The sequence below is a fragment of the Meles meles genome, chromosome 6 (genome assembly GCF_922984935.1).
Source record: "Meles meles chromosome 6, mMelMel3.1 paternal haplotype, whole genome shotgun sequence".
NCBI lineage: Eukaryota > Metazoa > Chordata > Mammalia > Carnivora > Mustelidae > Meles > Meles meles.
Window position 1 is genome coordinate 4,017,433 of NC_060071.1, and position 71,915 is coordinate 4,089,347.

At 46.6% G+C, this 71,915-nt stretch overlaps 1 protein-coding gene across 1 annotated transcript; it reads left to right on the forward strand.

Moving 5' to 3' along the window:
- The first annotated feature begins 261 nt into the window (after positions 1-261).
- Positions 262-26,262, forward strand: BNC1 (basonuclin 1). Its single transcript, XM_046010179.1, is given in 7 exon segments — positions 262-295; positions 298-361; positions 6,146-6,353; positions 16,368-16,467; positions 17,533-17,768; positions 19,491-21,358; positions 25,578-26,262. Coding segments are annotated over 7 exon segments (3,195 nt in total).
- The last annotated feature ends 45,653 nt before the right edge of the window (positions 26,263-71,915 follow it).

Here is a 71,915-nt window from a genome sequence, read left to right on the forward strand (position 1 = left end):
TGATTTAGTCGTTCGCGGGCCGCCGCAGCGGGCGGCGCTTCCCGGGCGGCGCGGCGGCGCCCACGGCCTCGGGCGACGCGGCGGCCCGGCGGGGGGTGGGGCGGGGGGGGCGGGGCGGAGGGGCACCCCCCCGGGGCGCCAGGGGGCGGGCGTGCGGGCACACGCGGTGCGCGGCGGACGGGGGCGGCCACCGCGCGGTGCGGCCGGGGCGCCTGGGGAGCCGCCCACTTCGCCGCAGCGGCCCCGACGGCCGAAGCTTGGATGCGGCGGCGCCCGCCGAGCCGGGGCGGACGCGGGGCGGCCCGGGCCGGGGACACGCGCCGGTAGCCCCCGGCGCTGCGGCGGCCGCAGGATGGCCGAGGTAAGTGCGGGTCTCCCCCGGCGCGGGGGGGACCCCCTCGGCGCGCGGGGCGGGGCGGGGGTCTCGGGGGTGCGCCCGGGGCCACTTCCCGAGGCCACCTGCGCGGCGGCGCGGGCCGGGGGCTGGGAGCCCGTGCTGCCCGACGTCCCGGAGCCGCAGACGCGCGCGGGCACCAGGCGGGTCCCCGGAGCCCCGGGACGGTCCGGGCGAGCCTCGGGGCGCCGTCCGCGGCGAGCGCGTCTCACCCCCGCACCCCTCCCGGCCCCTCGGCGCCTCCGGTGCGAGTCGGAGGCCGTTCCCCCGGGGATTTTGTTTCTGCAGAACTAGGCGCGCGGTAACCGGGGTCAGCCGGCGGCGAGCGGACACGGCGCGTGGCGGGGCCCGGGGCGCCGGGTCTTTGGAAGCTCCGCGGAGCGCAGGGGAGACGGGTCGCGCCGGAAGCCCCCGAGCCGCGAGGGCGCGGAGGGGGCGCGGCCAGACGGGTGCCAGCCGAGCCCGCGGGTGGAAGCCGGTCGGGCCCGCGGCCGGCCCCTCGGTGGTGCTCATTTACCTGCGAGTCCCGGAGCCGCCAGAGACGCGGGGACCGCCGGGCCCGCGCGCTCGCGGCTGGAGCTCGGGCGGGGAGGGGCGCCGCGCCGGGTCGGCTCCCGGGGGCAGGGGCGCGCAGGGCTTGGGTGGGGGGAGCAGGATGGGGGCGCCGCCTGTCCGCTGCTCCCTCGGGCGCTGCCCGCCAGACCCCAGCCCCGCCGGCCGCCTGGCTTTGCTTCGGCCCCTACGGATTTGTCAGCCAGATGTGACAAGATTGTGGAGAGGCGAGGGAAGGAGGAGATCTGATATTAATCAGCGCATAGCTCGGAGCCAAACTTTCTCAAACGCGGTGTAAGAACATGCTCTTCTCATTTAAGGCATCCCTTTGTGGCTGTGGGGCTGCCACCGGTCGTAGTTTGACAGTTAAATGGAATGCCAAGGAGCAGCCTTAATTGTAGGAGTACAATTGTGTGTGTTGGGGGGGGCGGGGGTTCAGACGCTCTAAGGTTCAGTTATGTCCCCTAGTTTTATGGCCGTGCTCACCACGGTTCTCTGAAGACAGGGCATTTAAATCGGGCCAGACGCCTGGTCGCAGCCAGACCTCTGCTGTTAACACTTAAGGGGCCTAGCAGAGGCCCCACTGGTGTCCTGGGAATCCCTGTCGGTGAGTGTGTGTGTGTGCGCGTGTGCGTGCGGGGGAAGACGTGTGTTCCTGCAGCCTGGGCCGACGCAGCAGAGCTAGCAGCAGTTTTTTAAAAAAATATATTCTCGTGAAAGTGACAAAGATCGTGGTTTTAGGAAAAGTGAACTGAAAAACAGCATTTGGCAGATTACCTTCTCCCTTTCTTTCTGGTGCCTTTTCATTCCCGGTTTATTGTTTTAATTTGCAGAGTTCGTGGAACCTTTTCTTACTCTCCCTTAGATGGCTTTGCTTGCAAGTGTGTGCTTATGTGTTAAAACTTTCCTTCAGTGGTAAATATACGGGCCCCTCGGTTGTCCCCTCCCAGATACGTTGATATGTGTTATGAAAACCTCATTGGGGTATGTCAGAATAGCATTTTCGTGTGTCTCGTGAAACAACACGACTTCCCAAACACGACCAGTTGTCCAGGATTGGATTTTTGCTTTCCTTGGGTGTGGAAAGATAACCACCTTGTTTGCTCTGATAAATCTTGATAAATAGCTTTATCCTTTCCGGCAGACCTAAAAGAATGAGGTGTGAGTCATCGTTCACTTTCTCATCGGATAGGCTCGCTAACTTTAATTTCACCAAGAAAGCACAAGGATTTCAACTCAACTGTCAGTTTGAACGTGTTGGTGTCACAGTTCAACGCCGAGGAAAGGTGGTGAGCTCTTCCCTGAGCGCAAACCCGGCTTATGCTTCGGGAACTCGTAATTATGTTCAGACATCTGCATAATTTAATTTGGAAAATCATCTGTACCCATAAATGCTGTTGCACTCAGAGCAGTAAGGATTTAGCTACACGCCCCTCTTCCAGCCCGAAAGTGGTTAGCGGGGAGGGGTTCTGTGGCTCTTGATGCTGGGTAGGCTGTCTGCTCTCGTTAGAATTCATATTAGAAATATTAACCCACATGAAATAATTCCTATGGGAAGTGTAAGGTTTGCATGGGGCGTGATTTTTATTCATTGGTTCCTTTTTACATCTCTGTCCTGAAGCAGTTAGGCCTGTGTCCCAGTCCGGTATTCTGTATTTCAGAACCATCAGCTTGAGAAGAAGGAAGATCCACCCCACCCGGTGAGAAAAGCCTTACAAGTTTCCGTGTGGAACAAATAATCATTGTCCTTTAAGCATCCCGTTATCATTTCTGAATGCCTAGGGATAAGTGTAAACATTTTAAAAGTTCGGTTTGCCGGTAAAACTAAACCACAGGGATGAGGGGCAGAAGTGTCTTAGTGTATATGGCTTTAGAAGTTATTTTGACAGTGGCCGTTAAAAGAGTCGCCCTGTAGGTTCCACAGAGTAAATCACTTGCAGGGGGGAACGTGCTTTACCCCAGAGGGAATTTTCACTTCTACAATGTCATTTAGAGTGAGTTGCTTTTGTCAGAAACAACCCTGTTTAAAAAGAGCTAGAACCAAGTACCCCAGGTAAGATGAAATCTCAGCACTGAGCCACCCATGTTTTTTCCTTTGTATATCTGAGATCAAGATTTAGAGAGCCTGTAATCTTTTTTTAATTATCTTACTCCAAATATCCTCCTGCAGATTTTTTTAATTACCTATTTTTTTTTTTTTTTTTTTGATGACTTACCTGAGAGATGTTAAAAAATAACTCGGTTTGGGGCAGAAGAGACATCTGGAAAGTTTTGTAAGTTTTTTTTTTCTTTTAAATTAGGTTCCACCTGAAAATGTTATTTCCTCTTATCTTGTCATTCTTTGAAGCTCTTTTTCTTAATTCTGGGAATGTTAGGTGTCCAGGGCAGCCCACTTTGGCTGCACCGACACATGTCTACTTTATCCCAGAAAGGGTGGACAGAACAAAGAGCCGTCCGACCTGGGGCCCTTCCCAAATGAAGCGGACCAGAGGGTTCTCGCCATTCTCCTCCGTGCTCGGGTTCAGTATTATAAACCAGCCTAACACATCATAGGAGAAGTTTGCCTTGGGGGATGATAATTTCACTCACCTAATGTGGAGGGAACTGGTTGTCTCAGTTCAGGAAAAGCTTTAATTCAGACTACCAACTTTTTCTTGTATATGGTCGTATTCGCCGGCGTCTTCCTACATATTACTGTATGATCCTTCCACACACTCAGACAAACATCACAATTCTCTTCCAGCCCTCCACCAGCTTCCAGAAGCCTTGTCCCAGTTCTGTAGCCCTCTGACTGTTCTTTGCTTTATTCATGACGGAGGTAAAATCTCTCTACGTACCACTCGAACTTTCTGGATTTTAAGGCTTTGATCAGGATGGCATAAGTCACTAAGGCTGGTCCTTTCTTTTTAAAAATTCATTTTGAAAATCTAAGCTTGCTTGCTTGCTTGCTTTTTCTTTTTTTTAACACTTCGTTCTTAAAATCTAGTTCTCGTTAAGTCCTTGAAAGAAGTATCTGCAAAATTTTACCTAGAAATTTCACAATTTCATCATCATCTTGAAGCAGCAGGCACCAGACACAAAGCTGCTTGCTTGCGTAGCTGGCCACCTTAGTTTAAATTATCCGAACGTGTAAATGTCTTGTGTGTGTGTTGGTTTTGTTTTTTCTTCCGCTCCCCCCTCCAGCTCTGTTTCATTCAGAAGTTCCTACACGGTTAACATCCCTCCTTTTTTTGTTATCAAAGGCTTCTAAAGATCGCCCCTGAGGTCCTCCCAAATTTAGGTTATAAAGGAGGGAAAAAAAATGTGCCCATGTCATTTGTATTTTTGTATCTTTTTTTGTTGTTGTTAGGTTGCCTTTTCTTTTCTTTAATGAAGAAATACTTGGTTCATAAGATAGCATTTGGATATTTTTCTACTTTTTGTGTTTTCTGGTTTCAGAACTAATAATTTTAAGAAAAAAGGGCACAGCTGTTAAATTATTTTGGCACAGAGTTTATACTTTGATTTATAGAGATCAAAAGAACAAGTGTTTTCCCCACCATCCTCTTTGAACTAAGCAACAAGAGAACGAGGCAAGGGTGTCGCACATACTTTCTACTCACAGGTAGACTTGGCCCAACATCTGTGCCCTGGGTTCTGCCTCCCCTCCGCCCCTCCACTGCCAGACCCTTCTCCGTGCTCTCTTCTCACCCCCTCCCCATGCCGGCGGTGAGAAAGCAGACTCCATTAATTCTCCAGTGTTGTTTTTGTATTGCAAAGGCTGCCTACCTGGTTTGGGAGGCTTCCTGGCGCCCTTTTTTCAACTGTGCTCATGGTAAGGGGTGTCCCCTTGTTTTTGGGAATCCAGATGGTTCCATGAAGCCGATTGAGAGACGCCCATCTGGACAGGCCACCCCCGTCTCACTGCATGGCCTCTCCAGGTGTGCTCCCCTGGCCCAGGGCAGAAACGTCTGGTCTGTGGCCTGGCCTCCCGGCCTTGACACACGGGGCCGGGATGAGCCTGGGACCGTGGCATTTCCTGCACATGGTGAGGAGAGCACACCTCTGCCAGCCTCAGAGAGCACCTAAAAAAATTAGCCGTAACTCTTCAGTGTCATTAAATTCCCAGTCCGTGTCCAATTGTCCTTGACGGTCTGGCAAGCCTTAGTTTACCCACTGGTGCGTCCAAGTCAAGAGCCAGATAAGGTCCTCCCAGGGTCCCTCTTCGTCTGTCCGTCTACACTGTTTTGCTTGCAGTCTTACTGTGGGAAATGCTGGTTCATTTGTCCTGTAGCATGCTCCCCAGCCCGGACTAGTGATTGCTTCCTCCTGGTGTCGTGTACATCGTGGTTATTCCTCTGGCCCCGTATTTTCCGGACACCGCAGTTGACCCAGGGCCTTGATCGGATTCAGGTTGAATGTTTTGCACAAGAACACGCCGTCCGTCGTCATACGTATCTTTCCATCGGGACAGATGGCCTGGTCATCATCTTTTACACCAGGAGTTGCGGGACTGTAATTCATTCACTCCCTGGACACTTCTGGAAAGGGAATCTATGTCTCATCAGCGATTCGGTTATTCCGAAACACAGTTGTATTAAAAAAAAAGTTATATGGGGCGCCTGAGTGGCTCAGTCGGTTAAGCAGCTGCCTTCGGCTCAGGTCATGATCCCAGGGTCCTAGGATCAAGTCCCACATCAGGACTCCCTGCTCAGCAGGGAGCCTGCTTCTCCCTCTCCCTCTGCCTGCCGTTCTGCCTTCTTGTGCTCTCTCTCTATCAAATAAATAAATAAAATCTTTAAAAAAAAAAAGGTTATATACTTGATTCTTGCCAGTTTGAGGAGCAATTCATTGGTTCCCTAAAGGCAGCTAATGAGCCTTTCTTTTGTTTTTAGTATTTTTCAGAATTGATTTTAATATAGTAAATGACTCACGCCAATTTCTGACAAGCCGTATTCTCTCCTCCTTGGTTCTTGAACAGTCTAGCTGGATGGCTGTCTGCCCCGGTGAAGACGTGCCCTCCCTTAGGGCAGATGCTGAGCTCCTAGTCTTTGTGTCCCGAGGCCCCTACAATTACCAGTACATAGTAGATGCTTTAAAAACAAATAAAAACTATCAGCGACAACAAAAGTAATTTGTTAAATAAATTGGCATTGTTTCGTTGAACTGCTCACGGAGGAAGATGGCATGAGACGAATGTCTGGTCTTGTGTCTCTCCAGGCAGCCTCGGGTCCACTGCCACCGGCCGCCTCCCCTGTAAGGCTCTCGTGGCCTTTCTCCTCTCTTCTTCCCCATTGTCCTTGTCGCCCATCTCGCAAATGGGGCTACTGTGTTCAGAATCCTGAATCCATGTCTGTGGATTTGTATATGTAAGAGAAACTTAAAAATTGAAAGAAGTCACAGAAAAACGAGAGGACGGGGGTAGGAAGCAAAAAAAATCCGATTCTCACAAAAGACATAGAAATTACAAAATGCGTGTAAGAGGTAGATCCAGAGAGGCCCAAAGGGCAGTTTGCAAGAGACCTCCCCCCGTGAATGACACAGCGTCCCCAACCACGAAGGTTAGCCTTGCAGCCACAGGGAGAATGGGGTAACAGCTTTGCTGCGGGAGAAACCAGGTCCTCACCCCACAAGCTGAGGGTGGCCCTTAGAAGACACTGTGTGGTATAGATCCTGATTGGCAGTGTTTGGTCTGAACTGCAGCCTTCCAAGACTCAAACATACTAACGATTGTCTATATCAACACTTAAAAATACAACTTGGAAAAACCTGAAGCAGTTTTATGCTGTAAGGTTGGTGACTTAAAAAGTGATTTGTGGGGGCGCCTGGGTGGCTCAGTGGTTTGGGCCGCTGCCTTCGGCTCAGGTCATGATCTCAGGGTCCTGGGATCGAGTCCCGCATCGGGCTCTCTGCTTGGCAGGGAGCCTGCTTCCCTCTCACTCTCTCTGCCTGCCTCTCTGCCTACTTGTGATCTCTCTCTGTCAAATAAATAAATAAAATCTTTTAAAAAAAAAAGTGATTTGTGATTTCGCAGATTGGCTCCTTGATGTTTTAAGTTAGGGAGTTAAGATTCTTACTGCCAAGAATCTGGCACAGCCTTAGAATCTCACACTTACGAGACGACTACAGGCTCTAAACTTGGCCTCGGTGATTTCTTCTCGTTAGCCACTTTTCACATGATTTTTTACGCAGCCCTTTCCACGGCCAGCAGGACAGTTGGTGTGTAAATTACGAACTACCTTCTGCTGCTAGTCTAAGCTCCTAACAGTCACCATCCTTTCTGTGCAGCCTTCCTTAGGGCATGGCCTCAGAGTTGCCTCGTGGTCGCAAAATGGCCTCTCCAGTCCAGCCATCATATTCTCGTTCCAAGAAGGAAGGAGGAGGACAAGTAAAGAAGTCTCTGCTGAGTCAGCTCCCATTTACAAGGAGCTTTCTGTAAAGCTCCGCCTAGCAACTTCCACATGCTTACCGCTGGCCAGTGCTTAGTCACCTGGCCACCCACAGAGACTCAGAAAGGAAGATCCGGCAAAAGGCTTTTGGGTGGGCATCTGTAATTAGTGAGCATGGCGCTGCTGCCTCATGCGTTCCCTCATTCTTCTCTCAGCTCGTCCCAGTGGAGGGCCTGCAGGCTACCAGGCCCCATGCTAGCTGCTGGGTGCTAGTTGAGGGTTCAGTGATGATTCACTGTGTTGCAGTGTTTGTGGAAGTTTTTATAACAGGTATTTTTGGTAGCTCTGTCTATGCCAGGTCAGACCACCAGAGTCCAGAGGACCCAAGAACCTTGGTGTGGGCCTTGTCACAACAACACTCTCATCGTATCGATCGGTCTTTTCAGCTCTCATTTGTACATCCTCATTAATAGGGCGACTAGGCCTCTGAGGTTGGCAGGAACAGAAACCCAGCCCTTTGTAGGCAGAGGCTCCACGGCATGGAGCTGAAGGTTCTCTGGCAAATGGGAAGTAAGACCCAAGTCCTCTAAGCCAGTTGTAGGCTTTCCTGCCTCCCCATGGAAGATGTTCAGAGTGGTGAAGGGGCAGGAAGTGCAGGCTCGTCACCTCTGCGTCCCGAGGGATTCTTTTTAACACAGGCAAATCAAACTCATTTTGTATTTTTTTTAAATAAAAGATTACTTAGAACAAAATCAGAACTCCTTGGCCTGTCCCACAAGATCCTAAGCAAAGTGCTCTCTCCCGCCTCCCTGACCCACATTTCCCACCGTTAACCTTACTAACTCACTCCATCTGCACTGACTCCTTTTCTGTTCCCTGAGCCTCTTTCTGCCCCAGGGCCTTTGCACTGGCCATGCCCTCTGCCCTTAAACACTTCCTCCCTCTCCAGTTCTTCACTGACTCGTTGGTGTCCTTTGGATTCAATTCAAATGTCACCTCTTCAAAGTCTTCAGTGATGATCTTCCCTAAGACGCCTTTACTTATACCCCACCCCTCCAGGCTCCCCAGTAGAATTACCGGCACGGCTTTCTGTTGATTTTATTCAGCACTACCTTACTCGGAACTGGTCCTGTGTATTTTCTGTCTCCTCTAGATTGTAAGCCCCTGAAGGGCAGGCACCTCATTGGTCTTGTTTAATGCTTTAACCCCAGAGTTTAGAACAGTGCCTGGCTCATTAACGTTCGGTAACTATGTATTCTTGTACTATTATAAGCGAAGTTTCTTTACAGTGTGAAACTTTAATGTCCTTATCTGTGGAATGTGGCTGATAATGCCTGACTCTAGCCCCAGATGTTGATATTTCAAGATAGAACCTACCTCCAGTATCGAGACTGGAGTCCGCCCTGACCTCCTATGCATCCCTCTGCTTCGTTGTCCATAAAATGGGGGCAGTCGGACCTGCCTCCCGGGAGGGGGTGATGAAGAAACGAGACAGTACAGGGGCAGTACTTAGTGCAGTGCCTCACACGCAATGGAGTGCTCAGGAAAGCTCACCAACTGGGGAACTTTGGGGAAATTGTGAATCTTCCATAAATAGAAGTTTCCTGAGAAGAATGCCCCATAGTGAGGGTCGAATGAGAACAGCTATGAAGTCACACCACCACGTGGTAGGGCAGGCGCGGGGAGAACATCCAGCATCACCACTGGACTCACAAGTGTCCAGTAGAATTTTCTGTGATGGTGGAAGTGTTTTGTATCTCCACCGGCCAGTATGGTAGCTGCGAACCGCGTGTGTCTGCTGAGCACTTGAAATGGGGCTGGTGTGACCAAAGAATTGAACTTCTCATTGTTTCATTTTTATTCATTTAAATTTAAGTAGGCGGGGGCTCCCGGGTGGCTCAGTGAGTTGGGCATCTGCCTCAGGCTCAGGTCATGGTCTCAAGGTCCTGGGATGGAGTTCCGCCTCCGGCTCCCCGCTCAGCTGGGAGTCTGCTTCTCCCTCTGCCCCTCCCCCTGCTAGTACACATGCGCACACACACTCTCTCTCTCTCAAAAATAATCTTTAAAAAATAAAAATAATTTAAAAATAAATTTAGCCAGGCACATGTGGCTAGTGGCTGCCATGCTGGACAGGGCAGACCAAGTCGCTTGAACCCACAGAGCTGTCCAGTAGGTACGCAGTTCTGTTTTGTATCTGATCCATTCCACAGAGGCGCCCTCAAAGCATCCATGCCCCAAATCTGGAAGCCCCCAAGGTCTTCTATAATTTTTCTCCTTCCTCTCACATTCTATCCCCCGGACTATCCCCCCGCATTTATCCTCAGGGATAGGAAAATACGTGCATGCACTAGAGATAAAATCAGCTTTGAAGTGGACAGTTCTTACTCAGAAGCTCAGCATCCAAATGGCATCAGAGGCCTGCGTGGCCCCCACCCCCACCCTCGGGGATCCCACCCACCGTGTGCCTGGACCCCCGGTGGCTAAGAACTCAAGTCAGCATCTCCCCAGACGGAAAGTGGAGCAGGGGTGTCTGCAGAAGGAAGCGGGACCCTCAAGTCTTTCTAAAAACGAGGTGGTAACTTTCTGTCCCAAAGACTGCAAGTCACGGACGCATCCTTCACATACGAGGTATGTTGGTGATTTCTGGATGAATGAGGGAGCCGAAGACAGCTACAAAAAAGCAAACCAGAATTTTGAATGTTGATTCGTAGCACATCAGAGTGACTAATAACAATTCGGAAATAGTCTGATTAAAATGAGTGCGTAAGAAGCAATAATCATGTCTTGATGAGTTCAGAATGTGGTAAACATCTGCTTTATGTTTCTGAAGAATGGAACAAGTATTAGAATTCCAGGGGAAAGGATGTAAGTTTTAAGAGTTTTCCATATTGATTTGCATGAGTACTTTTCGTCCTGTAATTAGAATTTTGGGGTTTGATTTCATTTTAGAAGTTTTAATTTGTCTTTAGATAATGGTGCTATAATTTTTGCCACATCGTGGAATTCTGATATCGGTGGAAAAACTCAAGGGCCTTAATATTGGAAGTTTTCCGAGGCACTGTAATTAGCTTTTTTTAGCTCATAAATAATTCCTCTGAGATTTATTTCCATGGATGTTTAATGAGCTTTATTAAGCCTTATTCAAATAGGTTCATATAGAGCCACATGAGTACTTCTTATAAAACAGCATTCATACATTGAATTTTATCCCTAATGCTGCTTAAAATTCTGTCCCCAAACCAAAAGCTGCAAAAACTGAATAGTCAGCTTCGGCCGGTGGGTCCCACCTGGAGGCGGTTTTGCCCCACGTCTGGGGAGGTTCTCGGTTTTCACAACTGGAAGAGGGAGAGGTGTTTCTGTGGTGTCCGGTGGGTAGAGACCAGGGGTGCTCCTGGTCACCCCACAAAGACACCGCAAAGGATTATGTGACTCAGGATGTCGATCATCCTGGAGTTGAAGAACCCGGAGTGCGGTGTCAAAGAGACACAGAAAAAGTGAGTTTCAGTCTTGGGCTATGAAATGTGCTTGGGATCATCTCCCTGTAGTTAGTTTCCTTGTGCTGGGCCTGAGGTGCACTCACCCGGAGCTTCCGGGGGCTTTGCCCGAGCGAGAGCCTTTTAAGCAAAATCTTCAGGAAAGGAAGGAGGTGTGTGCTCCTGGACACCTTTCTGTGGGTGAAGCAGGTCCTGTGTTCTGAATGAATGAATGTGAATTTACTCTGTGTGGTTCCGGCGTCTTGCTTACAAACAGCGACTGGCATCTTGAGGGACAGGATCCAAAATAAGAATTCTTTTCTCTTGGGGCGCCTGGGTGGCTCAGTGGGTTAAAGCCTCTGCCTTCGGCTCAGGTCATGGTCTCAGGGTCCTGGGATCAAGCCCCACATCGGACTCTCTGCTCAGCAGGGAGCCTGCTTCCCTTCCTCTCTCTCTGCCTGCCTCTCTGCCTACTTGTGATCTCTGTCTGTCAAATAAATGAAATCTTCAAAAAAAAAAAGAATTCTTTTCTCCTTTTAGTAATTTCCTTTAGGGGGCGCCTGGGTGGCTCAGTGGGTTAAGCCGCTGCCTTCCGCTCAGGTCATGATCTCAGGGTCCTGGGATCGAGCCCCGCATCGGGCTCTCTACTCGGCGGGGAGCCTGCTTCCCCGCTCTCTCTGCCTGTCTGTCTGCCTACTTGTGATCTCTGTCTGTCAAATACATACATAAAATCTTAAAAAAAAATTTTTTTTCCTTTAAAGCAGTCACATTTATCAGAATGTAGGTTGTGAAATAGTCCAGAGGCTCAGTACGGAGTATGCCAGGAGCTGCTGAGAATGCAGACGGCCGGTTCCAGGGTCCGCCGGTGCTCAGAGTCACAGGGCTGTTCGAGAAATCTGGACAGCACGCTTGTGCTACAGACAACGGGACATTCTTGTTGGGACCGTGTGTCGTAGAACTTAACCGGTACTCATTTTAATCTTTCCAGATGAGGGATAGCATGTCGTCATGTGTCTAGGAATGCAGATATGTGGATTCCCGTGTTCAGCCACCTGTACCGGTCTCTAGGAGCAGAATCTCTCTAACTGAAAGATGAAATGGTACCTGGCCCAGCATTTCTCCATCCTTTCTTCATTAGGAGACTAGCTTTTTTTAAAAGATTTTATTTATTTGACACAGAGAGAGAGATCACAAGTAGGCAGAGACAAGCAGAGGGGGAGGGGGAAGCAGGCTCCCTGCTGAGCAGAGAACCTGATACGGGGCTCGATTCCAGGACCCTGAGATCACGACCTGAGTTCAAGGCACTGAGCCACCCAGGCGCCCCAGGAGACTAGGGTTTTGTTTTTTTTTTCTAGTTGTGCCTCCCCAGTGAAATTTTAGTATGGTACCATATACCACGTTTCTGTTCACATATGTTTATCTAAGTTTCATACATAAAAAGAATATTTTTTACCTCCCCCCAAGAACGAATTTTCACCCCATTCGGGTGGTATCACCCCTGATAAGAGCGAGTGGAGTATTCCAGTAAGGTCGTCATGGTCACAAGGGTTCTTTGGAGGATGTCGTATGGCTTCACAAAGAGCAAACAGGTTTTCGGATACATGTTTTCTCTTTTCTGTGTCGTGATCCTTCTGGAAGGGATCAGGGAACACCGTTACTATCGGCTGCGTATCTCAGCTATGAGCAGCCCTGCTCCTTCCCCTGAAAATCTCGTCTAGTCGCTCTGTTCAGGCCGGTGGTAATCTGAAAGGAGTCAGGGATAGCCATCACATCAGGGAGATTTTAGCCTTATTTAAGCAAAGTCGCTGACTTTGAGGGGGGACTTTTAGAACACTTTTTAGAACACTTTTAGATTCACAGCAAAATTGGAAGTAGAGATTTCCGATATACCCCCTGCCTCCACACGTGGACAGCTTATCCACATCCCCCACTGGAGCACACACCTGTGACAATCGGTGAACCTACATGAACACGACATCATCTCCCAAAGCCCATGGTTTACCTTGGGATTCATTCTTGGTGTTGGACCTCCTGTGGGTTGGGACAAATGTATCATGATACATACCCGTCATTATATATCGAATAGAGTGTTTTCACCGTCCTAAAAATCCTCTGGGTTCTATCTAACCCTGGCAGGCACTGATCGTGTTAACTGCCTCCATAGTCCGCCTTTTCCAGAAGGTCGTGTCGCTGCAGTCATACCATGTGCAGCATTTCAGACTGGCTTCTTGCACTTAGTAACACGTGCTTAAGGTGTTAAGCTCATGGGTTGGTGGCCCATGCCTTTTTAGCACTGGGTGATACTACAGTGTCTGGAGGGACCACAGTGTACTTACCCATCCCCCTGCTGAAGGCCATCTTGGTCGCTTCCAGGTTTTGGCGATCATGAATAAAGCTGCTGCTACCAACATCCACGTGCGGGTTTCCGTGTGGACATACGTTTTCAGCTCCTCTGGGTAAATACCAAGGAGCGTGATCGCTGGGTTGTATGGTAAGAGTATGTTTAGTTTTGTTGGGAACCACCAAACTGTCTTCCGGAGTGGCTACACCATTTTGCATTCCCACTAATAGTGAATGAGAGTTTCTGTTGCTCTCCTGATGAGCATTTGGTACTGTCAGGGTTCTGGACTTCGGCCATTCTCGTACGCATGTCGAGGACGGGTTTTTTCAGTAGTATTTCTACTGAGATACACTTTATTGACTATAAAACTCACCCCTATAAAGTCTGTAGCTGAGTGGTTTCCCTATATCCACAGAGTTTTGCAAACATCAGTACTATGTAATTTCAGAACATCTTCACCTTAAAAAGCAACTCTGGTCAAAATTTAAAACATCTGTGCTGCAAAGGGCACCATGAAGAAAGTGAAAAGATCATTCAAGGGCAGGAGACAACATTCACAAATCATCATTTGTTAAGGGACTAGTACTAAGAATATATAAAGAACTCTTACAACTCAGTGCTAAAAGACAAACAACCCAATTAAAAAATGACCAAAGCATCTGAGCAGACATGTCCCCAGGGAAGACCTACAAATGGCCAATGAGCTCATGAAAAGTTACTGATCGCTGTTAGCCATTGAGGAAATGCACACCAGAACCACAGTAAGATACCACGTCATACCCACTAGACTGGCTGTTTCTAGACAGACAGATAACAAGTGTTGGGAAGGACGTAGAGAAATTGGAACCTTCCCATATTGCTGGTATGGAAGCAGAATGGTGCAGCCACTTTGAAAAACCTTTTGACAGATTCTCCAGTTAAACAGAATTTTTTTTAATATTTTATTTATTTGACAGAAATCACAACTAGGCAGAGAGGCAGGCAGAGAGAGAGGAGGAAACAGGCTCCCTGCGGAGCAGAGAGCCCGATGCAGGGCTCAATCCCAGGACCCTGAGATCATGACCTGAGTTGAAGGCAAAGGCTTAACCCACTGAGCCACCCAGGCGCCCCGCCAGTTAAACAGAATTATATACAATCCAGCAGTTCCACTCCTAGGAAGACCTAGAAATGAATACTTATGTCCACCATAAACTTGTACACAGGGCTCCTTCTGCAGATGTTGGAAATGTTCTAAAATCAGATCGTGATGTTTGCACAACTCTGAATATCCTTAAAATCATCGAGTTGGATACTTTACGTGGGCGAATTTTATGGTATCTGAATTGTGTCTAAATTTAAAGCTTTTTTTTTTTAAGATGAAAACAAAAGGAATAATATTTTGCTCCCATTGCCACCCATTAACCATCCCTCCTCGTTCCTGCCCACTCCGCACAGCCCTGGTCACCGCTAGTCTGCTTCCGGCCTCAGGAGATTGACCCCTCTTGACGTTTCCTGTAAATGGAGTCCTACCGCCTGTGACTTCTTGTCCTTGGGTACTTCCCCGAGCGTGTTTTCAGGGTCACGTATGCTGTGCATATGTCAGTGCTTTGTTCCTTTTGATGGCTAAGTAGTACTCCACTGCGTGGCAGTGCCCCGTTTTGTTCAGCGGCTCATCAGCTGGCGGACGTTGAGGTTGTTTCCACTGTTTGGTGGTTATAAACAAGGCAGCCAGAAGCATTTGGTACCAGCTTCTACATGGGCCTATATTTTCATTTCTCTTGGGCACCTACCTAGGGGTGGGATTTCTGGGTCATACGGTAAGCCCATGTTTAACTTCTAGAGGAATTGCCAGACTTTTCCAAAGTGACTACACCATTTTACATTCCCACTGGCTACTGGTTTTTAAGTGAAGACCGTTACATACTCCTTAAAGTGAGTTTCCCAAGTCCTGGGACAGAACATCCCCTTACCTGTTCCCACAGGAGCCCGCAGAGTCCTTTAACTGACAGAGGGAGGTCCCCCCCCAAGACACACACGACACCCCAGTTTCAGGGCTCTCCTGATTCATGCCGGTTCCACCCAGCGGCCCTTCCTGGGAGCCTCACTGATGCAGCTCCTAGGAGAGCTTTTTCTCATTAATAATACCTCACATTCTTCAGACCTCTATCCCCTTTGGAGGAATTCATCCCAAAAATACATGGGACACTTTGTTCTCAACACTAGAACTTAGCGAACACGTACTTGTGTGTATTGTGTTCCAGCCATGTGAACTTCAACGTGCAGCTGGGCGTGCACCTGGGGCCGCCAGCCTGGCCAGGCCTCCGCGGCTACGCAGCCCAAGGGTAGAACCAGGAACTGTCCTCAGTGTGTCTGGCCACGGCATGTTGTCCGTCTGTTTGGACCTTTTGCCTTGCCACACGTCGGGGGCGGCGGGGGCCAGGTGGGGGAGATAACCACGCCCACGTTTGGATAATTGTCTAATCAGACCATTCTCTCTCACTTGTTCGGGGACAGTCCCCGTGTAACTTTCAGAGGTGAACACTTTGTTCGACTTAAGAGATTGGTGACTGTTCACCCTTTCTGTGCTCTTACTGACCAGTCAGGGGGTACCTGGGGGACTCAGTCAGTTGAGCATTTGCCTCTGGCACAGGTCATGATCTCAGGGTCCTGGGATTGAGCCCCAAGTCAGGCTCAGCAGGGAGCCTGCTTATCCCTCTGCTTCTCCTGCCCCCCCCCCCACCAGCTGGTGCTCTCGAGCACTGTCTCTCTATCTTTAATAAATAAATAAAGGGGCACCTGGATGGCTCAGTCATTAAGCGTCTGCCTTCAGCTCAGGTCATGATCCCAGGGTCCTGGGATGGAGCCCAGGCTCCCTGCTCAGCGGGAAGCCTGCTTCTTCCGCTCCCTCTGCCCCTCCCCCTGCTTGTGTTCCTGCTCTAAAATAAATAAATAAATAAAATATATATTTTTTTAAAAGTAACAAGCAAGATATTTCCATCCAGAACTTTCCTTACAGAGCGTGGTAGTGTTCCCTAGCCCCTCTCTCCCGCAGAGCAGCTGTGGGATATGTGTGCCCTTCTTGGGCCCTGGGGGCCAGCTGCTCTTGGGTACCAGGTGTGGGGTCCCCGCCCGCGTCTGGCGCAGAGTGGGCACGCAGTGCCCCGGGAGCGTTACCCAAGGAAGGCCCGCGTCCTGTGTCGTAGGAGCAGCCTCGCGTCCACGCAGCACTCACGGGCCGCGGGCCCCGTTCTCTCTTGCAGGCTATCGGCTGTACCCTGAACTGTAGCTGCCAGGGTTTCACACCCGGGAAGATCCACCACCGCCGCTGTGAGCAGTGCAGACACGGATGGGTGGCCCACGGTAACTTTGTTTGTCCTCCTCCTCCCTCGGCCCCTCGTGTCCCTCTGAACGACTTCGAGAGATTCGAGAATGGACTGTGTGTCTGAGAAGGTCCCCGCACTCGCTGGCTCGCGGGCCAAGACCTTGGTATACGTCCCCTTTTTGAAGCTTAATGACCCTGCATGGTGGGTGGGGTCTTAGCCCCATTCTGCAGACGAGGAACAGGTGCTTCAGGCGGTCCTTGTGCAGCCACAGAAACGTCCTGTGTTGTCTAATGCAGCCGCCCTCAGGGTGGCCAGTAAAATGCAGAACGCTGCTCCGTTAAGTTTGACTTTCAGGGAAGCAATAAATGATTTTTTAGCCTAAGTCTGTCCCAGTGAATACTCTGAGTGTAAACGTTTCCCGCTCATTCCCTGTCTCCGTGAAACATGCTCGCTTGTAACCGGGCATCCTGTATTTTCATTGGCTGAACCCCACGATCCCACGCTGAGTCCCATGTGGGCTGCCGAATACTTGAGATGTGACCGGCGGGAATCTTGAAGGACTGAATTTCCGATTTTATTTAACCTAAGAATTAAAATAATTTAATAAGGCAAAAGTCATTTCATGAAATTAAAAATGTTACAAAACCACAAAGCCGTGAGCAACGGGCTGTCGCATGGGACAGCGCACATTCTGGGGGCTTAACCCGCCCTGCCTGACCGCTAGGACGCGGCAGACGAGGGGCCAGACCCGGATCCGTTGGATCCCCCAAGCCGGGCTCCTTACCAGCAGACGCCATCCTGATTTTTCAGCCTTTTGATCCTGTGCCCACCGCTCTCCCCTTGCATCTGCCCTCCCCGGGGCTGTTTTTCACTCCTGAGGGACAGGGAAGGAAGAAAAAGAAGAGTGGCCAGTCCATTTTCTCGCAGATCTAAGTCTCTGTGGATGCCGTAGAGCCTGGTAGCCGTGAGGACGGCGACCCAAGCGCACCGTCGTGTTTTGTCAGAACGCAGAGCCGAGCACTGTTGCTAGCCTGCCCCCACGCAGCGTCTCTCCGAGATGGAGAATCTTCACGAAGGGTGTTTCTCCGATTTGCTTTTTCAGCTCTGAGCAAGCTGAGGGTCCCCCCCGTGTACCCCACGAGCCAGGTGGAGATTGTCCAGTCCAATGTGGTGTTCGATATCAGCAGCCTCATGCTCTACGGGACCCAGGCCATCCCCGTGCGCCTGAAAATCCTCCTGGACCGGCTTTTCAGCGTGCTGAAGCAAGACGAGGTGCTCCAGATCCTGCACGCCTTGGACTGGACCCTCCAGGACTATATCCGGGGATACGTGCTGCAGGTAGGGGAGCACGGCCGTGGTGCCGCTGGGATGTCTGGAGGAAAGGGCATCCTTTCCTGTATAATGGCTTAAGCCCCCACTTCACATTCTGGGAGAAATCCAGTGCTTTCCTCTAAATACCGGGGAAACTTCCAGACACGGGAGCGCGGACACACTCCGTGATTTGGGTCTCACTAAGCCAGCCTTGGCCCCGGGTCACTATCCACTGGCCACCTAGGACCCCAGATGCTGTCTGTGCCAGGTCTTACTGAGGGTGGGGAGTGAGAGAGGAGCGAATGTTCCAGAAGCACGTTGCAGAAGCTGGCCTTCCTTCCCGGGTTCCGTCGCCCTGTGATACGTCTGTGTTCTGGCTCCTGATTGTTCTCACTCCCCTAGATTCCCCGCTGGCCTCTTCACACGTTCTCTGCTCCTTTCCTCTGTGCCTCTCACCACTTCTCCATCTGTTACTCTGCAGAGTACTCTAACGTCCTTCTAGGCCACGTCATGGGGGTAGACCCTCATGTTTCATATCCACAGGTAAAGGACATATTTCCTGGGACAAATGATATCATTTCTCTGATGGAGGAAGCAGTGACAGCTTTTTTTTTTCCCCCCTTGACACTACGAGAAAATGTCAAAATTTCAATGAAATGGGGGACGAATATACTACCAGGACTAACGTATGCTTGAGTCTTACCACAGGCAGGCCTTGTCATCAATACAAGCACTCGGGCTTTTCTCAGCTGGAATTACTGGACCCTCTTCCAATAAAATCTCCCAGGGCCAAGAAATCATCCCCATTTTCCAGTTGAAAAGCCAGAGGCTCAGAGTGCTTCTAAATCTTGGCCAACGTCACTCAGGTTGTGAGTGGCAGACCTGGGGTTGGAACCTGTTTCTTTCTAACTCTGAAGCCCGTGGTTGGCCTGTGGAGGGGCGTTTGCTCACCTCCGGTGCAGGACCCCCAGCAGGCTAGAAGCACCCTTTTATGTAAAGCAGCATTATGATCCTACATTATGACATAGATCAATATTTAATGATCCTAATAATCTTGCTTTCTAGTGTTAGGATTAAAAATATGGAATCAATTACCTTGAACCTCTAGCGCATCAAAAATTTATGATGTTACGTCCCTCGTCCTCTTCCGAACTCTTTCACGCATTGTGCAAAACCTCAGTAGGCCATCAAATACACGTTCTGTGATAAAATATTTATCGCAGTTTTGGGAAAAGTTAGGCCTTGCTAGAGTTTTGAAAGATCTCCAGCACGCCAGGGTAATTACAGTTCTGCTTTGTGAACGTGGGCAGTAGATCAATACGGGTTCATTTGTTTTCTGAGGTTGGTTGCTGGGGGAAGATGATTAAACTTGCAGTAAATAAATACTTGAGCTCTGTCTAGGTCTGACTGCCCCCTCTCTCCTCCTGAGATGAAGAAGGGACTACCGTTCGAACGATGCATATTTTCGTTTCAGTGGGGAGAAGGATGACATCTAATGCAGGAACAACCGATCAGTTTGAAATTGGATGGAAAATAATCACCCCATGTCCCTTCGGCCAGAGTCCTCCCGTCTTACTTCTCTCTTTCAGAGCCCTACTGACATCTGTGCGGTCAGTCTTCTATGCGGGCCTCTGGCCTGGGAGAGTAGCGTGAGCAGGGGGGCTGACCTGACGGGGTGTCCCCTTCTGATAGGCACGGAGAAGAGGGTGCGGGGTAGTAAATTAACTGCAGTCCGTGCCTCTGGTCTAGGACGCGTCAGGAAAGGTGCTGGATCGCTGGGACATCATGACCGGCGAGGAAGAGCTGGCCGCCCTGCAGCAGTTCCTTCGCTTTGGGGAGACCAAGGCCATCGTTGAGCTCATGGCCGTCCAGGAGAAGGAGGAGCAGTCCATCGTCATGCCGCCGGCCGCGGCCAACGTGGACATCAGGGCGTTCATCGAGAGCTGCAGCCACAGAAGCGCTGGCCTCCCCGCCCCCGCGGACAGGGGGACCCCCAGCAGCCTGCACCCCTTTGAGAACCTCGTAAACAACATGACTTTCATGCTGCCCTTCCAGTTCTTCAACCCTGTGCCCCCCACGCTGATAGGGTCACTGCCCGAGCAGTACGTGCTGGAGCCGGGTCAAGACCAGAGTCAGGAGCCCAAGCAGGAGACGCACGGACCCTTCCCCAGAGGCGGTGGCGGCGGCTTCTTGACCTCTGCTCCCGTGTCATTTCAGGTCGAGAAAGAGCCGTGTCTCAACTGCCCGGACACGGTCCCCAAGAAGGAAGACGGCACCCATTTAAGCGACTTGGGTTCCTACCACCTTGTCCCAAAGCTTGAAAGGACCCAGTTGTCCCCCGAGGCCAAAGGGAAACCCGAGAGGCACAGCCTGGGCACGAAGAAGGGCCGCGTGTTCTGCACGGCGTGCGAGAAGACCTTCTACGACAAAGGCACGCTCAAGATCCACTACAACGCCGTCCACCTGAAGATCAAACACAAGTGTACCATCGAGGGCTGCAACATGGTCTTCAGCTCCCTGCGGAGCCGGAACCGCCACAGCGCCAACCCCAACCCCCGGCTGCACATGCCCATGAACAGGAACAGCAGGGACCGGGACCTGAGGGCCAGCCTGCACCTGGCCGCCTCGGACAGCTACGAGCGCCCGGGCTTCCCCGCGACGTCCCCAGACCGCAGGCCCCCGCCCGGCTACGCGGCGTCCGGGGAGGACCCCAGGGGCCAGCCGGCCTTCCCGAGCCTGGGCCCGGACGGGGTGCTCTTCCCCAACCTGAAGACGGTCCAGCCGGTCCTGCCCTTCTACCGCAGCCCTGCCACCCCGGCCGAGCTGGCCAATACCCCCGGCGTGCTGCCTTCCCTCCCGCTCCTGTCCTCTTCCATCCCAGAGCCGCTGGCGCCGCACGAAGGCCCGCTGGACGTCCTTCCCAAGAAGAAATCCCGCAAGTCCAGCATGCCCATCAAAATAGAGAAGGAGGCCGTCGGGGCAGCTAACGACAGGCGGCTCGCTCTCAGCTCCGATGAAGACGTGCCCCTGCGGATGGCCAGCGAGGAGGAGCCCGAGGCCGGCAGCCCCCGGGCGTCGGACAGAGCACCTGAGGAGCCGTGCGCACCGTCTGGGGGCTTAGGGGGGCCCCTCCCGGGAGGAGAGAGGGTCTGCCATGGGGACTCAGGGCTGGAGTCCGGCGGGGCCGTCCGCGAGTGGGCCACACGGCCGCCAGAGAGGGAGGCGGAACAGAAGCCAGCCCTGCCCGCCGTGCCAAGGGAGCCGCAGGACAGCGGCCGTGAACCTCACCTCGCAGCCGGGACCGAGCCCTGCGTCCCCTTCCCTGACTACATCAGACTGCAGCAGCGCCTGCTGGCCGGTGGGCTCCTCGGCGCCCTGTCTGGCCGAGGAGTGGCTTTTCCTTGTTTCGAAGACGCCAAGGAGCCGGAACCCGTGGGTCCACGTGCGTCGGGACGGCAGAAGGAAGAAGCTCGCTTCCAGTGTGACGTCTGCAAGAAGGCCTTCAAAAACGCGTGCGGCGTGAAAATGCATCACAAGAACATGCACGCCAGAGGGACGCACGTGTGTACCGTGGAGGGCTGTAAGGCCACGTTCCCCTCGCGCAGGAGCAGAGACAGGTAAGACGCAGGTCCTTTCTTGTAAGGCCACTCGCGTGCGCCCCAGCCACGGGGAGGGTTGTTAAAACACACCCTTCCCAGCCCCGCCTGTGGGCTTTCCGCTTCTGCAGGGATGAGGTGAGGCCTGAGGGTTTACGTTTCTGAGTCCCCAGGTGGTCCTTCTGCTGCCGGTCCAGGGACCACAGTTTGAGAAACACTGACCCTACACCCCGTGCCTGAGTCCTCGGTTTCAGATCTAAACTCATTTGACCACGAACCCTGACCTGAAAGGACATGAGGCTATGGGCAGTCTGTCTTTTCTTAAATCTCCCTTTGTGTGGATTTTCTTTATTATATGTTCAGTGCAGAAATACTCACAGATTTATCACGGGGCCATGAAAAAACTATTCGGTTTATGCACCATTCTGCCTTTCTAAAGCCCGAGAAACTCTGAATTCGGAAACATACCTGGAGCAGATGGTTTGGGATGAGTAATCGTGAGCTAGTCTCCCGAGAGGGGAGGGTTAAATCATCACCACAGACGACAGAACTTGTCCACTTTTCTTCTTATGATACGAAGCCCATCAACGGAGAGGCTTTCTCCTAAGTCCGGTTAATGAGCTCTGTTCGAACGGAAGGAGAACTGTGTGGTCGGAGAATTTGTCGTTATTAAGGTAGCAGAGACGAAAGGCACGTATTAGCAGGTTACTTCAGGGCTTGTGATGTGGGTTAAAAGCTGAGAAATCTTTGAGTGGGGGGCGTCCCTGAGCCCCACGCGGCATCACGCTGTTTGCAGAGTGCCCAGGCAGGGGGAGTCTCTCATCAGTCTGGGACACGGCCCTGGCCTCACTGTCTTTCTCGTGCTTTTCTTCATGAACTCGAGTCACGTCACCACAGCCTGGGAAGGGCGGCACACGTGTTTCGCAGACGTGCTTGTTCATGAGCAAGCTTTACGTTGAAGAAGAGACAGTCCCACGAGTCGGACCATCCTTGATCTTATTTATGATCCTCTGCTGGCCCGCAGTGTGCACTGCATCAGAAGGCAGGCTGAATTTAACGTACACCTTCGTTTTATTTTTTTCCGTATATTTAATATTTCTTATATTCTGAGCTGTTTGTAGACACAGGCCTGCTCTCCCACCATAGGAAAGCGTCTTGAATTATAAATGTAGACTGCTAATTCTGGTGGTCTAGAACTTGGAATGTTTAGAATCAGATTAAAATGGCACCCTTTTATTTTATTTTGTATTTTTTAAGATTTTATTTATTTATTTTGACAGCGCACGCATAAGCAGGGGGAGGGGCAGCGGGAGAAGCAGGCTCCCCGTTGAGCAGGGAGCCCGATGGCGGGGCTCGGTCCCAGGACTGAGATCATGACCCGAGCAGAAGGCAGACGGTCAACCGACTGAGCCTCCCAGGCGCCCCCAAATGAGAGCTTTGTGGACAGGCCTGGGGTCGGGATGAGCACTGGACTGTCTGGACAGCTGTCTTCCCCTCTTGAAGCCGCTGCCGTCAGCGGTCACTGGGACCCCTCAGGAAGGGATTGGAACAGTGCCCTGAATGCTTATTTAGCCAAGAAATATTTGAAAACCTTCTGTGAGGTGCTGTGGACATGGTCCTGCTTGCGAAGGCCAGTGGGGGAGACGGCAGTAAAAAGGTGATTACGGCCAAATGCAGTAGCCGCTGTAATAAGAGAGAGAGGTGCTGTGGGCACATAGTCGGGGTCCCTGACTAGACTCTTTTGAGAAGTTAGGGAGGGCTTCCTGGGGGAGGGGGCATGACTAAACCAGCAGCTCTCAGATGTTTTGGTCTCAGAAGCCCTTTTACAAATTCTTGAAACCTCCGGCCCTCAAGAACTTCTGTGTGTTTGAGTTTATAAGTGTCAATGGTTACTGCATTAGAAACCAAAACTGAAAAAAATTAGTATTTATTTCGTCCCTTAAAATAATAAACCTATTAGGGGCGCCTGGGTGGCTCAGTGGATTAAGCCGCTGCCTTCGGCTCAGGTCATGATCTCAGGGTCCTGGGATCGAGCCCCGCATCGGGCTCTCTGCTCTGCAGGGAGACTGCTTCCTCCTCTCTCTCTGCCTGCCTCTCTGCCTACTTGTGATCTCTCTCTCTGTCAAATAAGTAAATAAAATCTTTAAAAAAATAAATAAATAATAAACCTATTATATGTCAACATACGTAACATGAAAAAAAAGGAAAAAAACATACATAACATGTAATGAAAAATAGCCCCATTTTCCAGCCCAAAAACTTAGTGAGAAGAGTGGCTTTGTTTTACATTTTGGCCCATCTCTGTAACGTCTGGCTTGCAGAGAACAGCTGGCTTCTCACAGCAGCTTCTGTGTTCGTCCTGTTCCAATACTGCATGTCACGTAGCCTCTGGAAACCACACACGGTAGCATGAAGGAATGACAGTGGAAAAGATCGTGTCTTAGGATCGTGATGATGAGCGGAGTTTTGACTTCAGGGCACCCCTGAAAGAGGCTCGGGGACCATGAGGGGTGGGTGCCCAGATCGCCCTTTGAGGACCACTGGTCTAACAAGGCAGAGATGGGGGTGGGGATGGGAATTCATGGCATTAACAGTCCCAAAAGCAGCAGGAAGCCTGGCACGCAGCCCAGAAGGTTTTGCAGTTGTGGGCGTCACTGGTTTTAGGAGACGTGGCACCTGGGGAAATGCACCTGACCCTCCAAGGGCTTAAGGAGAAGGTCGGAGGATCCCACGGGTTTGCTCCTGGAGTTCCTGAGGGACTCGAGCCCAGACCTTGGCTTTCTTGCCACAGGGACCTTCCCATGCAAGGTTCCGGTAAATGTGTCTGACTTTTTTTTTTTTTCCAACCACTTATGTTCCAGGACCTGCGTGTCAGTCCAGTGTCTGGTTTTCTGCTGACACATACCTGCCCCTGCCACCCGGAACGCTGACATAATCACAGGGCAGAGCTGCTGTTGATAAGAGTGATTTGCAGTGTGGGTGCTCTGGGAGCACGGTTCTGATGATGTCCAGAAAAAGAATGCATCAGGGATAGAAGAGAGACGTTGAATAGCAGATCCAATATGTTTTAGGAACGAGGATAAAATTTCCACCCATCCCCACTGGGTCTTCTGAGGTTTCAAAGAGCAAACTCCCATTTTTAGTTATTTTGCTGGGGGTGTCCCCCCCCCACCCCGCCGAGGTGGTCCTGGCAGGCATCCTCATCTGTACGGGTCGGGGAGGGGAGGCAATTTCTCTGTTTGGAATCGTTTTTCTCTCACCTGTAAGGTTGTCCCCCGGCAGTAAGGGCAATTTGTGTCGGAGTCCGAGGTCAGCTGGGGATCTCTGAGCAAGGCCGACGTTGATGGACAAGTTACATCCAAATGATACTGTGTGAGCGAGAAGCGTGCGTCGTCATGGGTGCTCATTACCTGCCCTTCGGGGTAATCGTCGGGTAGGAGATTGGCGGTGGGTTCAGTGCTGCGTTTGCAAAACTCCTGTCTGGTTTATTGTGAAACGTTGCAAGTAGGAAGTGAACTTAAATTCTCTCTCTCTCTCTCTCTCTCACACACACACACACACACACAATGTCTAGCCAGTCAGATTCTCTCTCCTGTAGCACTTCTGGGGGTCAAGGGAGTGTGACAGCACACAGACAGTTTAGAATTTTCTAGTAAGCACATTTTAAAAAAGTATAAAAAGACACAGGTGAAGTAATTCCTAATAATGTATTTTGTTTCATTCAGTCTATCCAAAACACCATCATCTCTGTGTCTGACACAGCCACGTGTCGGGAGCTCGCGCGTCCCGTGGGAGTAGCTATCCTACTGGACAGGGCACTCTACAAGACATTTCTTGGTTTCATTGCAGTGAAGTCCTCTGCTTAACTCCATATTGGGACCAGTTTTCTCCCGGATCCCCTGGTTCCAGTGTCGCAGGGGAACTGACCTGACTGGAGTAGGCTGGCAGTTCTCTGTAGCTGAGGTGCGGGAAGTTACGTGTCCGTCACCTGGTCGAAAGTAAGAGGGACTACATATTTCCAGCTTCCGGGCAGCCGGCTTTCCTGGTCAGCGCTAACTTCCGACAGGCAGTGAACAGCCCGGGGCCAGGGTCCCCTGGACACACATTCATCCCGTCCCCCCCGTGGTCACTCCTTCTGCACCACAAAATTTTTCTGGTATCCACCTAGTGTCTCCCCTCGGAATGATGACTGTTTTGACAACAGCCCAACCCACTGCTAACCGTCTGTTCTCTCTTGTAGACACAGTGCAAACCTAAACCTCCACCCGAAAGTGTTGACCCAGGACGCACTGGGGAGCCCCGACGACCATTTCCGTGCGGCTTACCTTCTGAAAGATGTGGCGAAGGAGACCTTCCAGGATGTGGCTTTCACGCAGCAAGCCTCCCAGACATCTGTCATCTTCAAGGGAGCGAGTCGGATGGGCAGCCTGGTTTACCCGATCGCCCAGGTCCCCAGCGCCGGCCTGGAGAGCTACAACTCCGGTCCGCCGAGCGACGGCACCGTCTTGGATTTGAGCACTACCTCGAGCATGAAGTCGGAGAGCAGCAGCCATTCCTCCTGGGACTCAGACGGGGCCAGCGAGGAAGGCACCGTGCTCATGGAGGACAGTGATGGGACCTGTGACGGGCCGAGCCTTGTCCCCGGGGACGACGAGTACCCCATCTGCGTCCTGATGGAGAAGGCCGACCAGAGCCTCGCCAGCCTGCCTTCTGGGCTGCCCATCACCTGTCACCTCTGCCAAAAGACGTATAGTAATAAAGGGACCTTCAGGGCTCACTACAAGACCGTGCACCTCCGTCAGCTCCACAAATGCAAGGTTCCGGGCTGCGACACCATGTTTTCCTCGGTCCGCAGCCGCAACAGGCACAGCCAGAACCCCAACCTGCATAAGAGCCTGGCCTCGTCCCCGAGTCACCTCCAGTAACAGGATGGTGGCCGAGAGGGCGAGGGGAGCTGTTGGCCCTCATTCAGGAACAAGGTGGTCCAGAGAAAGGTCTCTCATTGCGTTGAATACCATTTGAGGCGAGCCGGGCAGAAGGCCTTAGAGCTGACTTTCTCGTCGTGGAGGAAGTCAGCTCTGGGGGCAGCCCTTCCTGTTCTTTTTCGTAGCCCCGGGGGCTTGTCCCTGACATAACAAACACTGGCAGAAACACGGCTTTTCCCCACATTTGTTTACACGTTCCCCGGAGAGCGGCAGGTTTGTGAACTGACAAGGGGGCCCAGAACCTCGGGGGAGCTCGAAGCGAAGGGTCGGCTGAGTGTCCCGGGGAAGCAGGCAGCCACCATGGGTCAGGAGCCAGGCCCCAAGATGACTTTTTTTTTTTTTTTTTCCAGTTCCTGCTTTTACTGAGTCTGAATCCAGACTCAGGGGTGGAAAAGTGGCTTTTTTTTTTTTTTTAAAGATTTTATTTATTCATTTGACAGATCACAAGTAGGCAGAGAGGCAGGCAGAGAGAGAGAGAGAGAGGAGGAAGCAGGCTCCCCGCTGAGCAGAGAGCCCAGGGCAGGGCTCGATCCCAGAACCCTGGGATCATAACCTGAGCTGAAGGCAGAGGCTTTAACCCACTGAGCCACCCAGGTGCCCCAGAAAAGTGGCTTTTTGAGACTGTGCCTCCGTTGGGAGAGTTGCTTTTGTTTTTGTGTTTTCCCCTTCAGGGGTCTCATGGACCTCCAAGGAGTCCCCAGAGGAAGCAGGTGGGTTCCCAGCACACAGGAACAAGGAGGTCATGAGGATGTCCGTGCTCGCTGTGTAGCAAGTGTTCAGGAAGCTGGGCGGGGAGGGGGGGCAGGTTTCATGCACTTAAACATAGCGGTCCTCAATTTAATTTAAAATAATTTTGGTAATATTTAATTTTTGTTTGTTATGTGAGTCACTGGGGTGAGTGCAGACGTGTCACAGTGTGACCTCTGCGTCTCTGCTCGAGGGCAGAGCGAGGCTGCCCGATTCCATTCAGTGAACCTCGGAACCTGGCCATTTCAGTCCCCCATGGAGGGCGTGCAGGACCATCTGTAAATACTCGGCCAAGGCGTATAGAGAATGTGGTTCTGATCTTCAGGGTCGCTGGGTCCCTCAGCCCTCGTCCTTTTATAAATGTGTAAGGTTAGGAGGAACTCTCCAGTGTACACGGTAGAAGAGAAGTAGGGCGTGACTGCCATACCGTACATCTTAATATTTAACTTATTCTGCAATATACTCCACACGTTACACACATCTGCTGTTGTGAAAGGGAGGTTCCATGGCTCCGGTGAAAAGACTGTCCCTCGAAATTCGGCGTCTGCGGTACCCGGAAAGCCTGTGGCAGGGAGAGAGAAACTGACGTCGCGTTAAGGCTGAAGGCGACCCGTCTTTTATAAACTTGACAGTGGCTTTAAGTCATGAAGGACACCCTCTCGGAGAACGGGGGGCCGTGAGAGAGATCCTTCCTCCGGCCCAAGGGTGAAGAAAGCCGACAGCCTATTATGGATCGTTTCAACGTTTTCTACAAATAAATGTGGCGACACTTGGTCTCTGCTTAAAGTAACATGTATCTTTCCACTGTTTGGTTACTCACTTCATTCTTCCAGTTTCCCCCAAACGGAACAATTTGTATACAAATGAGTTTTCTATGATTTAATAAAAATGTATGCCACACGGTTTTGTTCAAAAAGGCAAACGTTTGTTAAGACCGGTCCTGCCGGACAGACGGAGTGTTGCACGCAGGCTGCGGTCATCCCCCCGCACAGGGGCGTGCGTGCGTGAACCGATAGCCGTGAGGGCGCGGGGTGTGCGGCCGGGCGGGGAGCCGCGCCAGGAGGGAGGGCCGCACGGAAGCAGGGACGGCAGCTGTTAAGTTCCAAAGATGGGGTGTGGAGTGGCTCCTTGATGGGAAGGAGGGGCTGGAGATCAGTTTATTATTAAGAAAAATGCAAAAAATAAAGTGTTTGAAAATACCGTGCTGGTGAAGATAACGCTTCCAGGCGGTCAGATGCCCTGAGTGATTCCTGCCGCTTTCCTTCTAAACGTGCAGAGTTTTCTTAAGTCAGTTTTTATAATTAATCTTTTAACGTCCTCATCTCTTTTATCTGCCCTTCCAATACCCAGATAAAAGCATGATCCCCTCGAAGGAAAAATAGGAGAACAGAGAGAGAGAGACAAACCATAAGAGACGCTTAACTCCAGGGATAGAGCGAGGGTGGCTGGAGGGGAGGCAAGTGGGGGATGTGGGGTCCCCGGCGACAGGCGCGTGATGGAGTGAGTGCTGGGTGTTCTGTACGACTGACGAGTCCCTGAACTCTGCCTGTGAAAGTAATAGTACACTCTATGTTAATTAAATTGTTTTAAAAAACAGAAAGCAGGGGAGGTCCATGTCCCTGCTTCTCGCAAGAGGCGACCCGAGGGGGCGTTCTCATCCACCGGCACCTGGGCACGCCCGCCTGCTCTAGGCCTGGTCACCTGCTGCCCGTGAGACCCCCGGAGCCACTTCCCTGGTCTGTTGTGTCCGCGCTCGCCTCCGGGAGCAGCCAGAGTGGTCCTTCTGAGATGTAAACAGATTCCGCCGAGCCCCAGTCCAGAACCCTGCAGGGGCTGCATTAGCTGTTGGGAGAAAATCCAGAGACTCTCTCAAGGTCAACAAGGTCCTACGCGCCCTCCCACCCCCGGACTTCTCCCTCCTCTTTCCCGCTCGCCTCTCACACAACCCCTGGGGGCTTCCTCTTCCCTCGGGCTCTGTCAACCTCCCCTTTGCATGATCCCCCCTAGCTCTTCCTAGCTACAGGAGCTGACTCCCTTCCCGCTCTGAGAATCGCCTGGGAACCCTTCAGGGTCTCCGCCACTGGCCACCCCCCCCCCCCCCCCCGTCGATCTGTCTGTCTTCACGCCTGCCTTCCTGAGGTCTCCTTCCCCCCGACTCTGATGTCAGACACACCGAGGTCTCCTTGGGCATCTGAGGGCCCCTCGCTCTGCTTTTCTGGTTTCCTCCACTCGTGCCCGTGGGTGGCTGCGTGAGTCTGAGTCCTCCAAGAAGTGGATGCCAGAAGGACTCGCCATGCGGGGGTTTTATTAAGAGAGAAAATACTGCTGGAAACGGGGGGGGGGGGTGGTGAGGCAGAGGGAGCCGGCAGACACAGGGCGCGTCTGACCCCCGAGGGAAGGACAGAGGGAGGCAAGGTCCGGTGAATAGGACCTCGCTTTTTTTTTTGCCTCGCTGGGGGAGGGTCAGCGAGGGCCCTGCGGAGGCTCTGACCAAGGTCGGCCGTCCGAGCAGCCCCCCATCTCCCAGGAGTGGGTTCCCTGGGAATGAACCCGTGCCACCCCCAGTCCGGCTGGGAGCCGCCTGCGTAAAGTGTGGCTCTGTGCAGACCCGGCCATGGGTTTAGAACAGTGTGCCTGGAGGCCTGGGCCAGATCCGGTCTTTCTGAAACCCCTGGGTCCTGTTCAGGTGAAGTCAAACCTGCATTTTTCTCTGGACGCAAAAGTGGTGTTTCTGCTCTTTTTGAAGGCGGATGACCTCGTCACCCCGCCAGCCGCCTTCAGGATGCTGTCCCATCCCTTCTCGCCTCTCCCATCCCATCTGACTCAGCCTTTCTACCATTTCCATCCCTCCAGTATGACTCTTGAAGCCTCTCTGGCCTTAACGAGTGAAAGAAAGAAAAACTAGCTCGCAGGACCCCACGTCCCTTCTGGTGACTCTTCTTCCTTCCCTCTGGGGAGCTGGCCTAGAACGGTAGGTTCACCTCTCCCCAGTCACTGCATTTCTTCCCTTACCCTAACGAGGGTCCCGCCCTCGCCGAGCTTCCAGGGACCCCAGATAGGCCTTATCCAAAGGACACATGTGGCCCTGGGGTGTGCCCTGGCCTGTCCTCACGCCTGGCTCTCTGGGATGGCTCATTCACCCCCACGACTTCAACCGTCTGTGGCTGATGCCTCCTAAGTCCACCCCTCGGAGCCGCCCTCCTGACCTGCAGGTGCCCACTGGACCTCACTGAATTGCCCGCAGCAGCCCCGTCCAGCTCCACGGGGCTCAACCCCGTTTGTCATCCCCCCACCCATCAAACATGTTCCCCTTCCGTCTCTCGGATTCAGGATCGAGGCAGCAGCACCAACACCCAGCCAACCCCCACCGAAACCCCAGGGGCAGCACCAGGTATGGTCAAGGGCCTGGCTCTTCAAGAGTGACCATCCTTGGGTTGTCCACACACTGGCCACGAAACACCTTCTCTGGGTCTCTGTTTTCTCCTCCGCGTGACAGGGACAGGCGTAGTCTCTACTTGTGTGGCTCCCAGTGAGGCTCGAAGGACAGGGTGCGTGAGAAGCGCGCCGTACAGTGTCCGGCACGTACGCACTCAGCAGCCGCTGGCTGGAAGCATCTTCACCAACATCATCTTCACCGTCGTCATCATCATCGTCCCCACCACTACCCTGGACTTTTCCTTGCTCTCACTCCCAGCAGCAGCCAGCGGTCACCAGACTCCAGCGAGTCTGCCTACAGGCCCTGCCCTCAGGTCCCCCCTTTTTCATGCTAGCGGTCAGCGTCCATCCGACAAGGCAGGCCTCTGCTTCCTCCTCCTTCCTGAGATCGGGGCAGCGGCCTCCGGCTCTCTGATCTCTCAGACCCTCGCTCCCCGCAACAGCCCCAGGGAGCCCCACCCCAGCACAGGGCGGACTGTACCCCATCCTCCAGGCTGCCCCCACGAGGGTGGGACCCGCAGCCTGGCTGAACCCTGTGGCGGCCCCACAGGCCCGAGCTTGTGGTCCCCAAGGTCCTGCATCTGTCACTTCTCTCCAGGAAGCACCTCTGCAGTCTCTGACCCCTAACGCTCGGCCCTCCTCTGAGACTCAGGTCAGGTGCCCCGTCTTCTAGGAAGCCTCTGGTGACTACCCTCTCCTTCCTCCCAGGCACCCGTGTGTTATCAGGGCTTTACTCACAGCTCTGCCCTACCCCACCCACCGCAGCCCTCGTCTGGCAGACCTGCTGTCAGCATTCACCCCCCACCGTGGGGCCTCCGGTTGCCGATCAGCAGACTGACCCAGAACCCACCTGCTAGGCGCTAGGCCTGCTGCCCGTACTGGGGAGACTGCCGCAGACACGGAGCCCGTCCCATGGGATTTAGACCAAAGGGGGCAGGTATCAAACCAAAATAAATGAGTGAAAATAAATTACAGAAGCTTAATTTCCAGAAGAGAGAAGGTCTCTAGCTCCGATTTCTCTTGCTAGCATCCCTCCTGGCCAGACCCGAGGGCACAGGGTCGTGACCTCCCCACAACCTCTCCCCCTCCAGGCTGAGCACTCTGGGTCTCCCCGCCCAGGCCTGTGGCTACAAAAATGTAACTTCACTGTCAATGGCCAGCACATCCCTAAACCTACAGCCTTGTGGGGTCAGCCTCCTGTTTATATTCAAATTCAACAGCCTGAACCTTCCCCCTCCTTGCCCCCCACCCCGGCTCTTGAGAAAACTGACCTCTGCAATCACTTTCTCCATCAACCTTTGAACAAGAGAAAGGCAGGGGCCTCCCGGATTCAGAGCGCAGACTTTCAAATCGACACAACTTCAGCGGACAGCTGAGAACTGGCTGTTTCGCCCTGATCCCAGGGGTCTGATCCTGCCTCTTGCCCCTTCCCTCCCTAACCCAGCAGAGGGTCAAAGGCCATGGAGGGAGCATATCCATGGCCTTTTGGTTTAGCACAGGGTGTTTTTTTCTAAGTGGCTAATCGACTCACACCCAGATTGCGTCTGATTTCTCAGAATCCTCCTCTGTTAGGGAAGAGTGTACATCACAGATTCTTTTCCTTTTGTTCTTGTTTTTCTTGAGATGAAATTCACACAGCATAAGACTTATTTAAAGTGTACAGTTCAGTGGCATTTTGTGCATTCTGCTGTACGCCTCTGTCCAGTTTCGATCGCCCCCAAGATAAAACCCCGTCCCTGGTCACAGTCACCGCACGTTCGTCGGCTAACTAATCTGCCTTCCGCCTCTGTGGGTTTGCGTGTTGTGGATCTGTCCTGTAAATGGAATCCCACGCCCTCCGGTCTGGTGTAGCCGGCTTCTTTCGTTCAGCCGGATGTTCTCAAGGTTCACCGGCCGTGTAACATGCATACATCACTCCTTCTTGGGGTTCGGCGATAATCCACGATGTGGATTATCCCACATTCATTTTAATCTGCCTGTCTACTCATCGGCTGGCTGATGGCCACGTGGGTTGTTTCCACTTCGGGGCCATCGTGTGTAATGCCGCTGTGGATACTGGTGTGTAAGTTTTCGTTTGGACATATGTTTTCTATTCACACGGGTATCTATCCAAGAGTGGCATGGCTGGGTCATACGGTAATTCTGTCGGATGCCAGACTTCTCAAAGGTCACTGATTCTTAAGCAAGGGTGCTCGTTGGAATCCCCGAGGCATCCTTTTAAAGCACTGCTTCCCGGTCTTACGTATGCTCAGAGGGTCTGATAGAACGGGTCTGCTCCGTGGCCCATGTACGGAGAATTTCAAAGCTCCCCGCGGGTTTCTCCCAGCCCAGGTTGGCAATTTCTGCTGTGGACAAAGGGGACTCAGAGATGACATCATTCATCAATGTCTCCTGAGCTCGTCCTCTGAAGTCAGTTTTTTCCGGCCTGCTTGATCATGAGAATCTTCTGGGGCACTCTTAAGATTCGGGTTTCGGGGGGCGCCTGGGTGGCTCAGTGGGTTAAAGCCTCTGCCTTCAGCTCAGGTCATGATCCCAGGATCCTGGGATCGAGCCCCACATCGGGCTCTCTGCTCAGCGGGGAGCCTGCTTCTCCCTCTCTCTGCCTCTCTGCCTACTTTTGATCTCTCTCTCTGTCAAATAAATAAATAAAATCTTAAAAAAAAAAAAAGATTCAGGTTTCGGGACCCCTCCTCTGGAGATGTCCTAAGTACTTAGCGGGCCTCGGGGGCAAGGGGGTGGGTCGGGGGCAGGGAAGCCTGGGAATCTGGAGTTTCAGTAGACATTTCAGGTCCAACAATCTGGCAAGTTTTGGAAGCAGTATCTTGGATTCTTCTCAAAATGTGGGCTCCGGGCAGTGGCGGCAGCTGGAGCTTGTAAAAAATGCAAATTCTCACGACAGCTACATCCGATTCTGCTTTTTCACCATTCTGCGGTGACTGTAAGCATGCTAATATCTTAGAAGCACAGTGTTAGGCCACTCAGTCGAGCGGTAGAGTCTGCGGATAAACGGTTCTTCAAACTTGAGCAGGCATCCGATCATCTGAAAGGCTCATGAAAGCACAGGTTGCCCTTGGAGCTTCTGACTCGAGTAGGTCTGACGCAGGGCACCTGTCGCGAGTTCCCAGGTGATGCTGATGCCCTTGCTCTGGGAACCACACTTTGAGAATCCCAGATCTAGAATCCGGACTAGGGTTTCCAGAACCTGGCATTATTAACATTCTGAGCCAGAGCATTCTTTCTGGGGTGGGGGTGGGGGGCTGTGCTGTGTATTATAAGATGTTTGGCTACTTCTCTGAACCCCCACCCGCTAGATGCCAGGAGCACTCCCAAAACTGTGACAGCTAATTATGTCTTCGTACATTGCTAAATACCGCCCCCCACCACGGGGTGGGTGACCAAAGAGCCCCCCGGTGAGAACCACTGGTCTAGAACATTCCTAAAAGGGAGGGGTCCTGCCACTCATCCCATTCATGGGGAGAGCAGACTGGATCCCTAACTTGGGCATCCTCTCAGGCTCTCCTCCCAGATCCTGGGGCATCTACAGAGGAGCCTGAGACCCCGTGGGGCAACAATCTTGGAACCAGGATTTCCTCATTGGGGGCAATGATACCATGTTCCCGCCTTCCTGGCAATGGGGGGGGGGGGGGTGCTGCAGCAGAGAGGTCTGAAAACCTGGGCACCAGGTGTGAAGTCCTGAGCAGGTAGCCCCATCCCTATCACCCTCCCCTCCTCACCCGGAGCTCCTTCTTTGCGAGGTAGGCTTTGTCTATCCGTTAAAAACCAGATTTTCCAAGAAATTCTAACGGTGGGTTCAGGCAAACTACATAAAGAACGGAATGTCTACTGGTCACCTGATGCTTTTAAAGCTACACCATAGGAATCGGTGTGATTGGTAAGCTCTCAGTAGTCCGAACGGTATACTTCCTATACGTTCTCTGCAGAGAGCGGGGAATATTGAAGAGGAAAAAAGACATTTTTTAAAGACGCTTCTGAGCTCTCCCATCTTCCTTGACCTTGAGTCCCATTTCTGATTGTTGGGGAACAGTGCCCTCTCCTGGAATTTCCTGGTTATTGCCACTGAGCGCCTGTCTTGAGGACTACAGGAGCAGCCAGGAGTGTTTGGAAATGCCCGTGGGGACCCACCCTTCTCCTCCAGCTCCAAGACGAGCTGAAAAAAGGACGTGTTTCCTGGAGTGGAGTGCCTCGGGCTAGGATGCTGGTCAGGGCAGGGTTCACACTGTCCCCAACACTCCCCATTAAAGAGGTAGGGGCTGAGGGTGACCTCTTTCCTCACCCTGGACAGCACCTGCCCAAAGTAAGCACTATGCGGGTGTGACCGGGCTCCCTCTGAACAGTCTTGTGGCAACAAGCCCCACACCTTGTCAGATGCCCGAGCTGTCCTAGCTACCCTCTAGGAAGAAATTGTGTTTGGTCAGTAAGAACAAGACTCCTGATTTCGGCTCAGGTCACGATCTCAGGGTCGTGGGGTCGAGCCCCGCGTCAGGCTCTGCACTCTGCAAAGAGTCTGCTTGGGATTCTCTCTCTCCCTCTCCCTCTGACCATCCCCCTGCTCACTCTCTCTCTCTCTCTCTCTCTCAGATAAATAAATACAACTTTAAAAAAATTTTGAAAATAAAATATAAGCCTAAGGAAATGTAGACACTCAACGCCACAGGCTGTGACGTTTGCCTTAGACCCTATAAAGGTATTTATAGATACGTATTCCTTTATCCCTATTTTTAAAAATATTTTGATGTTTTGGCAAATAAGAATTATATGTATTTCAGGTAATGTTTTGATGTATGTACACATTGTGAAATGATTTCCACAGTCAAACTAAGTAACATATCCATCACCTCCCGTGGATGTGATGAGAACACTTGATGTCTACTCTCAGAGAATTTCGAATGTCTAGGGCATTACCACTAACCGCAGTCCACCACGCTTCACAGTGGATTTCCAGAATGTATTCGCCTCAAAACCAGAAGTCTGTGCCCCTTGAACAAATTCTCCCCGTCCTCTGCCAACTACCATCTCCTGCTAATCACCATTCTCCTCTGTTACTGTGAGTTCAACTTTTTTTTCTTTTCGGTTTTTTTAGATTCCACAGGCAAGTGAGCTCAGAAAGCATTTGTCTTTCTCTGTCTGACTCCCTTCCCTTTGTCCTGTAGGTTCATCCATGTTGCAAGTGGCAGGATTTACTGCCTTTTTAAAAAAAGATTTTAAAAATGTATTTGACACAGACAAAGATCACAAGTAGGCAGAGAGACAGGCAGATAGAGAAGGAAGCAGGCTCCCTGCTGAGCAGAGAGCCCAACGCGGGGCTCGATCCCAGGACCCTGAGATCATGACCTGAGCCGAAGACAGAGGCTTAACCCACTGAGCCACACAGGCGCCCCACGGATTTACTGCTTTTAAAAAAAAAAAAAAAAAATTATTTATTTATTTGAGATAGAGCAAGAGAGAGAGCACACACACTGGGTGGGAGGCAGAGGGGGAGGGAGAAGCAGGCTCCCCACTGACCAGGGAGCTTGATGTGGGGCTCGATCCCAGGACTCTGGGTTCACCACCTGAGAAGGCAGACGCTTAACCGACTGAGCCCCCAGGTGCTCCTGCATTTACTGCTATGTTGAGGCTGAGAGATAATTCCACTGTGTGTGTGTACACCCCGCCTTCTTTACCCATTCACCTGCCCCTGGGCTCTTAGCTTGTTTCCATGTCTTGGCTACTATGAATGACGCTGCAGTGAACACAGGAGTGAAGCCGCCTCTTTGAGATTGTGATTCTAATTCCCTCAGATCTACACCCAGAAGAAGGATTGCTGGATCCCGGGGTAATTCTTTTTTTTTTTTTTTTTTTTTAGAAAGAAAATCTTTTTTTTTTTTTTTAAGATTTTATTTATTTATTTGACAGACAGAGATCACAAGTAGGCAGAGAGAGAGGAAGGGAAGCAAGCTCCCTGCTGAGCAGAGAGCCCAATGCGGGGCTCGATCCCAAGACCCTGGGATCATGACCTGAGCCGAAGGCAGAGGCTTTAACCCACTGAGCCACCCAAGCGCCCCTCCCGGGGTAATTCTATTCCTAACTTTCTGAGGCACCTCCATCCTGCTTCCCACGACGGCTGCCCCAGTTTGCGTTCCCACCAGCGGTGCACGGGGGCTCCCCGTTCTCTGCATCTTCACCAACCCTTGTTATCTTTAAGTCTTTTTTTTTTAATTTAAATTCAATTAGCCACCCTATAGTACATCATTAGTTTCAGAGGCAGAGATCAGTGATTTGTCAGTTGCGTGTAACACCCGGGCCTCATCACACCCCATGCCCTCCTTAATCCCCGTCACCCAGTTACCCCATCCGGCCACCCACCTCTCCTCCAGCCACCCGTGTTTCCTACAGTCAGGAGACTCTCCTGGTTTGTCTCCCTCTCTGATTTCTTCCCCTTCGGCTTTCCCTCCCTGCCCCTATGTTCCTCTGTGCCGTTTCTTACATTTCACGTGTGGGTGAGCCTTCTGAGTCTTTGACAATAACGATCCTGACAGGTGAGCTGCTTTCTCACTGTGATTTGATCTGCGTGACCCTGATGCGGAGGGATGTTGAGCAGCTTTTCCTGTTCCCACTGGCCATTCGTAGCTCTTCTTTGGTAAAGTGTCCTTGGCCCATTTTTTAATCAAGTTTTTCGTTGTTGTTGTTGTTGTTGCCATTGAATTAGGAGTTCCTTATATTTTTTTGGATTAACCCCTTATTAGCTAGATGGTTTACAAATATTTTCTCCCATTTCATCCGTGGGCTTTTACTTTTGTGGCTGGTTTCCTTTGCTGGGCAGAATCTGTTGAGTTTGAGGCAGCCCTGCTGGTTTATTTTGGCTTCTGTTTCCTGTGCTCTTGGTAGCTGTTTGGAAAAATCCTTTTGCCAAAACCAACGTCAAGGACGTTCTATCCTGTGCCTTGTTCTAGGAGCTTCATGGTTTCAGGCCTTTCATTTAAGTATTTAATCCTTTAACTGTGTCTTGTATAGGAGACTAATTTCAGTCTTTTGCCTGTGGCTGTCCAGTGTCCCCAACACCATGTTGTTTTGTTTTTTTAAGATTTTATTTATTTATTTATTTATTTGACAGAGAGAGAGACAGCGAGAGAGGGAACACAAGCAGGGAGAGTGGGAGAGGGAGAAGCAGGCTTCCCGCTGAGCAGGGAGCCCAACGTGGGGCTCTATCCCAGGACCCCAGGATCACGACCTGAGCCACCCAGTCACCCCTCCCCAACACTATTTATTTAAGATATTGTCCTTTCCCCAGTGCATATTCTTGGCACCTTTGCCAAAAATTAGTTAACAGCCCATGTGTGTTTCTGGGCTCTCCTGTTCTGTTCTGTTGGTATACGTGTCTGTTTTCATGTCAGTCCCATATGGGTTTTACTACTACAGTTTTGTAATGTAGTTCAAAGTCAGGAAGTGTGATACCTCCAGCTCCCCCCGCCCCAAACACTCAAGATGACTTTAGTTATTTAGTCTTTTGCAAATTTTAGGATTGTTTTTCTATTTCTATGAGAAATACCGTTGGAATTTTCATAGGGATTGCATTGAATCTGTAGATCATTGTGCAGGGACACTTTAACAATATTAATTCTTCCAGCCCATGAACAAAGGATATCTGTCTCTATATTGCTAAGTCACGTACTTATAAATCTACTACTCAATCATCCATTCTAGACATTAACTATTTTCTTCCTCCTATAGAAAATGGAGATTTAAGTCTGTCGTGTTTATAAACAAATAGCTTTTTAAAAGTTATCACTATACCTACTGAAATTCTGTAATTGAATCACGAGTAGCTGCTGGGGGGGAAAAGATCCAATTGTCTTAGTCACAAAAGACCCGAACTTCAATGTTAAATACATAAGAGGCTCCCAGACAAAAACAAAACAAAAAAAAAAAAAAAAAAAACAAAACTCAGAGGTAAACTGAGCTAACACCACTGTCTCATTATTATGAATCAACTGTATTGATTAATAATTAATAATCCCTTGGGTTTTTGAAAAGCACCATATAATTTACAAGAGCAAGTAACATACAATTGTCACAGCATCCCTGTAAGGGCTGCAAAGGCAGCCTCGTTTTGTAGGTAAAGACGAGCACAAAGCTGGAAGGGCCTGGACGGCACAGGTGGGCCCCCCACCCAGCAGGACCCCCCGCGTGGGAAGGAAGGACACACAGGTGAGAGCGCTCAGCCACCTGCTCTCCTTGATTCCGGATCCGGTCCTTCCTGCCCTCTCCTCCTTCACTCCATGCTCCCTGTTCCCGGCGTCGGTCGGCAGGACCAGCGCACTGAGGCTCCCTTGGGTTTCTAGGTCAGCGGACTTTCCACGGCCTGGTGGGCAGAGGCATTCACGCCACCAGGTGCCCATCCTCAGTCCCACGTCCCCTGCCTGCAGCTCGGATGGCGCGCGGCTTTTGAGAGCTGCTCAGGTGAGGGCCATTGGGGCCGCTTCCTGGGCTGGGCTGAGGTCAGCATCCCCAGGGCAGAGGGAGAGAGCTGCTGCACGACGAAAAAAGTGGATTCATACACAGTCAGGACAGCGCTGACCTCAGACCCAAGCCACCAGAGGAGAGCCCCGAGGATATAATAGTGTTAACTCTTCTTCCATACGGGGACTTTTCTCGGAATGCGAAAGTAAGCCAGACCCATTGGGGGGGGGGGGGCTTGGGAAACATGCAAGACAGTGACAGCAGAAAGCTCCCATATCATGAATGGCCACCACCCTGCCGACTTTCTTCCATCTTTTGCCTCCCTCTGGTTGAAAGTGGGGGGAAGGGGAGGGGTTTGTTTAAGCACCAACTTTTCGTTTTGATGTAAGTAGTATTCGGTTTGTCATTGTGTTTCTATTTATTTTGGATATTATCCCTAAGAGCTCTGTGTGTCAAAGGAGTAGTTCTTGAGGTGCAGGTTTTCCAACTGCCTGATTCCTCCCTCCTTGGCTTTTGCTGCTGCCGTGAACAAAACCTGTACGAGTTTGTTTCTGAGGCGTTATCCGTGAATGGGGCTGGCTGGTGGTGCAGAATAGGTGGGGATTGGTGATGCTAGGTGGGGGCAGGAAAGGGTCTGTAATTTTACTCTATAATGTGGGTGTCCTGCAGCACATGGGAGTGCTTGGGAGCATACGACAGAAAATTAAAAAAAAAAAAAAAAACTAGTCTCAAACAATTTATTCCAAATAACATTCTTGTTATGTAGGTACAAGTAAATGCTGAGTTTTTTCGGGGGCCCAGTCTGTAGGGGTCAGCATCAGTGCAAGTCGCTTGCCTTCTCCCTCCATATTGTCAAAGAACAACGAGGCTGCTGTTGCTCCGGCCATCACACCTGAACCGAAGGTAGGAAGAAGGAGTACAGGAGTGGCACTGATGATGTGGTTTTCTGTATTATCAAGAAAAGCAAATGTTTTTCCAGAAGGTCCTAGAAGAAATCTACTTGCATAGCCTTGACCAGAATTGGGTCATGTGGCCTCACTGAGCAGCAGGGGGCACAGAAAGCAATTATCTCACCTGCACAGTAAGCAATTATCTCAGTTCCCCCTTGTCTCTACAGTGGGGGTGATGAAAAAGAAAGAGTTCGGAACTGTCTATTGAGTTAGCCAGATAACAGTGGCTTCCACATCCTTCCTTTGTCCTGGGTGTGAGTCTCCCCTCCTCTTCCCCTTTCAAATGGTGGTTGGCTCAGAGACTGGGTCACGACTCCCAGCTCTGTGGTCTGGCTCAGGAGCCACCTTCAACCACGCGGACCAGGTCATAAGCCAAACACTCAGCCTTCCAGGGTAGCTTCTCCTTCAGCTGTACCCTTCACAGTGTCCCACTGTCATGCAGGAAGAGCCCCTCTCGTGACTGACAGCCGCTCCCGGATCTCACTGCTCCTAGCCAGTCTCCCAGGTGGGGCACTCGCTCCCTAGGGGGTGTCCGAGATGACCTGTGGGGCTCCAAGAAGGAAAGCAGGAGCTCTGGGTGATGATATTTTTATCTTTATTAAAGAAAATACGCTGGTGAACAAGGACACCCCCCTTTAGCTGTTATACCAGATGGGCGTGTGGTGCATATGGGGGAGACGGGGCTGCCCACGAGGAGCTGCTGGCAGTCGCCTCTCAGGGTGTTACAAGATCGTGCAGTCACGACCATTAGCTGAGCTAATGCCCAGCTCAGAGCATTAGCAAGTATTACGACACCTAGTCAGAAAGCCGAGCCAGCACAAAGTGCACAAGGACGTTACAAAAATCCCTGCCAAAACAACACAAAGAAACACAAGAAAACACCCTCCCAGACAATGCTATGGACTGAAGATAGTACGAAAGCAAGCCCAGGCAAGATAGTATGACGGAAAGGGCACATTTTCTGCTGGAAGTGGACTTTTCATCAGCCACATTACAAAGTAGAAACTACAGCAATCTCATCAGATCTACTGAAAGTCAGTCCAAAAAGAAAGAAAAAAAAAGCCAGATATTTTACCAAGAATATTTTTTGGAGTGTGGGCTTTATATCGTAAAGATGTGCTGGTAATGAATGAAATGAAAATGAATTGGTTTTAAGTATTCTATCTCATCAGCTTGAAACTTGTACTTGAGGGGCCCCCCTGGTGGCTCAGTCAGACTCTTGATTTCAGCTCAGGTCATGATCTCAGGGTCCTGGGTTTGAGCCCCACATCAGGCTCCCTGCTCAGTGGGGAGCCTGCTTGAGATTCTCTGTCTCTCTCTCTCTCTCTCTCTCTCAAATAAAAAAATAAATCTCGGGGCGCCTGGGTGGCTCAGTGGGTTAAAGCCTCTGCCTTCAGCTTCATGATCCCAGGGTCCTGGGATCGAGCCCCGCATCGGGCTCTCTGCTTAGCTGGGAGCCTGCTTCCTTCTCTCTCTCTGCCTGCCTCTCTGCCTACTTGTAATCTCTATCTGTCCAACAAATAAATCTTTAAAAAATAAATAAATAATAAATAAATAAATAAATAAATCTTTAAAAAAGTACCTTGAAAATGTTTTATATTTTGTATGATTCATGAACATATCATTACCTGTGTATAAGCTATAGAGTAACAAATATATGTTCAGGTATATCCAGTTTTTCCTGATAATGGGTGGCCATAAAAAAAAGTTTGGGGGGGGGCTGGGTGGTTAGTTAGGTAAGTGTCTGCCTTCAGCTCAGGTCATGATCCCAGGGTCCTGGGATTGAGCCCCACATCAGGCTCCCTGCTCAGAGGGGAGCCTGCTTCTCCCTCTCCTTCAGCCCTTCCCCCTGTTCTTTCTCTCTCTCTAATAAATAAGAAAATCTTTTAAAAAAAAAAAAAAGTTTGCAGAAGACTTCCCCAATCAATGGACTTTCAGGGCTCTGACTTTGTTCCTATCAGTAAGGGTTCTTAGCCATTAAGTGCAAAACCCACTGTAGCGATTTTAACCAGAAAAGGACCGTATCAGGGGGTGTAAAGTAGCTCACAAAACCTTTAGGTAAGTCAGTCAAATTTGGAAACTACACAGTTAGAAGCAATGCTTCCCTGTCCCACAGCAGGACTCACCCAGCGAAGACCTCTCTTCTCCCACTGAACAGCCTGCACCACCTGGGACCTTGGTCACTGGTCTGGATGCCCTGAAACTCCTCCACACTGGAACCAAAGCCAACCTTCCAGAAAATGGAATTCCCCGCTTCACCCTGGGCTCTGTTTCAGATCAAAGAAAGTCTCGTCCCATTGCAGAGCCTAAATTGCATTCTTTTTGGTGAGTTTTGAGAGAGGGAGTAGTAAGAGGAGGAAAAATGACTTGATTTTGCCAATTCTAACAGCAATTCTCTAATTTTTGCTATTTATTTTTTTATTTGAGCATAGTTTACTTATTCATTGATCAATGGATGCTTAGGTTGCTTCCATGCGCTGGCTATTGTAAATAATTCTGCAATAAACATAGGGGTGTGTGTATCTTTTTTATTTTACTTTATTTTATTTATTTGATAGAGAGCATAAGAAGGGGGAGCAGCAGCGGAAGAGGGAGAAGTGGGCTCCCCACTGAGCAAGGAACCCCATGTGTGGTTCCGTCCCAGGACCCTGGAATCATGACCTGACCTGAAGGCAGACTCCCAACTGACTGAGCCACACAGGTGCCCCAGGTGTGCATATATCTTTTTGAATTAGTGTTTTCATTTTCTCTGGGTCAATACCCAGAAGTGGAATTATTGGGTCTTATGGTAGTTCTATTTTTAATTTTCTGGTGAACCTCCATATTGTTTTCCACAGTAGCTACACTAATTTTCATTCCCACCAACAGTGTACAAGGGTTGTTTTTCTCCACATCCTCACCAACACTTGTTGTTTCTTGTGTTTTTTATTTTATCCATTCTAACAAGCATGAGGTCATCTCAGTGTGGTTTTGATTTGCATTTCCCTGATGATGAGTGATGCTGAGCATCTTTTCATGTGTCTGTTGGGGCCATCTGTGTGTCTTCTTTAGAAAAATGTCTACTCAGGTCCTCTGCCCATTTTTAATCAGATTATTTGTTCTTTAATGTTGGATTTTATAAGTTCTTTATATATGTTGGCTACTAATCCCTTATCAGATATGTCATTTGCAAATATCTTCTCCCGTTCAATACATCTTTCGTTTTGTTGATTGTTTTCTTTGCTGTATAAAAAGGTTTTGTTTTGTTTTTTGTTTGGTTTTTTTTTAATGTAGTCCCATTAGTTTATTTCTGCTTTTGTTTCTCTTGCCTTAGGAAATGTATCCAGAAAAATGTTGCTGTGGCTGATGTCAAAGAAATTACTGCCTGTGTTTTCTTTTAGGATTTTTGTGGTTTCAGATCTCATGTTTAGATCTTTAATACACTTTTGAGGTTATTTTTACATATGGTGTTAGAAAGTGGTCCAGTTTCATTCTTTTTCATGTAACTGGCCAGTTTTCCCAACACTGTTTATTGAAAAGACTGTCTTTTCCCCATTGTGCATTCTTGTCTCCTTTGTCATAGATTAATTGACTACGTATGTGTGAGTTTATTTCTGAGGTCTCTATCCTGTTCTGTTGATCAATGGGTCTGTTTTTGTGCAGGACCATACTTTTGATTACTATAGCTTTGTGATGTATTTGGAAATCTGGAATTGTGATACCTCTGGCTTTTTTCTTCTTTCTCAGGATTGCTTTGACTATTTGGGGTCTCCTGTGTTTCCACACATATTTTAGTATTATTTGTTCTACTTTTGTGAAAAGTGCTATTGGTATTTTGATAGAGATTGCATTGAATCTGTAGATTGCTTTGGGTGGTATGGACATTTTAACATATTAATTCTTCCAATCCATGTGCATGGTGTATCTTTCCATTTGTGTTTTATCTTCTTCAATTTCTGCCATAAATGTTTTGTAATTTTCAGAATGCAGGGCCTTCACCTCTTTGGTTAAGTTATTCCTAAGTATGTTATTATTTTTGGTATAATTGTAATGGTGATTTTTGAAAATTTCTCTTTCTGCAACTTCACTGTTAGTGTATAGAAATGCTACCGATTTCTGGGTATTAATTTTGTATCTTGCCACTTCACTGAATTCATTTATTGACTTCTAGCAGTTTTTCAGTGGAATCTTGAGGATTTTCTATGTATAATATCATGTTGTCAGCAAATAGTGACAGTTTAAGTTCTTCTTTACCAATTTGGATGCCTCTTGTTTCTTTTTCTTGTCTGACTGCTGTGGCTAGGACTTCTAGTACTATATTGAATAACAGTGGCAAAGGTGGGCATCCTTGTTTTGTTCCTGACCTTAGAGGGGAAGTTCTGTTTTTTACCATTGAGGATAATGTTAGCTGTGGGTTTTTTATGTATGGTCTTTATTATGTTGAGGTATGTTTCCTCTAACGCCATTTTGTTGAGAATTTTCTTATCATAAATTGATGTTGAATCTTGTCACATGCTTTTTCTGCATCTGTTGAGATGATCATATGATTTTTACCCTTCACTTTGCTGATATGGTGTATGACATTGATTGACTTATAAATATTTAATCATTTTTTGCATCCCAGGAATAAAGTCCACCTAATCATAGTAAATGATCTTTTTAATGTATTGCTGTATGTGTTTCGCTAGTATTTTTTGAAGATTTTTGTATCTATGTCTGTCAGGGATATTGGCCTGTAGTTCTCTTTTTTGTGATGTCTTCATCTGGTTTTGGTAACAGGGTAATCCTGGTCTCATAGAACATGTTTGGAAACTTTCCTTCCTCTTCTATTTTTTTTGGAATAGTTTGAGGAAAACAAGTATTAACCCTTCTTTGAGTGTCTGGTACTCATCCCTTGTGAGTCCATCTGGTCTTGAACTTTTGTTTTTTGATAGTTTTTTTGATTACCAATTCAATTTCATTATTTGTGAATTGCTCTATTCAGATTTTCTATTTCTTCCTGGTTATTTTGGAAGATTATATCATTCTAGGAATTTATCCATTTCTTCTAGGTTGTGCAGTTTGTTGGCATGTAATTTTTCATAGTATTCCCTTATAATCCTTTATATTTCTGTGTTATCAGGTGTTACTTCTCCTCTCTCACTTCTGATTTCACTTTTGGGTCCCTTTTCTTGATGAGTCTGGCTAAGTGTTTGTTGCTTTTTTTTTTTTTTAATCTTTTCAAAGAATCAGCTCTTAGTTCCATTGATTTGTTTTTCTAATTCCTTTTAGTTTCTATGTCATTTATTTCTGTTCTGATCTTTACTATGTTCTTTCTTCTACTCACCCTAGGTGTTGTTTGTTCTTCTTTTTTAATCCCTTTAGGGGTAAGATTAGATTGTTGAATTAAGCAATTTTGTTGATTTAAATATGTGGTATCCTTAGTCTTCCTTGGTGAGTCTGGCCAGAAATCTGGGTTATTTTTTTCCTTCAATTTGTTTATCATTAACCCTGCCTCATTTTTCTATTAACTAATACCCTACCTTTATCCCTATTAATTCCTTATTTCTGCTTTTCTTGGGCTTTTCTCTTTTCATGAGTTGAATGTTCTCATACCAAGAATCTGCCTCATACTATGGAGGTGTTTTATTTTGTTTTTTTAAAGATTTTATTTATTTATTTGTCACAGAGAGAGATCACAAGTAGGCATAGAGGCAGGCAGAGGGAGAGGGGGAAGCAGGCTTCCTGCTGAGCAGAAAGCCCGATGCGGGACTCGATCCCAGGACCCTGACATCATGACCAGAGCTGAAGGCAGAGGCTTAACCCACTGAGCCACCCAGGCGCCCCACTATGGAGGTTTTGAAATGTGATGTCATGAGGCATCTGGGTGGCTCAGTCAGTTAAGCATCTGCCTTCAGCTCAGGTCATGATCCCAGGGTCCTGGGAAAGAGCCCCACATCAGTCTCCCTGCTCAGCAGGAGTTTGCTTCTCCCTCTCCTTCTGCCCATCTCCCCCTACTTATGCATTCTCCATCTCAAATAAATAAATACAATCTTTTTTTAAAAAATCAAATGTAATTTTATTATTATTTTCTATGTACTATAATTTTAACTTTTATTTTCTCCTTGATCCAAGATTTAATAAAATGCATTTTGTTTTGTTTTTATTTCTAAGTTTTATAAGATTTTTGTTTAATCTTGGATTTTTACTCTCTGACTTTATTACATGGTGGTAAGGTAGTGTGACCTGTTCATTTACAGCTTTGAAGAAATTATCGGGATTTCCTGTGTAGCCCACTATACGATCAATTTTTGTGGATGTTCCATAGACATTGGAAAAATTAAGCCTTATAGAATATTTTAAAATTTCTAAATGGAAGGGTCTTTTAAATTATTTTTTTACTTATAGTTTAATTTCATGATCAGAGAGTACTATTAGTAATTTTCTACTTTATGGAGTTTAACATTATTTTCCTTGTGATGTTATATATGACGAGTTTTTGCTAATGACTCATGTGTGCTTGAGAAAATGCCTTTCCCCATAATCAGGGTAAAACTCTGTATATGCATAAAATCTACCTTATTGGTTATGTTAAGTCATTATTCTTGCTTGTTTTTTCTCCATTTGATCTGTCTTGTACTTACAGTGGTGTGTTAAAGTCTCCTATTATTAATGTGTTTCTATCTGTAGCTCCTTGCCCCTCCATACTTTCTTACTTTGTAGCTGGTTGCTGTGTTATTCAGTGCATAGCTCTTTATTATTATATTTTAACCATTAGTGTAGTTCTAACATCTTTATTTGTCATGCTTAATTTTTTTTCCATTTTATTTATTTTTTCAGCGTAACAGTATTCATTCTTTTTGCACAACACCCAGTGCTCCATGCAAAACGTGCCCTCCCCATTACCCACCACCTGTTCCCCCAACCTCCCACCCCTGACCCTTCAAAACCCTCAGGTTGTTTTTCAGAGTCCATAGTCTCTTATGGTTCGCCTCCCCTTCCAAATTTTTTTTTTTTAATAAACATATAATGTATTTTTATCCCCAGGGGTACAGGTCTGTGAATCGCCAGGTTTACACACTTCACAGCATTCACGATAGCACTTACCCTCCCCAATGTCCATAGCCCCCTCCCCCTCTCCCAATCCCACCTCCCCCCAGCAACCCCCAGTTTGTTTTGTGAGATTAAGAGTCATTTATGGTTTGTCTCCCTCCCAATCCCATCTTGTTTCATCATGCTTAATTTTTTTTTAATTGAATACTGCTTTGTCTGATATCAGGATCACAACTCCAGCTTTCTTTTCATTTCCATTTACCTGATTTATTTTACCTTTTTTAAAAAAGCTTTTTTGAAAAACTTTGTTTTAGGTATGTCTCTTATATATATATTGACTTTATGAGGCAACTTGAAAATCCTTTTGTTGGGTGAGTTAAGTCCATTAACACTTATTGATATGATTTATATGTTTGGCCTCAATTCTGTCATTACTTTATAATTACTACATATCTGTATTTATTATATTTCTCTACTCAGTGTATTTTCTTTGTTCTAATTTTTAAGTTTGTTTTGATATTCGGGAAGTTTGGCCAAGTCATAGAATATTTGTTTGGTTACCTTTATAGCTAAACTTTTTACCATAATCTCTGTCCTATATTCTTTATTCATTTGGTTTGTCAGCTATGAAAATTGTTCACTGACTCCTCCCTATCGCCTATACAACAATCCATAAACTTAGTTTACTATCCCTTTGTGTATTTTTCTTCCACCCATCTCTTCCCCTTTGTTTTAGTCTTAGGGCTACAGTTAAATAAGCTAAATGAATTTGCATTTATAGTATTCTTTGTCTTATAGTATGCTACAGGTATAGGTTGATGGTGGTTTTATTTGTTCCTGTTGTTCTGTACAGTGTTTTGAAGGAAATGTGGAGCGATATAAATTTAGGGACCCACCATCATGCAGGGACACCTGGAAGTTGTCCTGTACTTTGAGAACCCAAAACAAAAATGCCTGCTACAAAGACGTGCTTGGCTGGCTCATGAGCATTTTGCTAGACTCCTTTCAAGTCCTGGAATACTGCTTATCTGTGTCTGCAGAAGTGTTTATTTCGATTTGGATGCTGAGAGTTCCATCCATGCCTGTATTTCTTCTTAGATCATTCTGACATTCTTCTTAGATCATCGCATGCATGACTCAGGTGCTGATGGCATTCTTCCTTCATATCTTAAGGTCAAGACCTTGTTATGGTTCTGTGATCAAGACCTCAAAGGGAACAAGGAGGGAGCCAGAGCTGTGGCCCAAGGTCTCTATCTTCTCTGTATTTCTTAGAGACTCTGCACCATGAACCAAGACCCATAAATGTTACTGATACTTGTAGGCAAGAATGTACTGGGTTGAGTGTTGCCAGTGTGTCCTATAGCCCACTCTGTTTCCTCCTACCTTAAACCAGGGAAAGAAAAGAGAGGCGCCTGGGTGGCTCATTTGGTTCAGATTTGACTCTTGGTTTCAGCTGGGGTCCTGGTCTCATGGGCTGTGTGATTGAGCCCCAGGCTGGGCTCTGCACTCAGTGGGGAGTCTGCTTGAAAATTCTCCCTCTGCTCCTCCTCCTGCTCACGCAGGCCCACTCGTACACCCTCTCTCTCTCTGTCTCTCTCTCTCTCTGTCTCTCTCTCTCTCTCTGTCTCTCTCTCAAATAAATAAATCTTAAAAGAAAAGAAAAAAAAAACCTAGGGAATATTCTTTGATTCGAGAACGCACAAGTTCAGACTGCTGGAATTACAGATTAATTCTTGGTATTCTTGCTCATGTCCCAGCTCACTGTGACTTCCAGAAATTCATTTTCTGTCGTTTGATAATCCTCTTCCACAGAAAGGAATAAGATCATTTCCAGTGTTTTGTTTCCTTGTTTATTTCCACCGGGATTTAGATAGGAGTAGCTTGCCTTTACTCAAGTCCACATTGAGCCCTGAAATCGTATATAAAGATAGTGTACTTTTATGGCAACGTCTCAATATAACGTTGAGAAAAAGGGTACGGTGTCATTTTTACCAGATGTTAACGGCTCATTAACTGCCCACCATGTGTGCCGGACTCCAGAGATGAGACGAGGTCCTCAAGAAACTTCTGCTCTTGCTCAGCAGGGGAAGGGTGACTGTGTAGGAGAAGAGCAGGCAGTGATGAAATGCCTGGTGTGGACACCAGATGCTACAGCATTTGAGGGGGCGCCTGAATCATACAGGGGAATTTTGGTGCAGGAGAAATGAACAGAATTGGGGCCCAGAGGGCGAGAACCCTCAACCAAAGGGAACTTGGGGAAGAGAGAAAATGAACAAAGGTGAGAACTAGGACATCTGGTGTGATCTGGGTGAGCTATAAGGGTGCTGTATTTTCATCACTAGCTGACGCAAGTTACCTTCTTTCTCTGATAGCCTGGAAGAAGTTCTGGTCTTCCCAAAGCCGTGAGTACAGTTACGGACTCGTCTTCTGTAATTGTTGTTCCCTTCCTTTTCAGTGGATAAAATGCCACCGACTGGATCAGCCGGTATTCAAGAGCCTCGGGTGTTTTCCTCAGAAGCTTTGTGCTTCTCAAAAGTACAATTGGCTGGTGAAATCCATTTTACATGTCTGAAGATAATTCGTCCATTCCTGGTTACCCATTTTTTCAGAACACCAATATTCAGAAAATACTAGCACAGTACCATGATAGCTAGCTCTGTGTATCAACTTGGCTGGGACACAGCATTCAGATACCTCATCAACTGTGATTCTGGATGCTTCTGTGAAAGTTGTTTTTTTTTTTTCTTGGATGAGATTAACATTTTTTTAATGTTTATCATTTTAGTTGACAAATGTTATGTTAGCTTCAGGGGCACAACACTTTGATTCCACAGTTCTATATATATGACGCTCACCAAGAAAAGCAGAGTCACCATCTGTCACCAGATGACGTTATGACAGCATTACTGACTATATTCCCTGTCCTATATGTTTCATCTCTGTGACTTATTTTATAACTGGAACCTTGTGCCTCTTTATCCCTTCATCTGTCTCACCGTCTCCCTTACCCCCGCCCCCGGCTCCGGCAACACTAGTTTGTTCTCTGTATTTATGAGTCTGTTTCTGTTTGTTTTGTTTTTTAGGTTCCACATGTAAATGAAATTATACGGCATTTGTCTCTCACGTTCTGACTTTTCTCACTTAGCGTAACACCCTCTAGGTCCACTCCTGTCATCACAAATGGCAAGATTGCATTCATTTTTATAGCTGATATTCCACTGTATATATATTTTATATACATACATATAGAATATGCACATACACACCCAGATCTCCTCTATCCACTCACCTACCAATGGACACTCGGGCCATTCCCATATCTTGACTATTGCAAACAATGCTGCAGTGAACATAGAGGGGCACACATCTTTTCGAACGAGTGTTCTCCTTTTCTTTGTATAAACATGTGGTGCTATAGTCACCGGGTCACAGGGTAGTTCTACTTGAAATTTTTTGAGGAACCTCCCTACTGTTTCCAGTTTGCTTTCCTACCAGCAGTGCAAGAGGGCTCCCCTTTCTCCACATCTTCGCCAGCACTTGTTATTTCTTGTCTTTTTATTTCTAGCCATCCTGATATGTGTGAGGTGATCTCCTTGTGGTTTTGATTTTCATTTCCCTGAGGCCGAGTGATGTTGAGCATGTTTTCATGTGTCTGTTGGCCATCTGAGTGTCTGCTTTGGAAAAATGTCTATTCAGATCCTCTTCTGCCCATTTTAATAGGATTGGTTTTTTTTTTTTTTTATATTGGATTTTGTAAGTTCTTCATATATTTTGGATATCAATTCCTATCAGACATATCAATTGCAAATGTGCTCTCCAACCATTCAGTAGGTTGCCTTTTTGTTTTTCTGACAATTTCCATTGCTGGGCAAAAGCTTTTTATGTTGGTGTCATCCTGGTAGTTTATTTTTGCTTTTGTTTCCTTTGCCTGAGGAGACCTATCCATAGATATGTTGCTAAGGCTGATGTTCAAGAGATTTCTGCCTTCTTTTTAGATTTCTGTTTTCTTTTAGGGGTATTGTGGTCTCAGTCTCCCATTTAGGACTTCAATCCATTTTGAGTTTACTTTTGTGTCTGGTGTAAGAAAGTGGTGAGGTTAGCATTCATTTTTATTATTATTTACTTATTTGAGAGAGAGAATGTGTGCACAAGTTGGGGGAGAGGCAGAGGGAGAGAGAGAAGCAGACTCCCCGCTGAGCAGGGAGCTGGATGTGGGGCTTAATCCCAGGACCCTGAGGCAGATGCTTAACCATCTGAGCCACCCAGGTGCTCTGGTGAAGTTAACATTTAAATTGGTGATCTTTCAGTAAAGCAGATTACCATCTGTAATGGGGGTGGGCCTCATCCAATCAGTTGAAGGCCTTCTTCATAGAACCAAGACTGACCTCTCCTGAGAAACGGAATTCTGCTAGCAGACTGCCTTTGGCCTCAAACTGCAACTCTTCCCTGAGTCTCCAGCCTGCCATCCTACCCCATCAGATACACACATACACACATGCTGTTTGGTTCAGGTGCTTTGGAGAACTCTTACTAGTAACTTCTTTGTGAGGAGGAACAGGTGTAACCATGGGTAGGACCATTCACAAACAATCGACAGGCGCTCCGTAGAGAAATGACTCCAGACCTTTAAACAAGTGAAAAGTCCTTTCAGGCAATAGAGGTACCCTAAGGAGAAAAGGAAATAGTATGTGGATAAAAAGGAATAAATGTGTTGTGCCCTCAAAGTTAGAGACCATAGAATGTCTGAAATGAAAGGTTAAACATGCAAGCAGAATGCAATACACTAAGAAGAAGAATAGAAGGTTTCAGAGCCAAGGAAAGAAACCGAAGACCAAAAATAGGTCTGTATAGAACTAATTCATAAATAAGAATAAAATTCAAGGAAGATGATGTATTACACATACAAATCCCACAGAAAAGAAAAAAGGCAAACAAATGAAAGCAATTAGAGATAAAATGAAGAATATGGAAGACACACAAAATGATGTCCCTAAATAAGGAATAAACAAATGGGATGCAATTTTTTTTTTAAAAGTGTCCAAAATTAGGACAGATGAAAACACCCCTGAAATGAAGAAAGCACTATTCAAAGTCAGGCCACTGAAAGTGACCATGTTGCTGGGGGGGAATATGATACATGAACATCAACACTGACATATATCCTGACAACGTTTCTCAGCTCTGAAGTGTGGCTCCATGGACAAGCGTCTGTGTCCTCTGCTGGGGAACAAAGTCTGCAAAAGGACAAAGCCAGAAGCCGGGGGTGCCAGACAAGAACAGAAGCTCCATGCTTCCACTGAACAAGAGGGGACCATTTCTTGTACATCAAAGGCCTCCTCCGTTCCCCCCCCCCCAAAAAATAGAGACACAACATCCTAACTGTCCCCATACACATCTCTGGGTGAGGCTGATTTATCTTCTTTTTTTTGTTTGTTTGTTTTTCGTTTTTTTTTTAAGAGTTTATTTATTTATTTATTTATTTTTATTTTATTTATTTGACAGAGAGAAATCACAACTAGGCAGAGAGGCAGGCAGAGAGAGAGGAAAGGAAGCAGGCTCCCTGCGGAGCAGAGAACCTGATGTGGGGCTCAATCCCAGGACCCTGAGATCATGACCTGAGCCGAAGGCAGAGGCTTTAACCCACTGAGCCACCCAGGTGCCCCAAGAGTTTATTTATTTATTTGACAGAGAGATCACAAGTAGGCAGAGACGCAGGCAGAGAGAGAGGAGGAAGCAGGCTCCCCGCTGAGCAGAGATCCTGATGCGGGGCTTGATCCCAGGACCCTGGAATCGTGACCCAAGCTGAAGGCAGAGGCTTTAACCACTGAACCACCCAGGTGCCCCGCTGATTTCTCTTCTAATTCAGTTGGAATCCACATGAACCATGTGGAACCTAAAGGCTAGCTGCAAGCCTTATGTAAAATAACAGGGGAAATGGGAAGGGGAAATAACAGACTTGCAAGTGTATACAAACGTATCAAGCAAGGGGGAAATAGGCGTGGCTACTCTAGCCCAGGTCTGTAACTGGTACTCAGGAGGCAGTGTTTGGACCTGCTGCAGAGGCCTGGGGCTAAAACACATTCGCATGGAGCACAGGTGACCTCCAAGTGGCAGATCAAGTATTTTGTCTCTTTTATGGTGCTGGGCAGTCTAACATAGAGTAATGTATCGATCCCTCTGGAAGGGCTATCCCAACCTGCTTTACACCCATGAACTTCCAAAAACTGTTGTTAAAGTATGCCGCTGAAATTGCGGGGTTCTTACTTCCCATCTTCTTTTTTTTTTTTAGATTTTTTTATTTATTTTGTTTGACAGACAGAGATTACAAGTAGGCGGAGAGGCAAGCAGGAGAGAGAGAAGAGGGAGCAGGCTCCCTGCTGAGCAGAGAGCCCCATGTGGGGCTCAATCCCAGGACCCTGGGATCACGACCCAAGCGAAAGGCAGAGGCTTTAACCCACTGAGCCACCCAGGCGCCCCCTTACTTCCCATCTTCTGACACGCATGTATCTCAGTAAGACAGCCTAAGTACTTGTTACTTCCTGTTCATCGGAACCGGTCATCATTTTATGGTCAGTGTCATGGACTATTGGGATTTTCTATAGGATGTCAAGACAATCAAGTTCTCCCTGCTGATTAGATTATGGTAGAGAGGGGAAGAATTGACGTGGTCAGGACCCCTGGGTGGCTCAGTTGGTTAAAGTCATGATCCCCGAGTCCTGGGATCTAGTTTCTCCCTCTGCCTGCCGCTCCCCCTGTTTCTGCTCTCTCTCTCTCTCTCTCTTTTTCTCTCACAAATAAATAAATAAAATCTTTAAAAAAGAAAACAAACAGAAGAATTGATCTGGCCCTGAGGCAAGTGTACCACGACCCCTGCTAGGTGAAAGCAAGCCGCTTCAGGAGACCTTGCAAACTGATCAAGAAGGAAGAACTTTTGCCACATCAACAGCGGTGCACTAAGTATGCGGAGCGGAGTGGATTTGCTCTGGGAAAGATATTACATCTGCAATTAATTAGCATCTCCACCCAAATACATGATCATCACCTGTGACCCTCCAAGATCCAGCCACCTCTGTGCAGGCCAACAGAGCAAGGTAAATGGACATCCCCCTAGAATTAACATCCCTGGAGCTTTTAACTCTTTGAGGAGGCACTGACCTCAGAAATCCCCCCAGATGCTTTTGGCATACATCCTGGTAGGGGAGGGAGGTTCCAAGGTCGTCTGCTTGGCTCTCCCTATCATAATAGTCCTCACAAAATAGATCAGGGAGCCAATGTAGGGGTCTTGCAGGTGTTAATATGTCCATTTCAATTATACATTAAAGAACTATAGGGCGCCTGGGTGGCTCAGTTGGTTAAGCGACTGCCCTCGGCTCAGGTCGTGATCCTGGAGTCCCAGGATCTTCCCGCATCGAGTTCCCTGCTCAGCGAGGAGTCTGAGTCTCCCTCTGACCCTCCCCCTCTCATTCTCTCTCTCTCTCTCTCTCAAATAAGTAAATAAAATCTTTAAGAAAAGATTTTATTTATTTGACAGAGAGAGACACAGTGAGAGAGGGAACACAGCAGTGGGAGAGGGAGAGGAGGAAGCAGGCTCCCCACCAAGCAGGGAGCCCAATGTGGGGCTTGATCCCAGGACCCTGGGATCATGACCTGAGCCAAAGGCAGACGCTTAATGACTGAGCCAACCAGGCACCCCAATAAATAAAATCTTTAAAAAAAAAAGAGCTATAGAAATAGCCAGGTTCATTTTGTTAATCTCAAAATGTATTAATGAACAAAACCTAACTCATGGATCTAAAATAAAACATCTTTGAAGTGTTGAAAGGCAAAGTCTGGATACAGAACAGGACAGTGAAAACATAAGAACACTGTACTTAGCACCCAAGTTATGATCTCTAAATATCATTACCCACTGAAGAGAGTCAGAGCTTCTCGGAGAAATGACTGATTCCATATCCGGGACAAGAAAATTCAATCTGGGCCGTCTTACCATACCAGAAGCAAGGAACATGTCAAAGACTGCTATGGTTGTCCTATCAAAGGGACTCAAGACGCAACTGAAGAGCTCCCAAAGTCCAAAGATGAGACAATGCCAGTATCAATAAAAATGACAATTTCCAATGAATTGCAGCATATAAAATATTTTTAAATCTCGAAGTTCATAATAACACTACAAAATGGAAAAAGAAAAGGAGAAATTCATAGATTACCTCTGGTGAATGCTAGAGAACCCACTCATCATTTGGAAAATTTAAGGAAACGGAACTGACTTTCCCATGTCAACTGTACCTGAGAGTAACCAAATGGTTGATGACAAGGTCTCTTCTTAGAGAAACAATCCAGTTAACAAACGAAGAAGAAATTATAAGATACGACATCGCACCATTTTATTATTCCAAATGAATTAGTGGATCTTTTAAAAGTGAAATAGTGGGGACGCCTGGGTGGCTCTCAGTTACGCGTCTGCCTTCGGCTCAGGTTATGATCCCAGGGTCCTGGGATCAAGCCCTGCATCGGGCTCCCTGCTCAGCGGGGAACCTGCTTCTCTTTGCCTCTGCCTGCTTGTGCTCTCTCTCTGACAAATAAGTAAATAAAATCTTTTTTTAAAATGAGATATTATTAAAATGAGAAAAGTAGACCTCATGTGCTGATAGTTCAAAGTACATAACACCACCTGAGACGTATTCTTGCCAAAATGTTGAATCTGAATCTCATCAAGCCTCCAGATCGAAATACCAGTTTGTAGGAAATACAAGGATTGAGGAACACACTAAGTACCATGGAGGAGAACTCTTCAAAACCAAGGCTCTGGGAAATGCTACAGAGGAAAAAAATCTAGCACTTCCAACAAATATATTACAAGGAAAAGAAAGAGTTGGAGCAGAAAAACTATACACAGTCCCAATATATGGGCTTTATGTGGCTCATGATTTGGATAGACTGTAAAATTAGGAAACCATTAGGTTAAGTTTTAATGCTACGATGTTATTTCATAATGGTATCAGAGAAGGACTGTCAGTTGTTTAAAGAATGTCATATTATGCTTATTTTTAAGGAGTCTTTACTTTTGGAGATATATGTTGAGATATTCACAGATGAAGTTATATAATATTGGGGATTGGCTTCAAAATAATCCAGGTAGAGAGGGAGTTTTCAGAGAACAGACAAGATGGGCCATCAGTCGATAATTGTCGGAACGGGATTCTAGATACAATGTGAGTTCATTATTCTACTTTTTCGCTTTTGCACATGCTTGAAAATTTACACAATCAAAATTTCCTTTAAGGATTTAATAAAAATTATATACAGGGTAATAATTTAAAATCAGGTAGATTAAACCAAATGAAGAAGTAGTTTATAAAAGAAAGACTTTAGAATGTTAAAGCGAACAAACCACAACAAAGTTACAGCAGTCGTGAATCTTCTTGCAATAAATAAACTCCATAATACAAAACTGCAAAGAAATAATAAGAAATTGGCAAAAGCATAATAGCAGTAAGAGACTATAATTCATTTCTCTGAGCAAATGACAGATACAATAGGCACAAAAATAAGTAGGGCTATAAAAGCTCTGGATTGTATAATCAATAAGGTCGCCTTCCATATCCTGAGCATGGTGAACACTCTGCTTAAGCTCCAACACAACATTTATAAAAATCAATCTTTTGTAATGCCATAAAGAAAACCTACATCAATTCAAAAATGTAGAATAAAATCAGACCCCATTCTGTTTTAACGATGCAATAAAACCAGAAATTTGAAGAAGAAAAAAAAAAAAAGTAAGATCTGGGGCGCCTTGGTGGCTCAGTGGATTGGATGATTGCCTTCAGTTTGGGTCATAATCTCGGGGTCCTGGGATCGAGTCCCATGTTGGGCTCTCCCCGCCTTCTCTCTCTGCCTGCCTGTCCACCTACTTATGATCTCTGTCTGTCAAATAAATAAATAAAATCTTTAAAAAAAAGTAAGATCCAAAATACTCTCCTACATTGCTAGTGGGAATGTCAAGTGGTATGGCCACTTTGCAATATAGTCTGGGAGTCTCTTAATAAATTAAACATACATTTATCACGTGGCCCCAACACCTCACTTCTCCCTATTTATCAAAGAAAAAAGAAAGAAAACACATGTCTATAAAAAGATTTGTACACAAGTATTCGTAGCAGCTTTATTTGTAATGACCAAATACTGGAAACCACCGTAACGCCCTTCAGCAATTGAACAGATAAACAAGTTGTGGATTCGCACGATGGAATAATACTCAGCAATAAAGAAGACAAACTATGGATACATGGAACCATGTGAATGACTCTCAAAATAATGATGCTGAGTGAAAGAAGCCAGACATAAAAGAGTATATATTGCCTGAGTCCACTTATATGGAATTCTAGAAAATGTAAACTAGTCTGTAGTGACAGAAAGCAGATCAGTAGTTACTCGGGGAAGTGATGATGACAAAGGGACGGGGGGGTTTTGAGAATTACAGATATATTCATCATCTTGATTGCATTGCTGCTTTCATGATTACACACACTTGTTGAAATTTATCAAGTTGTGTGCCTTTAAAATGTGCAATTTACTGTATATCAATTACACTTCAATTTTTTTTCTTTTCATTTTATTTATTTTTTCAGCGTAACAGTATTCATTGTTTTTGCACAACACCCAGTGCTCCATGCAAAACGTGCCCTCCCCATTACCCACCACCTGTTCCCCCAACCTCCCACCCCTGACCCTTCAAAACCCTCAGGTTGTTTTTCAGAGTCCATAGTCTCTTATGGTTCGCCTCCCCTTCCAATTTTTTTTTTAAATAAACATATAATGTATTTTTATCCCCAGGGGTACAGGTCTGTGAATCGCCAGGTTTACATACTTCACAGCACTCACGATAGCACATACCCTCCCCAATGTCCATAGCCCCCTCCCCCTCTCCCAATCCCACCTCCCCCTAGCAACCCCCAGTTTGTTTTGTGAGATTAAGAGTCATTTATGGTTTGTCTCCCTCCCAATCCCATCTTGTTTCATTTATTCTTCTCCTATCCCCCTAATTAAGTCCTAGGAATAAACAAGACCTACATGAAGAACGTCTTAAAAGTCTATCAGAACACATAATATAGATGTGAACCTGTGGGAAGGCAGACTTTAATCTCATAGGTTTATTTGATTTCATAAATTCAGTGAAATAATAATATCAAGGGATATTGATTCACTTAATTATTTAAAGTTGAAAAATGATTCCAAAATTACTCTAGAAAAACGAAACCCAAGAAAATATCCAGGTGATGCAGAAATAGAAGAATAACATTAGCACGGGAATCGGCAAATCAAGGGAAGAGAATTGGGAGCACAGACATTAACCCCTAAATAGGTGTCTGGGATGTGAATAAGATGGTATTTCAGATCAGCAGGGAGAGGATTATTTAATAACTGAAATTGTATAATGAGCTATTGTGAAGTAGAGAGATTTGATTTCTCTTTCCTCTGTCTGTCTCTGTCACACTTCCCTGCAAAAAAAAAAATTGTTTTAAATAATCAAAAATTTTAATGAAAATGAAATCATCAAAGTACTAAAACAAGGCATGGATAAACATTTTTGTAACTGTGAATCGAGAAAAACCTTTAGTAAATTTAAATCAAAATCTACAAGGCACAATGGAAAAAACTAGTCAATTAAGCCACAATAAAAATTTAAAACTCCCGTAATGGAAAATAAAGACCAAAAGTAAAGAAATTATAAACTGTGAAAAATGTGATGTGTGCATAACCCTTGGTGTAGTTCTTTATGTATTAGTAAGATAAACATAACAGTGAAAATAAATGAACAAGTCAAACATGAAGGAAAATAAGTAGCCATCAAACATGCAAAAAGATGCCAAATCTTATTAAAATTAAAGCAAATGTGAATTAAAGCACTGTTTTAATTATCTGTTGCTATGTGATAAATTACACAATGCTTAGTAACTAAAAACAATAGATATATAGGTACAGATTTTTTTAAAGAGGATGAGAGGGAGGGAGAGAGAGAATCTCAAGCAGACTCCCCACTGAGCACAGAGCCCAACCTGGGGCTCGAACTCACAACCCAGAGATCATGACCTGAGCCAAAATCAAGAGTCATGTGCTCAACCAACTGAGTCACCCAACCACCCCAGTAGATATTTATTATCTCTGCTATTTTTGTAGATGAGAATTCAGAGTGGCTAAGCTGGGATATTCTGTCTTGGGTCCTTTCATGAGGTTGTAGTCAAAATGTTCCCTGGGGCTGAATTCATCTGAAGGCAGGAATGGAGCCCGAGGATCCATCTGCAAGGTGCCTTATTCATATGGCTAGCAAGTTTGTGCCAGCTGTTGGCAAAAGGCTTCCAATCCTCCCCAGGTAGGCATTTCTGGAGTTCCGTTTGAGCCCTCCCACAATGTGGGGACTGATTTCCCTACCGCAAGCAATCCAGGAGAGCAAGGCAGAAGCTACAGGGACATTTATGACCTAACCTTGGCAGTCATACACATCACGGCTACCGGTTACCTGGGGCTGGCTTCATGGGCACGCAATCTGCTTGTCACGCAGGATCAGAGTTCAGAGGAGTCCTGCACTTGGTTTAAAGTTCTGCTATTGCCATATTGATCGTCTCCTTTTTTAAAGATTTTATTTATTCATTTGAGGTAGAGAGATACAGAGAGCAAGCATGAACAGGGGGAGAGGCAGAAGGAGAGGGAGAACCAGACTCCCCGCTGAGCAGGGAGCCCGATGAGGGGCTCCATCCCAGGACCCCGGGACCATGACCTGAGCCAAAGGCAGACACTTAACCATCTGAGCCACCCAGCTGCCCCGCCATATTGGTGTTCTTAACAATTTTCTCTTTGGACTTTCGTAAGGGAGGGCCATAGGACAATAAAGATGACACGTGAGCCAAGGGGATACTTGCAATATGTTCGTGCACCACTATTTTTTGCCAGCCTTTCGCATACAGCGTTAGCAATGCTCAGATTTTGGTGGGAATTCAGTGAGACTCAAAGCAGGGACAAGGTCAGTATGTTTAGGAAGTCACCAGCTTCCAGAGTGCTGGTAAAATGTGCATATATTAGGAAGTAAAATGAAAAGGGGCGCCTGGATGGCTCAGTCAGTTGAGCTTCCAAATCTTGATTGCGGCTCGGGTTATGGTCTTGGGGTTGTGAGATCAAGCCCCACAGTGGGCTCCACAGTGGGCATGGAGCCTGCTTGAATGCTCTCTCCCTTTGCCTTTCCTCCGGCTTACACGTGTTCACTCTCTCTCTCTCTCTTTCACACGCGCGCACACACACACACACACACACACACACAAAGTGAAATAAAAAGAGTTAAGTTAATTTTGTACATCCACTGTTCTGATAAGAAAAAAATACATATGCATATACAAGCTATGAAACATAAATTATGTGATTTGGGTGATTCTGCACGAGCTAAATGCTCTCCTATTTGCATTTAAATCTGGCATTACACATATAAAGATGAATGGTAAAATTTGCTAACATTTTAACATTGTGATTTTTCTTTCCTTAAGATGACATTAATTAGCAAATATAAAAGCACCATGACAGGTTGAGAGAGAGATTGCAGAAGAGAGAGAAAACCTTTATTAATAGGACCTTTCGTCCCTTCGTTGGCAATTTTTCCTGCTTTTTGAACAAGCATTTTCATTTTTTCCACTAAGCCTTTTCAATTAGGTAGCCAGCCGGGCCACACAGATGAACTCTGATTTGGGGTGAGAGGAAACTCACACACCAGGAGGTTCAGATGAGCAGAGGTTATCTTGGAGGCTGTTCACAAAGATAAACAGGTTTATCAACTCTGAAGCTGGCAAAGGTTTTAAAGATGGGTTTCCATGAATGTGTGGAGAAAGAGCCATGTTCCAACCAGTCAGAAGGGTCCACTGATAAACTTTTGGAGGTAACGTTGATGAAAAAGGCAAATGCACATAGAGCTGACCCTTGAACAACCAGGGTAAGTACAGACCCACTTACACGCAGAGTTTTTTCAATAAATACAGTATTGTAAATGTATTTTCCTAACATTTTTTCTATAGCTTACTCTATTATAAAAATACAGTATATAATACATAAAACATACAAAATATGTGTTAATCAACTGATTCTGTTATCAGTAAGGCTCCCAGCCAACGCTTGGCTCAGTAGTCAAGTTTTGGGGAAGCCAGACGTTACACATGGATTTTCAAGGGTCCGTTCTACCTGTAACCCAGCAAATTTATTTTAGGAATTTTGTTCAAAAGCCTGCAATTGATCCTTAAATGAAACAAGCAAGTTCTAGACCAGTATGTTTAGTAGGATACTGTTCATGATTTTTGCAAATGGAAGATGTTAACAGTGAACTAGACAGTGAAATTGGGTTAGGACTGGTGGGATGGGGTAGAGGGGAAATTTTGCCTTTATGTACTTCTCTCTGTGTTAAAATCAACACAAAGATATTACTTGGCCTTTTTTACTAAGTTTGAAAAACTATCTTTTATTCGATTCCAAGGTGTTAATGATGTTTTCCAATGACACAATCTATGAAAAAAACATCAAGGGGTACCAGGCTGGCTCAGTTGGTGGAATGTGAAACTCTTGATCTTGGGGTTGTGAGTTTGAGCTCCACATTGGGTGTAGCGATTATTTAAAAATAAAATCTTAAATAAATAAACATCATCCTCAGATCATTAATTCACATGTGATCAGAACAAGGCCAAAAATAGAGACCAGGTACCTCTCACCAGAGCTTTTCCCTAGATTGCCAGGAATCCATTAATCAATATTCTTTGGTAAGATTACTTTCTAATCAGGTTCAATTTATTGCTTTGATATGAAAGCACATCCAGCTGTCTAAAGAGAAAGCCTTCGTCATCTCCCCTTTTCCTTTTCAAGCAGTTACAAACCCTTTCCTGTTGGTTTTGCACGGATGAACACCAAAGCCTTGCTCCCAACAGTGGGGTCTGCCCAGCTCAGATGATTGCCAAATGCAAATTAGCAGCCCCTGAACCACATTCAGCTCCTGCCTATAGTTCGTTGTCCCACAGGGTTCTGGTTGTTTTGTTTTGTTTTGTTTTGAAATATTAGAAGCCATAGAAATACTTGGACCTCATTCCAGAGTGGTCCCAATGAGTTGCTGTTAAGCATGACTTTCCAAGAGCCCCCACCACTTGCCACAGCCCCCCCTGTTCCTTTTCTCACACCTAATTTTTTCAGCTACTTCTTGCCCCTCCCTGAAGCCATTGGAGTATAACTGGTTTGTTAAAAAATCCAACTTATTTTATTTTTTACTTAAACAAAATTTACCCCGTACCTCACTGGTCCCTAAGTGCTTACAGAAAGTAACCCTTCCATGCCCAAAATAACCTTATGAAGATGATACTCATATCAAGCCCATTTTACAGAGGAGGTAACTGAGTCCCGGAGAAATTAAGTAACATGCCACAGGTCACTCCGCTAATGAGAGGAGCCAACATTTCAGTGTAGGTAGTCTGGCATGCTTTTAACCACCACTACGAGAAATAGTTTTATTTTTTTCTTCTTCTCTGGGGAAACCCCTTTCCTACTGGGTAGAGGACTCTTTCTCGAACTAATTCCCTAAATTCAGGCAATTTTTGTTGTTGTTTTTTTTTAAGATTCAGTCCAGTTGCCTTTAATGTGTCAGTCACAGATCTGACTTCAAGCTCCCTCTCCAGCTCATCTCCCCATCCCGAGTGGAGGGAAGAACTTGTTCACAAACACCACACTGCCCTCAGGGGCCCTTCCCGGTCCTGCCATCCCTTGTGGAGAGGAAACCTGTACACTACCGTGTAGCAACCTCTCCCAGTCTCCGCTCCCTGGAGAGCACCAGTCCTCTGAGTTTTTCTAAGAGCAAAGGACCCAGCGAGTGAATTTGTTTGGAATGAGCTGTGTCCTCTGTCCCTCTCTTGAAGACTCCCAATTTTGTTAGATTTATGGCCCTTCCGTAGATTCTCTAACATAATTAGGAGCTCTAAGAATGCCCACAGTAAAGATGACGTAACTGTGCCTTCACTAAACATTTCCCAAACTTACAGGACTATGAGATTCTTTCTGCCCTACACTCACTCCTGTGCCAGGCACAGACCCAGGACACAGAGAACGTTGCCCTGGGCCCTGCCTATCACAAAAAGTGTTCCGGGCTCTGAGCAAAGTTTCTGTCCATCAGTATCCTGCAACCTAAAACCAAAGGGGACTAAGTCAAAACACGAAGGTCTGTGGGTAGCTCTGCTCTGGTGTAAACGGTAAACACGGGCTGGGAGTGCGGAGAGCATCTGAGTGGGAGAAGGGCTTACACAAGGGAAGAGAAAACATGAAGTTGTCAAAGCCTCTGGGAGCTTGACTGCAATACATTTTTGCATAACGAAATATCTTCTCCAGGTAGAACTAAGCTTCCTGTTTTTCCATTCTTCCGCATTTTGATTCATCGTTCTACTGTGCATTAACAAAGGTACCAGCCAGCAGTTGCTCCTGGCCACTGAAGAACATTATGCAAGACTAAACAAGTAAAATGAATTTTTTTAAAAATTCAACTTAGTTAACATATAGTGTATTGTTAGTTTTAGGGGGAGAATTTAGTGATTCATCATTTGCATGTAACACCCAGTGCTCCTTCTATCCGGTGTCCTCCTCAATGTCCAGCACCCGGTTACCCCATCCCACCACCCACATCCCCTCCAGCAACCCTCAGTTTTTCCCCTAGACTTAGGAGTCTCTTAGGAGTTTTCCCTAGAGTTAGGAGTCTCCCTCTCAAACTAATCATAAATGTGTATATGTCCTTACATTTGTTCTTTACCTGAGCATAAAATAGACACGTTATGCTTGAATGAGAAACTGGTTTATCTTTGTGAAAATATTTTATAAAGATTAGGGGCCCTTGGGTGGCTCCGTGGGTTAAGCCTCCGCCTTCGGCTCAGGTCACGATCTCAGGGTCCTGGGATCGAGCCCCGCATCGGGCTCTCCGCTCAGCGGGGAGCCTGCTTCCTCCTCTCTCTCTCTGCCTGCTGCTCTGCCTACTTGTGATCTCTGTCTATCAAATAAATAAAATCTTTTTAAAAAAGAAAATATTTTATAAAGATTAATTAAAGTTCAAATTAAAATATTTCGGTTTTATACAAATAAGTGCATAGCATCAAAAATTGCGGAGGGCTGTTTTTTCAAAAAAAAAAAAGAAAGAAAGGAAGGAAAGAAAAATATACAGAGGACCAACAGGTGCTTGACAAGGTGCTCAGTATCACTAATCACTGGAGAAACGCAAGCCGCTGTGAGAGGTCCCCCACCTGTCCGACAGCTAATATCAAGAAGTAAAGAAATAAAAGGTGGGGGAAGGGAGCCCTCCTGCGCTGTTGGTAGAACGCAAGTTGGTGCAACCATTGTGGGAAGAGTACAGAGATCCCTCCAAAAATTAAAAATAGAACTACCCTGTGATCTTGTAATTCCACCCAATGACTGCACCTAGTAATTACCCAGTAATTCTGGGTATTTCTCTGGAGGAAACAGAATCGCGCTCTCAGAGACGTCTGTACTCCCAAGGCCATTGCCCCGTTATTCACAGGAGCCAAGATGGGGAAACTACCTAAGTGCCCACCAACGGGTGGATGGTTGAAGAAAACGTGCAGGGCGCGCGCGTGTGTGTGTGTGTGTGTACACAACAGAAAATAATTCACCCATAAAAAAAAAAAAAGGAAATGCTGTCCTTTGCAACAACATGGATGAAACTTCAAGGCATCATATTAAGTGAAATAAGTCAGGCAGAGAAAGGCAAATACCGTATGATCACTTACACAGGGACTCTATGAACCTGTGAGTGATGCTGCGGTGCATATAGGACTACAGAGAGCTCCGTGAGAGTCATTCTGCGTTTGTTCCCGAATCTAGATATTGCCTAGAGAATATTGTTGGCAATTATAGTTGTTATTGTCCCAGGAGAGCAGTATTTCTCCCCAATGGAATAATTTTTTTAAATCACCCAAGAACTACGGTGATACATCACAGACATTAGTAATGTCTAATTCCAGATTATTACCAATAAAATGCATGTTATACGAATCTCAATTTTGCTGAAATGAAGACAAGGAATTACAGGTCATGGAGTCAATGCAAAACAATTGATTAACCGTGTATGCCCTGAGTTTATTACTCCCCCAAACGTCACTGGACCATCCACAGAACAGCCAGACATGCACAATAACAATTATATTCATTATCTTTCTGGGGTTTTTGGTCATTTTTAATTACTTACAGGCCATAGCTGCTTACACATTTTTCAGTGTTATCCTTTTGAAGGTCCATTTGCCAAAACAGGGGGGCAGAACACATTTCATCTGAAAGTGTGTTAGCCTGATTTATAAGTTTTTAAATATTTTCACTTGATGTGTGTCTTCACTTTCTACTCTTGCCCAAGGTCTCTCAATATTAGGAGCAAGTCTGCTTATGAATGTCCTAACGGGCAGTTTTCTGCAGAACATTCATTGGAGAAGAGTTAATGTGTAGACATCGAAGGTCAGAAGTACCGTTTCTGACTCTTCTCTGTGTTCCTCTCACCGCCAGCTTCTCTTACTATTACTTTTCTCTCCTTCAAACTTTATTTCCTCCACAGTCAGTAGTTTTCCCGATTGATTCATGGACTTTTCTTTCATAGTGGCCATCATTAGCCTCAAAACCTTTTGGTCCTGGGTGCCTGGGTGGCTCAGTGGGTTAAGCCGCTGCCTTCGGCTCAGGTCGTGATCTCAGGGTCCTGGGATGGAGTCCCGCATCCAGCTCTCTGCTCGGCAGCGAGCCTGCTTCCCTCCCTCTCTCTCTGCCTGCCTCTCTGTCTACTTGTGATCTCTCTCTGTCAAATAAATAAATAAAATATTAAAAAAAAAACAAAAACCTTTTGGTCCTATGGTGAGTTCCTGGGTATACGATGCTCTTAATTCGACGTTCTGCATCATCAGCCAAGGTCCCGTGGTTGCAACTTTCAGCCCCAGGTGACTTGTGTGTGTTGCATATGTCCCCATTGTGGTTTTGGTACCCATGGCAGATGCTGCTAGCTAATCACAGAATCTTGATCCTGGATACAGTTTTGGGAAGCATTCTCCTGCATAGTTAGGAAGCCATTACTAATAGTTTAGAGTTGACATGGTGAAAACTATCAGCTGCCCTTGGCCTAGAGCTGAGTCAGCTTGTATAACAGGTGCTGGGCATCCAGGAATGAATGGAATCATTTCTCCCCTTGAGAAGTTCAAAATTTATTAGTAAGTGGCCCTTAATGATCTGGAAATTTATATACCTTCTAAGAATTAACGCTAGTTCTTGAAGTCACTTTGAAAGCCAGAAATCCAGGCGCCTGGGTGGCTCAGTGGGTTATCCTCTGCCTTTGGCTCGGGTCATGATCTCAGGGTCCTGGATCAAGCCCCGCATTGGGCTCTCTGCTCAGCGGGGAGCCTGCTTCTCCCTCCCTCTGCCTGCCTCTCTGCCTACTTGTGATCTCTCTCTGTGTGTCAAATAAATAAATAAAATCTTAAAAAAAAAAAGGCAGAAATCCCCTTCATTTTAAATGAAGTTGATTTTGAAATTTTTAGTCGTGGTCCAAAAACTCAACATTCATTTTGCTTTATTAATATTTTATTTTTTTTAAAGAAATCTCCATACCCAATGTGGAGCTCAAACCCACAGCCCAAGATCATGAGTCACCTGCCCCACTGACCAAGCCAGCCAGTTTATTTTGGAATAAACTTGATTCAAATGTGGAAACTAAAAAGATGTGGAAAAAACACAGGAACAGTGCGATTAATTGTCGTAAGGTGAGCAGAATTGAGTGAATGCTTCCCCAGATGGAGAAGAAGAATATAACCGGCCCGCAAAAGTCTCTTGTGCCCATTTCCTATAATTATCTGCATCTTCCTTCCTAAAGGTAATTGCTGCCCCGAATTCTAATACCAAAGGTAAGTTTTGAATTTTTGTAAGTAAAAATCACACAGTATTGATTCTTTCTTGTGTCTGGCTTCTTTGTCCAATAAAATAAGGTTAATTGATGTTACTGCTTGTGATAGTAATTTGTTCCTCCTCATTCCTATGAAGTGTTTGTTATAAGACTATTCTACGGTTTATCCAACTGGATTGTTTCTAGGTTTTGACTGTTAAGAGGAATGCTTCTAAGAAAATGCTTATCCATGACTATTGTAGCACATAGGTTCACATTTGTATATCTAAAGAGTGAGTTTTTTTTATCTTTAACTTCAGTGTGTCCTATCTTAAACTTTAGTAAATAATGACAAATGGTTTTCCAAATGGGTTGGACCAATTTATACTACTGGGAGCAGCATCTGGAAGCTTCCATTACCACACATTCTTGGCAACACTGGGTATTGTTGGTACTTTTAATTTTAACCTTGCAGGAGCTAGTAGTCTTTCATTGTGACTGTATGTTGCATTTTCCTGATAACTAATGATTTGAGAAGCTTTTCATTTGTCTCCTTGCCCTCTATCCAAAACCTTCTGTGAAGTGCCTGTCCAAGTTTTTTAACCATTTTTCTTTTGGGCTTTTTTTTTTTTTTAAGATTTTATTTATTTATTTATCTGTGAGAGAGAGAGGAGGAACAGAGGGAGAGGTGCAGCTGACTTAGCGCTGAGTGCAGAGCCCAAAGCAGGGCTCGATCCCACAACTATAAGATCATGACCTGAGCTGAAATCAAGAGTCAGACACTGAACCACCTAAACCACCCAGGTGCCCCTGGGCTGTTGCTTTTTCTTACTGATTTGTCATTCTTTTTCATATTCTAGGTATAAGTCCCTTCGTGATTACTTGTCTTGCAAATATTTTCTCACGCTCGATAGTTTGTCTTTGTGCTGGCTTAATGTTGTCTAAATTTCTGGTTTTAGTGAACCTCAGTGAATCCAAGCTTTCCTTTATCGTTATTCAGGGATTTGGGATGAGGATATCCTATTTAAGACAGTTTTGCCTACCCCGTATTTGTTATTTTATTCTTCTACTTTTCACATTTAAAACCAAAATATACCTGGAATTGATTTTTGCAAAATTTTTTGAGATGAAGCTAAAGAAATTTTATCGACCCAGCACTACTTATGGAAAAGGCAGGACTTTCCCCAAAATGTGTCTTTTTCATAAGTCAAATACGTGTATATGTGGGTTGGTTTCTCTTCCGGTTTTGTCTCATTGTTTATCTGTCTTGGTGCTATAACTTCACTATCTTAAACATTTCATCTTGGTAAATACTGATATCCGATAAATTCCTCCAACTTCTTTCTTTAGTGTTGTGTTGGCTATGCCTGCCACTTTGCCTTTCATATATGTTGTAGAATTAGACCGTCATTTTACACACACACACACACACACACACACACACACACACACAAAGTCGTTGGGTTTTAATTGGTTTGCTTGGGATCCATAGATCAGTTTGGGAAGGATTAACACATTTTTTTTTAATGATTTATTTATTTATTTATTTGACAGACAGAGATCACAAGCAGGCAGAGACAGAGGGGGAAGCAGACTCCCTGCTGAGCAGAGAGCTGGATGTAGGGCTCGATCCCAGGACCCTGAGACCACGACACGAGCCGAAGGCAGAGGCCCAACCCTCTGAGCCACCCAGACATCCCAGATTAACACATTTATAATGTTGACTCTTCCTATCTAAGAAAATCTCTTTCAGTTTAGTCTTCTTTTATTTCTCTAAATAATATTTTGTGATTTTCTGTGTAAAGTTCCTATAGACCTTTCATTAGATTTACTCCTACGTCGTTGATTTTTTTTTAACGCTGTTGCAAATGTAACATTTCTAAAATTTCATTTTCTAGTTGTTTATTGCTGGTATACAGAAATGAGATTGATTTTTTCTACATTGACCTTTTGTGCAATGACATTGCTGAATTCACTTAGTCTACTACTAGTGTTTATCAATAGATTTATTCAGACTTTCTACATACATAATTATGTCATCTGCAAGTAACAGTGTTTTATTCCTTTTTTTTCTTACCTTATTTCACAGGATAAGAATCTTGAAAAGAAGTAATAACAAATATTCTTGTTCCCAATCCTAGGGGAAAATTTGGGAATTTTCCCACTAAGTAGAAAGTTTAAGGGTTTTTTTGTTTTAATATTTTATTTATTTGACAGAGAGAAATCACAACTAGGCAGAGAGGCAGGCAGAGAGAGAGGAGGAAGCAGGCTCCCTGCTGAGCAGAGAGCCTGATGCGGGGCTCGATCCCAGGACCCTGGGATCATGACCTGAGCCGAAGGCAGAGGCTTTTACCCACCGAGCCACCCAGGCGCCCCGAGATTTCTTTCTTTAGCAGATTCAGGACACTCACATTTCTCTTTCTTCTTGTGTCAGCTTTGGTAAGATATATTTTCCTAAGGCATTGTCAGTTTCATCTAAATTTTCAAATGTATAGGCATGAAAATTTCTATCATCTGCTTTTTATTATTTTAAATATCTGTAGAATTTGAAATGATGTCCCTTTTTCATTCCTCACTCTTGACAGAGGCTTATCCATTTTAGTCCTTCTGGAAAACCAGCCTTTGGCTCTGTAGATCTCCTCTATGAGATATATATAGATATACGTGGGCATGTGATGATATATATATAGGTATAGATACAAATCTCTGTGTGTGTGTGTGTGTGTGTGTGTGTGTGTGTGTTCATGTAGCCTCCACACCCAGCCTCCTCTATTCCCAAGCCCAACTTGGGTCTTGAACTCAGGACCCTGAGATCAACACCTGAACTGAGATCAAGAGTGATGCTTAACCAACTGAGCCACCCAGGTGCCCCTATCCACTTTATGATATATTTTTACAGCTTATTAATTTCTGATTTTTGTTATTTCCTCCCTTCTCTTTTGTTATTGGAGGGTTTACCTTTTTGTTATTTTTCTAAGTTCTTGGGATAATGGATAAACCATTGTTTTTTATCCTTTTTTTTTCTTAATATATGCATTCAAGACTTTCTAAACAGCTTTAGCTTTATCTTAGAAGTTTAGATACATTGTGTTTCCAGCATTATTCAGTTCAAAATGTGTTTTTATTTCCATTGTGATTTCTTTCTTGACTCATAGGTCATTTTTTTTTAAATGACAACCCTTTATTTTTATTTTTTTAAGATTTTTTATTTATTTATTTGACAGAGAGAGATCACAAGTAGGCAGAGAGGCAGGCAGAGAGAGTGAGAGGGAAGCATGCTCCCTGCCGAGCAGAGAGCCCGATGCGGGACTCGATCCCAGGACCCCGAGATCATGACCTGAGCCAAAGGCAGATGCTTAAACCACTGAGCCACCCAGGCGCCTGTTGACTCATAGGTCATTTTTAATTAGGCAACAAAAATATTGTTTATTTCCAAACATTTGGGAATTTCCTAGTTTCTCTTTTGCTGTTGATTTCTAGCTTAATTTCACTGTGGTCAGAGAATATACCATGCCTAATTTTAATCCTTTGAAAGCTGTTGGGGCTAACTCTATGTGCTAGCATATGGTCAATTTTGGTAAATGTTCCATGTATATTTTAAAATGCTGTGATTCTGTAGATATTTGGTACTGTGTTACAGTAAGATTATGTTTTTCACTTGTGTTATTTGAACCATCTATCTTTTTACTGATTTTTTTTATCTACTTGTTCTATCAGCTCCCAAGAAAACGATATTGAAATCTCCCATCATAATTGTGAATTGGTTTATTCTCCTTTTATTCCTGTCAACTTTTTGCTTTATATATTTTTGAGGCTGTGCTATTAGTGTATACAAATTAAGAATTTTATTTCTTCCTGGTGAATTGACCTTTTTTTTTTAATATTTTATTTATTTGACAGAGAGAGATCACAAGTAGGCAGAGAGGCAGGCAGAGAGAGAGGAGGAAGCAGGCTCCCCGCTGAGCAGAGAGCCCGATGTGGGGCTCGATCCCAGGACCCTGAGATCATGACCCGAGCCGAAGGCAGAGGCTTTAACCCACTGAGCCACCCAGGCGCCCCTGACCTTTTATTTTTATGTAATGTCTCTTTATAGCAGTATTTTCAATTGTGGGTATTGACATTTTGGGCAGAATAGTTCTTTGTTGGAGGGATGGGTGCCATCCTGGGTCCTGTAGGATGTTTAGCAGTATCCTCGTTCTCTATCCAACAGATGCCAGTATCAACCCCACCCCCAGCTGTGACAATCAAGAATATCTCTATACATTGCCTAATGTCCACTGGGGGGCAAAATCACTCCTGGTTGAGAGGCACTGATCTACAGCAATACTTTGTGTCTTCACGTCTATTTTGTCTGAATTAAGAATGGCATTTTCTATTGGTATTTGCAACAGAAAAATTTCTGCTTTCAACCTTTCAATATCCCTACTTGTGATGTGTCTCTTATAAGCAGTATTAGGTTGACTGATTTTTTAATCCAGTCTGACAATCTTTTTTTTTTTTTTAGATTTTATTCACTTATTTGACAGAGAGAGAGGGATCATAAGCAGGCAGAGGGGCAGGCAAAAGGAGAGGGAGAAGCAGGCTCCCCACTGAGAGTGCCAGACATGGGACTCGATCCCAGGACCCTAGGATTATGACTTGAGCCAAAGGCAGATGCTTAACTGACTGAGCCACCCAGACACCCCCAGTATGACAAGCTCTTTTTTTTTTTAAAGATTTTATTTATTTATTTGACAGAGAGAGAGATCACAAGTAGGCAGAGAGGCAGGCAGAGAGAGAGGAGGAAGCAGGCTCCCCGCAGAGCAGAGAGCCCGATGCGGGGCTCGATCCCAGGACCCTGAGATCATGACCCAAGCTAAAGGCAGCGGCCCAATCCACTGAGCCACCCAGGCGCCCCGTATGACAAGCTCTTAATTGTAATTGAAGTATTTCTCCCTTTTGCCTTTAATGTGATCCCTCGTGTTTGGGTTTAAACATGCTATATGACTATTTGTTTTATATTGAAGCCATGTTTTATGTTCTTTGTTATATCCCTGTTATGTTACCCTGTGCTCTTTTTTCTTTCCTTTCCTGCT